This window comes from Triturus cristatus, chromosome 11 (assembly GCF_964204655.1).
Source record: "Triturus cristatus chromosome 11, aTriCri1.1, whole genome shotgun sequence".
Lineage (NCBI taxonomy): Eukaryota > Metazoa > Chordata > Amphibia > Caudata > Salamandridae > Triturus > Triturus cristatus.
Window position 1 is genome coordinate 400,645,697 of NC_140594.1, and position 72,089 is coordinate 400,717,785.

Here is a 72,089-nt window from a genome sequence, read left to right on the forward strand (position 1 = left end):
CATCCTCATGGGAGTGGGACACTGCTGTCAGTGATGTGTTGTCATGGCACTATCAACATAGTCGCACATTGTGGATGCCTTCATGCATCCATGGAGTTTTGCTAATGGGAGGATGATGTACACACCCTCATGTCTCTGTCCACTGCTGGGAGGCCTCTGCACCCACCCCTCATTTGTCTGGGCACTGCTGGGAGTCCTCTGCACCCACCCCTCATATGTCTGGGCACTGCTGGGAGTGATAGGCACCCACCCCTCATATGTCTGGGCACTGCTGGGAGTGATAGGCACCCACCCCTCATATGTTTGGGCACTGCTGGGAGTCCTCTGCACCCACCCCTCATATGTCTGGGCACTGCTGGGGTCCTCTGCACCCACCCCTCATATGTCTGGGCACTGCTGGAAGTCCTCTGCACCCAGCCCTCATATGTCTGGGCACTGCTGGGAGTGATAGGCACCCACCCCTCATATGTCTGGGCACTGCTGGGGGTCCTCTGCACCCACCCCTCATATGTCTGGGCACTGCTGGGAGTCCTCTGCACCCACCCCTCATATGTCTGGGCACTGCTGGGAGTGATAGGCACCCACCCCTATGTCTCTGTCCACTGATGTGGATCTTAGCACGACACCCACCCACCCACCCACACGCTCTGAAGGCCTGGGTACGGGCCGTAACCCAAATGTTGGGGTGCCGTAGGGGTACGGCCCGTACCCAGGCCTTCAGAGCGTGGGTACGGGTCGTACCACGCCTACCCCTACATCACCCCAACATTGGGGTACGACCCGTACCCAGGCCTTAAGAGCGTGGGTACGGGTCGTGCCACGCCTACCCCTACGTCACCCCAACAATGGTGGTACGGCCCGTACCCGCGCTCTTCAGGCCTGGGTACGGGACGTACCCCCAATGTTGGGGTGACGTAGGGGTACGGCCTGTACCCAGGCCTACAGAACGTGGGTACGGGCCGCACCACCATTGTTGGGGTGACGTAGGGGTACGGCCCGTACCCAGGCCTTAAGAGCGTGGGTACGGGTCATGCCACGCCTACCCCACCCCAACAATGGTGGTACGGCCCGTACCCACACTCTTCAGGCCTGGGTACGGGCCGTACCCCCAATGTTGGGGTGACGTAGGGGTACGGCCTGTACCCAGGCCTACAGAACGTGGGTATGGGCCGCACCACCATTGTTGGGGTGACGTAGGGGTATGGCCCGTACCCAGGCCTTAAGAGCGTGGGTATGGGTCGTACCACGCCTACCCCTACGTCACCCCAACAATGGTGGTACGGCCCGTACCCGCGCTCTTCAGGCCTGGGTACGGGCCGTACCCCCAATGTTGGGGTGACGTAGGGGTACGGCCCGTACCCAGGCCTTAAGAGCGTGGGTACGGGCCGTACCACGCCTACCCCTACGTCACCCCAACAATGTTGGTAAGGCCCGTACCCACGCTCTTCAGGCCTGGGTACGGGCCGTACCACCATTCTTGGGGTGATGTAGGGGTACGCGTGGTGCAACCCGTACCCATGCTCTTTCGGCCTGGGTACGGGCCGTACCACCATTGTTGGGGTGACGTAGGGGTACGGCCCGTACCCAGGCCTTCAGAGCGTGGGTACGGTCGCACCACGCGTACCCCTGCGTCACCCCAAGAACGGTGGTACGGCCCGGACCTAGGCCTACAGAACGTGTGTACGGGCCGTACCACCATTGTTGGGGTGACGTAGGGGTAGGCGTGGTACGACCCGTACCCACGCTCTTAAGGCCTGGGTACCGGCCGTACCCCCAATGTTGGGGTGACGTAGGGGTAGGCGTGGTACGACCCGTACCCACTCTCTTAAGGCGTGGGTACGGTGCGTACCACAATTGTTGTGGTGACGGGACGCGTCCACGTCCACTTCCATTGTGGCGGGATGCAGGCCTTGGTGGACACGCCCCTCCCCCCCCCCGGAGTGACCAGTCCCTGGAGGTACGGTATGTACAGGACATGTATACATTTTGCCTTGGGTGGGGGTTATGTTTCCTACCCCTGCCCGCTACCTTTGCCCCTGGGTGTTGTTCTGACCTTCTGCGGCGTCTGCGTCGGTTCCTGTGCACCAGGTCGTAGGCTATGAGGGCCGGGATGACACGTAGGATGGGGTCCATAGCTGTCCGTCGCGTACAGGTGCTCCTTCTTCGCGTCGTCCTCAATTTCCCGGCAGTTTTTGGCTCCCGTTAAAAATGCTACGTGCGGAGTGACGCAGGCACGAATCGTACTTGCTGGTTCGTAAAACGCTGCCTGACTCTGTCCGGACGTCACGTACGCGGTGTCCCGGATCGGAATTGTGGGTATATTTTAGCCGGTCGGTGTTTTGTATGATTCGTACGGAAATGGTATTTCTGTACGAATCGTACTTGCGGGTTTGTAAGGTGGTTTTCCCGGGTACGAGTCGGATGGAGAAAACGCTCCGTACGACGGTTCGTACCCGGGTTTTACAGGATCGGAATCAGCACCCAAATGTGCCATTACAACGCAAAACAACACAACGCATACATTTATAACGCATTTTTTTTAAATGTATAATAATTCTCTGGAACGGGATGCAGGGAAATTAGGGGTTTTGGGTGGGGAAGTGTTTTAAAATGTGGTAAAAAACAACAACACTAATGAAGAAAAAAATACTTATGTAATAAATTAATACTCGGGCACTAATTTTATTACTCGAGTACTTAAAATAATATTCGTACATTTTAAAAGTTGTTAATACATTTATCAAACACACAATTTTTGCATTTAAATTTTAAATGAAACATATGCAAGGAAGATAAAACGCAAAGCAGAAAAACGCAAAGTACAGAAAGGTAAACAGAGGATCCACCATTTTAAAATCTGTCAGACGCTTAAGTCCTACAACACTTTCAATGAAATGAACTCGACCATCATGTAGACAAAATGGAGGTCAAAACAAACTGTACCAAAGGTAACGGAAACAAACAAACATAAATTAAATTAATGTTTTACACAGCATATGAATGCCAGAAAAAAAATATACACAAAATATATTTTTCTGAAAATTTAGGTGCAACACAAAAAAAGTATAAAAGGAACCGACCACCATTTTAAATTCAGTGGTTACCTGACTACCAGAGGCACCACACGCATTCTGCTGCCAGACAGTGTCACTTTGCAAATTTTCCAAACCCATAATAAAAGTAAGTATTATAGATAAATTAAATTAGTAATATATCTATTACCCAAAAAAGAATTATACTAAAAAATATGTACCATTATTACAGGATCTTTTCAAAGCTATCTTGAAGTTGATGTAATAAATTAATACTCGGGTACTAATTTTATTACTCGAGTACTTAAATTAGTATTCGTATATTTGCATTATACTAAAAAATATGTACCTTTTTTACAGGACCTTGTCAAAGCTATCTTGAAGTTGGTGAAGGTGACTCACCTTTTCTGAACGTTACATTTTAAAAGTAAGTGAATAAATTAAGTAACGTTAATAAAACTATTGAAAATAAATATAAAATATAGTATTTAAAAAGGATATTTTATCAAATCTATTTTAAAACAATTCTTTAGTAATTTATTTTTGAAAATTATTTGCATAATAGAAATAACTAGTGGTTAGTTTTGATTAGGGCTCCCGGTTTTATGGTATTTATTTTTTTGACATTTCCGTCTGTATTTATCCATATTTATTTTTTGCTAATTTTATCTGTGTTTATCCATATTTATTTTGGGTTTTGTGGAAAAATGAAGCTAAAATTAGTATATTTCCGCATTTATTTAACTTTTAAATATGCACTCATTCTTGAATGCCTACTAGGTTTCAATGTTGTAAACACCCACAGAAGATAAATCAATGCACTGATAAGAAAATATGCATATTTTGATATAAACTTTGTGCATAGCTAGTGCTGTTAAAGCCTCTTTAATAAAATTCCTTTCTTTTTTAGCCCCCTTGCCTATCAATCCACACAGCAATTGGATGAGCAGTCATGGCAGACAGTATGTAGAATTACTCAAAAAGCAACTTAATTTCCGTTTTTATCCACATTTAAAAATAAATACAGACAAGAAAATAAATATTTTCTGTCTGTATTTATCTGTAAAAATCAGTAAAAACGGAAAACAGGGAGCCTTAGTTTTGATATATAAAAAAAGTAAATGTTTTTATGCTTAAAACACCAAAATGGTTCCAGCAACCGGAAAAATGTAGAATACTTTTTATAAGGCAAGTCCAAGGTGTGCATGCATCATTTTAAATACTGGTCAGTGGTGCTGGTTAAAATTACTCTTCCAACACCAAATGGGTGCTTGCCTCTGGGAAAAAGCTGGATAGTGGTGCTGTTTAAAATTACTATTCCACCTCAAAAGGGGTGCTTGCCACATGGAAAATGCTGGATAGTGGTGCAGTTTTAAATAACTATTCCAACTCCAAAGGGGCGCTTGCCTCAGTGAAAATGCTGGATAGTGCTACTGTCTAAAATTACTATTCCTACTCCAAAGGGGTGCTTTCCTCAGGGAAAATGCTGGATAGTGGTGCTGTTTAAAATTACTATTCCTACTCCAAAGGGGTGCTTTCCTCAGGTAAAATGCTGGATAGTGGTGCTTTTTAAAATTACTATTCCAACTCCAAAGGGGTGTTTGTCTCACGGTAAATGCTGGATAGAGGAGGAGTTTAAAAGTACTATTCCAACTCCAAAGGGGTGCTTTCCTCAGGGAAAATGCTGGATAGTGGTGCTGTTTAAAATTACTATTCCAACTCCAAAGGGGTCCTTGCCTCAGGGAAAATGATGGATAGTGGTGCTGTTTAAAATTACTATTCCAACTCCAAAGGGGCGCTTGCCTCAGAGAAAATGCTAGATAGTGGTGCTCATTTAAAATTACTTTTCCAAATCCAAAGGGGTGCTTTCCTTAGGGAAAATGCTTGATAGTGGTGGTGTTTAAAATTACTATTCCGACTCCAAAGGGGTCCTTGCCTCCGGGGAAAATGCTGAATAGTGGTGCTGTTTAAAATTACTATTCCAAATCCAAAGGGGTGCTTGCCTCAAGGAAAATGCTGGATAGTGGTGCTGTTTAAAAGTACTATTCCAAACCCAAAGGGGTGCTTGCCTCAAGGAAAATGCTGGATAGTGGTGCTGTTTAAAATTACTATTCCAACTCCAAAGGGGTGCTTTCCTCATGGAAAATGCTGGATAGTGGTACTGTTTAAAATTACTATTACAAATCCGAAGGGGTGCTTGCCTCAAGGAAAATGCTGGATAGTGGTGCTGTTTAAAATTACTGTTCCAACTCCAAAGGGGTGCTTTCCTCAGGGAAAATGCTGGATAGTGGTGCTTTTTAAAATTACTATTCCTACTCCAAAGGGGTGCTTTCCTCAGGGAAAATGCTGGATTGTGGTGCTGTTTAAAATTATTATTCCAACTCCAAAGGGGTGCTTGCCTAAGGGAAAATGCTGGATAGTGGTGCTTTTTAAAATTACTATTCCTACTCCAAAGGGGTGCTTTCCTCAGGGAAAATGCTGGATTGTGGTGCTGTTTAAAATTATTATTCCAACTCCAAAGGGGTGCTTGCCTCAGGGAAAATGCTGGATAGTGGTGCAGTTTAAAATTACTATTCAAACTCCAAAGGGGTGCTTGCCTAAGGGAAAATGCTGGATTGTGGTGCTGTTTAAAATTATTATTCCAACTCCAAAGGGGTGCTTGCCTCAGGGAAAATGCTGGATAGTGGTGCAGTTTAAAATTACTATTCAAACTCCAAAGGGGTGCTTGCCTAAGGGAAAATGCTGGATAGTGGTGCTGTTTAAAGTTACTATTCCAACTCCAAAGGGGTGCTTGCCTCAGGGAAAATGCTGGATAGTGGTGGGGTTTTAAATTACTGTTCTAAATATTTTTAATTCTCCACAGATAACACTACGAAAAACAGGGTGAGCGTTCCTTTTCAAAATCATCTCATTGTCACTATCAACATCAAGACATCGTTAATACAGGTAAATGATTTTTCTAAATCTAGAATGAAACATGCAATTAAAAATGTAAACATACAAAGCACAAGCATAACAATTTTATTAACATTTCTTTGCAGCACATTCATATATCCAAACAAAACTACGAACCTTATAAGTACTTAAAAAAAAACTTCAAAGGTGAGTTTTTTTAACAAATAAGCCAAAGCAACCAAAAATCCAGTTTTCAAGCTTGCAAAAAACATTCGTTTTAAAATATCATCAGAAATAGATTTCTATTCTTTTAATCTTCCAGATACATTTTAAAGAGCAACGACAAACTTTAATACAGAAGAGAAAACAGCCAGAGGCTCGAATAGTCAAAACACCTCGCTACTACTGCAAATCATCCTTACACAGTAAGTTTATGTTTCCAAAAATCATATGCAAAATGAAAACACCATTTTATCCCTACCAACAAACATTCTTTAACAATAAACTAATATTATTTTCCTATTTTTATTCACTACCAGATACAAATTCAAAACCAATCACATCAATTATTCCAAATTTTAATACAAGTAGAAGCAACAAAAGTCTTCTAAAAAGGTAAATATAATGCAAACTGATTGCATCATTCTTTTTTTCTTTTTTTACCAGGTCCCTAAATCCTTTTTTCTCATAGAAATAGAATATGGAAAATAATTATCCAAATTGTTAAAACCTTCATTTATTAGAATTTTGTGAGTTTCTCCAGATATTCAACTAGCTATAAAAATACTAACCATTTTTTCTCCATTTATGCACAGGTAAATGTCAAGGATACGTTTTATTTTCCCGCAGGAACGTCAAGGACATGAAGCAATCTCCACTACCTCCCTTCACCATCCACAGCACCCAATAAACATCAAAGTGCTAAGGGTGATTCGGGGAAGAAGGGAAACAAAACAAGGGTTGGAAGAAATTCCTTCACTGGATTGTTTGATGGCTTCGGATCCGTCAGTAAGCAAATAACTAAGGAAAGACAAAAGATAGAAAAAAGGTCAAACTTTATGCAGTGTACAAAGGAACCCTGTATCCTCTTTAAGATTCTTTCTGTAGGCGTTTTAAGTCTTACCTCAAGCTAAATTAAAAGGGGGTTTGCTTTTCCCTTCCTCTAGGGGTTATTCAGGAGGTTCTATTAATATTCTGCAACACAAAAACAATAACAACACTAAATCTTCAGGTTACCATGTAGAGAATGATACTATAAAAAATATACTTTGGGACCACCTTTAAGGGACAACTTGCTGATATTAGGGACACATGCTCTTACATACCTGGAGTCCTTGCTGAGCTCTGTGCCTGCCGTGAGGGGAACGGCTTTCTTCGGGGGTGACACCTTCACCGAGGTCCAGCGCTCCTTCTTTTCGCCGTGAAGGAAACGGACATCTACAAACTCAATTTCCCAGCATCCCAAGCACCGGGCGCTCTGCACCAGCGTCATCAGACAGCGCCGGGGAGGGGATTTAAGCGCACCGCTAGACCCGCAGCGCGGGACGCATGCTCTTACATACCTGGAGTCCTTGCTGAGCTCTGTGCCTGCCGTGAGGGGAACGGCTTTCTTCGGGGGTGACACCTTCACCGAGGTCCAGCGCTCCTTCTTTTCGCCGTGAAGGGAACGGCCATCTACAAACTCAATTTCCCAGCATCCCAAGCCCCGGGCGCTCTGCACCAGCGTCATCAGACAGCGCCGGGGAGGGGATTCAAGCGCACCGCTAGACCCGCAGCGCGGGCGAAGCCCGGGCCAAGGGTGGGCCCGTTCTTGCCCATCCGTGGCCGGTTGAGGCCGGGCTGGGCCCACTCTCTTGTCTTCTGGACCCGATGACTAGTCTGGCCGTTGTAGGGCCTCACTGATTTACTTAGTATCAACTGGGGGGTATTTGTTCTGTTCATACTGATTCCTATTACAGGTTTGTTAGGTGTTTAGATATTCATTAACATGAGTAAGAGGAAGGCCGAGGGTAGGTTGGTGGGTACCCTTGATGATTACCTAACAAGGGCAGAAACAGTAATCAATGATAAGATATTAGCTGTGGAACGAAGGCTATCTCTGGATCCTACCTCAGTTTTACCTTGTGTTCAGCCCACAGCTGCACAGGACAACCCAACGAACATTCGGTCTGGTAATTGCTCCCCGGTGGGTCCAGTAAGTTTACCATCTAGGTCCGGGGTCACAGACCCTTCTTTAATTGCAAGTTCCCCCCCTAGTACAGCTATGGTAACCACACGGGCGAATCAAAGGGTAACTGGAACCAAAGCCAGAGAACCACCCTGTAAGAAAAGGAAAGGTCGGGGACCCAATAAGATAAATGCTCCTAGGGTTGTCCCTGGTACCATGGGGGTTCAAACCCATGGGAATTCTGCTGCCACTGTAAGTACTAACCCCTTGCAACCTATGGCTCAGCAGAGCTTCGAGCTCCTATGTTCTTTACTCAGGGAACAGCTAGTGTCTCTCATACAACCTGTCCTGGATAAGTTAGAATCTGTGGTGGTAAGGCTTAATCGTATTGAAGCTAATTTGGAAAGTACACAATTGTTAGCCGCATCATTACCCGAGCAGAACTCCAAGGAAGTGGTCAGTCATGCTGGTGAAGGGGCTACTGTTTGTCACCATGACTTAAGATCTCATGTAAGTAACCCCCAGGCCCCCATAGTGTCTAGGGCTCACACTAAACGGCCCATGACCCCACTTAATACTGTAAGAAGACCGTTGACCGAACAACAGCCTAGGGGGAATATGTTAAGGCCCGTTGCCCAAAATACAGAGGTCTCTGATACGTTAATAAGTTTACATCTTACCCTGGAAGCTACACCCTACACAGTTATTTTAGCTAATGTCCCAACACTGCCAGAAGGGTCTAGGGAGCACTGGTCTAATCTTAAAAATAAAGCTCTGTATTATCTTGGGAACAAACTTGGGGCTAGTAAATCACTATTTGAGGGATTCAAAATGGTTAGGCGGGTATCCTGGGTTGGCCATTCCCAAAAGGCCATGGTAGGGGATTGTGTGGTGCTGAGCTTTAGGTCCCCTCTATTGGTAGAACATATATTGGTGATGGCCTCCCACTATGCTCCCTCCCCAGATGAGATTATGATTTTACCCTTAGGCTATTTTTATAGGCCTGTAAGGGTCTTGCCCCCCAAGCAGCACCGTGTCTTGTATAGTACTCCTCAGCAGGGTCTTCAGCCTATTATGTCAAATAACCGTTTTTCTGTCTTATCCACCCTGGAGGATAATGACTGACTGAGGGATGGTATTGACTTCCCCTGGTCTGGAGTAACTGGGAGTTTATTGCCATCCTGTCGGGAGCTACCTGTTCAAATGAATTCATTGGCCCAAGGTGAGGAACCCGTTCCAACCTTAATTCCTGCTCTCGAAAGTCCACCTAGTGCCTGCCCTGTTAACCAATCTAATCTGGCCTCCCAGGTGGAGAATAAAACATCTGTACGCCATAATTTAACAATCTCCTCTTGGAACATAGCTGGTTTGCAACCCAAATTGGTTGTACCAGATTGGGTGGCTTTTGCCGTTCAGGCAGATATATGGTGTTTCCAGGAGACTTGGGCGGTCGATCCTATATTTCGAGTAGGGTTTGTGAATTATTTTAAACCAGCCATTAAGGGTCCTAGAGGTAGACCGGTGGGAGGCCTGTCTATTTGGGTATGCCAATGTGAGGGCATTACAGTCGTGGAAGTCCCGACTGACAATCCTGACAGTTTGGCCATCAGGGTCACCTCTACAAGGGGCCTTAATATCCTCATCATTAATATCTATGTGAGGGGTCTTCCAGGAGGCAAATGCCCCCCGTCAGTCTATCTATTGGAACAATTACTTTGTACTGCACCCAGAGTTGGTCATAGGGTGGTTGCAGGTGATTTTAATACTTGTTTCGAACCCCTGGGGGATGATGATGGAAAACTGTCTGAGGCTGTGGATTCTGTGTGGGGAATTCCTCAATTGGAATTAAATCCCATTAGGAAATTGACCCAAGCAGCCCTATATGTGAAGGGCCTGTGCCTCGAAAAGGGGTTGAGGGCTGCTAATGGCAGAACGATATCGGACAGGTCTGGGAAGCTAACTTTTAACAACGGTAGAAGCGGGAGTAGAATTGATTATATCCTGGTTAATTGTGAGTTGTGGCCGGCCGTCATAGACATGGTGGTGACTGATAGGTTAGAAAGTGACCACAACCCCCTGACGCTGTCCTTATCTGATAGTAGTTTTACTGGCCCCCGCACTGATGATGGTAGTTCTGCGTACGCGCAAGTTATCCTGTCCAATGACCTGAGAAGGGTTCGTTGGCCAAAGATTGCTTCCAATGCACCCGTTCGGGCTGCTATTAGGAATTTGGTCAACTCAGCTATGTGCAAGCCGACCAGATGTGAGTCTGAGGAAGGGATTATGCGCAGCATCCCGGGTATCCATAGAGAACTTTTTGAGGAGCTCAAAACCTTTTTTATTAAAAGTATCCCTGCTACTGGTAAGCTCAAATGTTTGAGGGAAAATTCGTGGTTTGATGCAGGCTGTAGAGAGTCTCGTAACGCTTTAATAATAGCTATTAAATCTAGGCTACCGGTAACCATTAGGAGCTGTAGAGCTGCGTATAAATCTGCCCAAAGAATAGCAAAGAAAAATTGGGATGAAACACGTTGGAGTGAGCTATACGAGGCGTGTGAGGGTAGAAATATGTGTCATTTTTGGCACCTCCTGAAATGGGGTAGGAACCCGCAGGACATGACCCCGGCTAACCACGTTGAACCTGAACAGTGGGTCCGCTATTTTGAAAATCTGTTTAAGTCCAGGGATGGGTCAGAAGATGGATAATGGTCATATAGCGGCGCTGAAGTTTTAGAGTTTGCTCCTAGTGAGGTAGAGACAATCCTGAAATCTCTCCCGAGTGGCAAAGCCCCGGGTCCTGACTGCATTCCCGCAGATTTATCTAAGCAGGAGCAGGACCTATGGGTCCCTTATTTGACCACTCTAGCTAATGCTTTGGCTAGTGGAGCATCGGTTCCGGATTCTTGGTTCGGGGCAGAGATATTGCCGATCTACAAGAAAGGTGATCGCTCTGACCCGGCCAACTATCGGCCGATTAGCCTTATAGACGCTGTTCAAAAAATTACAGCTCGCCTGCTATTGGGTTGTATTACGAGTTGGATTTCCGAAACTGACATACTAACGCCCTTACAGGCAGGGTTTCGGACGCATGTCGGAACCATTGACCAAGCCTTCAGGTTTATGCTTTTATACTGGAAGGAAGTTTATCTTGGGGGTGGAATGCTTTTTACTGCCTTTGTGGACCTAAGGTCTGCATTTGATTCAGTGCCAAGGCCCAAATTGTGGGAAGTTCTTCGGGAGATGGCTATGCCGGTAGAATTACTGCGGTTGCTGATCAATTTGCATGCACACACATATGCCCAGGTTCGCTGGGGTAAACCAGGGGAGGTGACTACAAGATTTGAGGTGTCCAAAGGGGTTAGTCAAGGGTGTGTACTGGCCCCCACCCTGTTTTCCTTGTTTATTAATGGAGTAACTAACTATTTTCTAAACTTCCCGACAGATGCACCCTCCATAGCTGGCATGAAAGTCCCCCTGCTCATGTTCGCGGACGACACTCTTTTAATTTCGAAAACACGACAGGGGCTACAGCTAGCACTGACCCGGTTCGAGTTGTTCTGCCGCGATCATGAGCTTGAGGTAAATGTGGGGAAGACCAAGTTTATGGTCCTTCGTGGTGCCCGTCCAGTAAAAGCCAGGGTTGAAATGGGTGGAGCTACACTGGAACAGACATCCACCTTTACTTACTTGAGGATGCCATACATTGACACGAGGTTCCGCCATTCAGGCGGCGGAGCATGCCAACTGCCATTTCCCCATGTCTCCATGCCTATCGCTACTGCACTTGTGTGAATGGGGGTGCTGGTGACACACCGCCGGGCCAGGCGGTAGCTACCGCGATTTGGGAGCCATACAATGGCGATGGCCATCTGTCCAACATCAACAGTGCACAGTGCCAACATGTTCAATGGCACATCATTGTGCATACAACGCCAATGATCAATTCAGTCCACTGATGGCTACACATGCCATGTTTGTGGGTGTGTAACGTAGATTTGCCTGTACCCACTCACATGTCACTTATATATTTGATGTTGGTGTAGGCAGGACAGTGTTCTTCTGGACTGTATAATATGTACACATGTCAATATGTTGAGGTCCAGTGGCAATCACAGCAATGCTCGTCTCAATGAATGATGATCTATTTAGCATTGCCTCTCATGTCTGCTCATAAACACATTCGTCATTCCAGTGCCGAATGTGGTCATTTTGTGTGGATGTGTGCCAGGTTGCAATGACGCATTAAGGTGTGACAGGTACAGCAGCTAGGTATGAGACAGTGGTTTTGATTAGTTACACATATGCTGGATGCTATACTCCCAGGCGTGCCCATGTGAACTGTGGCCATATCCCTATGTGCATTCACATTGACCAAGGTGGTGTTTGAGGTACTTGTCTTGTGTAAGTTGACACGTGTGCCCTTTGTGTAGCTGAAGGTGTCATTCCATGTCAGCTGGTTTGTTAGTCACTATAGATGTCAGTCATTGTTGTGGTTGTGTCATCCAGAACGTGATATGCTGTGCACATCTCATGAAGTATTGCATTGACATGTGTCCACTATCATCTCAAATAGGAGGAGGCCAAATTTGACTTGTCACTTGACGCTGCTGGAGGACATGGAGGATGTTGTGATCATACGGAAATGCCGCCTGGACAGAGCTACCCTGAAAACCCTTTGTGATCTGTTGGAGCCCCACCTGCAGCCCCGCAGGGCATATCCAACAGATTTCACCACTACTTATAAGGTGATGGCAGCCCTGCATTTTTTTGCCACTGGATCATTCCAGGAGACTGTGGCCAGCGCTGGTGGGATGTCACAACCGATGTTCAGCATGGTGCCGCGTGATGTTCTGTCCGCCATGATGCTATACAAGGACAGATACATCCATTTCCCCAGGGGTGCTGAATTGCCAGCTGTGAAGGGAGAGTTCTATCCCCAATGTTGGTGGGGCCATTGATTGCACCCATGTTGGTCTTGTGCCACCACAGACAAGTGAGCACACATACCGCAATCGCAAGCATTACCACTCCCATCAATGTGCAGGTGGTGTGCCTGGCAGATATGACCATCTCGCAGCTGTGTGCCAAATTCCCAGGCTCGGCCCATGACTCCTACATCCTGCGGAACAGCATAGTGCCCCAGCTGATAGCTAATTTTCTTCCCGAGCTTGCATGGATTGTGGGTGAGTATGCCTAGTCAAGTGGCGTGCTGTGTGTGTGACCTGCTGCCCTGAGCCTCAGCGAGGTTGCAATGTCTATTTGTGTTTTTCATACCTAGGTGACTCTGCATATCCTAACTGTCCCTGGTCGCTGAGCCCACTGCGGAATCCCAGGTCCCCGGCTGAAGTCCGCTACAATGAGGCCCATGAGAGGACACGTTGTGTGGTGGAGCGTACTTTTGCTCTGCTCAAGTCACGTTTCCGCTGCCTGGACAAGACCGGAGGTGCACTGGCATACTCGCCCGGGAAGGTGTGTCAGATTGTTGTGGCAAGCTGCATGCTCCACAACCTAGCCATTCGCAAGGAGATTCCCCTGATCATGGATGATGGTGAAGACCCAAGGCCCCAGCCTGCAAACCAAGCCGTGTCCAGTGATGAGGACAGTGGAGAGGAGGAAGGTGTTGACCTGCGTGAACAGCTCATCACCCGCTACTTCACTTGACGGTGGGTGTCAATGTGCAACATACCCATTGTCCGATTATATTGCTGTTGTCATGAAGGGGCATGTGAGAATTGTAGCATCAGCCAGTTGCAGACTCAGTGGTTGGAAATGTTTCTGGGACATGTAATTCAGGGACATCTACAGGACGTGTATGTTGACACTTGTTGGCCATTGTGACATGTGCATGTTGGGTTATCCTGATGGTAGGTGTTGTGTGATGTCTGTGATGCCACACCCAGACCAGTGACAGTTGTTCTGTTGTGTTTCCCTAGGTGCCGTCGACTTATCCTTGCCTACATACAGCCCATGCTCCTGGTACATTGAGATCATGTTGAGGACTGTACATTCTGCAATAAAGACGGAACGGACACGCCAACATGTGTATGAGGATATTTTATTTACAATGGTGAGACGCGAGGGGGGTGTACAATTCCATTGGGGGGTGGGGTGGAGCAGTGAGTTGACAGTTGTGGTAGATGAGATAGTCGAGTAGTCACCACATTGCTGTGGTGACCCAGTCCAACAGACAGATGCCATTCACAAGGCAGTGTGGGGAAGGACAGTCCAAAATGTCAATGCAGTGGTGGAGAGGGTTGCCATCATGGCTGGCTCTGTGACTGGCGTCTGGCAGGTGCTTGGCCTCCAGATACTCCCAGGGTCTTCTTAGGACGGCCCCTTCATTGTTTGGCAGGGGGGGCCTGCTGCAGGGCCAGTGGGGTCTGAGGACTCACCCCTCTCTGTGGGCGCAGGGGAGGATGGTGAACTGTCATCGTGCGGCCCACCAGAGGGAGGTGGAGGTGTTGTCTGTGGCACATGCCTGTCCCTCAGTACCGCCACTTGCTGGCCCAAGAGGTCCACGATTTGTCCCATGCGGGTGTCGATGGACCTCATCAGCAGGATGAGCTTGTGCAACAGTTGGTCCGACCAGTCCGTTTGTCCCTGGGCCTGTTCATATGCACCCAGGACTCTGGTGATGTGTTCCAGGGAGTGGGTCCCAGCCTCCTGGTATCCCTGGGTGACCCTGCCCCTCCCACCTGCCCTGCTGCCACGGACCTGTTGCCTCACCACTGTGGGCACCTGCATCCTTTCCCTGCGCTCCTCCGTTGGTGGTGTGTGCTGGTCCTCCTCTGGGACAGGGAGGGTGTTGCAGGCAGCACTGGTGGTGGTGGTGGCAGTGGCCGCACAGGCCGTGACAGCAGGGGTCTGCTGTGGAGTTGTTGTTGGCGCAGATGTGGTGGGGGGGACAATGGGGTCCTGGGACCTGTTGCTCCCTGGCATACCAGATGGGCCGGCCTCGAGCTCATAGTCCATGGAATCCTGTCAACATCTGAGAATCCTTGTACCGTGGGTGGAGACTGGCTCTGCAGGTTGCTGGTGTTGTCCTTTGCAGTGAGTTCTTGGTCACCTGTGGGTCAGATCTGAAATGGTCATTGCAGTGCACCCAGCAAGCTTTGTGTTAGCTGTGTGTCATTCACTTTTTGTACACTGCACAATTGACATATCATCACATTGTTGACTATGTGCAGTACTGTGCTTCCTGACATGATGCAGTGGTACAGGCATTACTTGTTCATGGTGTGAGGCGTCAAGGCATACCATGCGACCCGTGCACAATTGAGGTTTACAGGGACTTGTTGCCATCTAGGGCCTGGCACAACATGTGTTTAATTGAGAACTCATTGTTTATTTGTCTGACCTGGCAGACGTCACACCTGGCCATGGACTGGCCGTTGTCATCTCCTGCATCCCTTTGTCCTGTCATGTGCATATCTTGATTTCTACCACCACACATGCAGTCTTATTTTTCGAATGATCCTTGTTGCTCTGGCCCATGGCAATGCACCTGTCAATAGTTGCTGTGCATGATTGTGCCCTGACTTTCTTCTAGTTGTGCATTGGTGTGTCACACTTTGGTAGCTGTGCCAGTTTCCTTAGCTTACCTGTGTGCACACTGTGCTTGGCAATGGGGTATGTATGCCTCTTTGTGCAATGAGAGGGCTGGTGTTGTCATATGGCACCATTTGATTATTTTAAAATGGGTGGGTGCATGTACTGGCCACTTACCTGTAAGTTTGTTTGGTGTGTGGCTTCCAACTGTTCCTGGGTGGGGGAGGGCTCCATCCTGCTCAGGTGTGGGACAGAGGGGATGTTGGGAGTAGTGGTGCAGGCCCCCCACCCAAGACACCCTCATTGTGAAGATGGCTACCTACCTGTAAGTTTGTTTGGTGTACTGCAATGGCTTCCAAATGCTCCTGGGTGGGGGAGGGCTCCCTGGCAGGTGTGGGACAGGGGGCATGGTGGGAGTAGTAGTGTAGGCCTCCACCCCACAAACACCCTCAGTGTGAAGATGGCTACCTACCTGTTCGTTTGTTTGGTGTACTGCAATGGCTTCCAACTGCTTCTGGGTGGGGTGGGGGAGTGCTCCATCCTGCTCAGGTGTGGGACGGAGGGGATGTTGGGAGTAGTGGTGCAGGCCTCCCACCCCCAGACACCCTCCCAGAGAAGATGGATACCTACCTGTGAGTTTGATTTGGGTTGTTTAATGGCTGACACATGCTTCGGGGGAGGGATCCATCATGGAAGGCTGTGGGACAGGGGGTATGTTGGGAGTAGTGGTGCAGGCCCCCCACCCCCAGACACCCTCATTGCGAAGATGGCTACCTACCTGTAAGTTTGTTTGGTGTACTGCAATGGCTTCCAACTGCTCCTGGGGGGGGGAGGGCTCCATCCTGCTCAGGTGTGGGACAGAGGGTATGTTGGGAGTAGTGGTGCAGGCATCCCACCCCCAGACACCCTCATTGTGAAGATGGCTACCTACCTGTAAGTTTGTTTGGTATACTGCAATGGCTTCCAAATGCTCCTGGGTGGGGGATGGCTCCATCCTGCTCAGGTGTGGGACAGGGGGCATATGGTGGGAGTAGTGGGGCAGGCCTCCACCCCACAAACAGCCTCAGTGTGAAGATGGCTACCTACCGGTAAGTTTGATGTGGATTGTGTAATGGCTGACACATGCTTCTGGGTGGGGTGGGGGGAGGGATCCATCTTGCTGATGCTGTGTGCCAGGGGGCCTGGTGGGAGTTGTAGTGCTGTCTGTCTGTAGACATGCCCCCATGGTAATGTTGGTAGCTACATTTGGGGTGAATGGGAGTGGGTGAATATTGGATCTGTGAGCCATGTTTTTGTGAGTGTGTGGTGCAGATGGATGGTATGTCCCCTAGGTGGTGTAGCTTTGTAGTTGTGCAAGTAAGTACATAGCAGAGTGATGGTAGTCATTTGTTTGTACTTAACAGCCTCAACTCCCCGGCTACTCCTGTGAGACTCTCTGGATGCAGTATGGCAAGCACCTTCTCCTCCCATGGTGTGAATGGTTTTTGTGGAATGGGAGGGCCACCGCCAGTCTTTTGAGCCAGCTCACGGTTCTTGCTCCTCCTCTCCTTGACCACCCTCTTCAGATCATGCCACCGCTTCATGGTCTCCTTTTTTTATCTTGGGGTGGTCCCTAGTGCATTGACCCTTTGGACTATCCTTGCCCACATTTGTGTCCTTGTGGCTAATGGTGTCTGTTGGACCAGGCTACAAAAAAGCTGTGGTTCCACTCTGACTAACTCATCTACCATGACCTTCAACTCACTCTCAGTGAATTTGGGTATTTTCTGTGTGGCAATGGTGTGTGGTGTGCAAAGTGACTGTGAGCGGTGGTTGTGGTTGTGCTGTGTATGATGTGTGTTGTGCAGGGGGTTAGTTGTGCTGGTGTGGAGGTGTTGATGGTGCTGTGTGTGGTGTGGCTAGTGATGTGTCCTTTGCCTTTCCTGTCAGTTGTGGTATGTGTCCCTTCTCTCCTGGAGTTTTGCAAGGGATTGTGGTCAGGGAAGGGGCAGGTTTTATACTCAGCTATGTGGGTGTGTACAATTGGGGTGTTGCTGACAGGTGTGTTGTCCTGGGATTTGAATTTTTCATTTTGCCATGTGGTTGTGTCATTAGGGTGTGTTTTGTGTATTTGGGGGGCATGGCTAGTTTTCTGTGTGCACTTTTTGGCCTTCTCGTGGGGTTTTGGCTTCGTCCGCCATATTTTTTATGGTTCGTCCGCCATGGCGGCTGAACTTCAGCTCTTCCGCTGGCTCTCCCATTCATCCCATTGTGCGACTGTAGCGGTCAGAGACGGCGGTACGTACCGCGGGACCGTCGGGGATATCCTAATTTCCCGTGGGGTGTCTCCGCTATACTTGCGACGGGTTGGTGTTTTTCCACCGCGATTCCGACCGCCGCGGACAGATATTGTCCATCTCCACCTGCAACGGGCGTTTTTTCTTGGCCTCGTTCCGCCGCTGTCAGATTTTTTTGGCGGTTTATCCTAATTTAGCCACCGGTTTTCCCACGGTGCCGGCGGGCAGTTGTTTTCCACGGCGGTCGGGGTGCTTTTCCGCCCGCCATCCTAATGGACCTCTTAGTTTAAAAAAAACCCATTTCGAATGTTTATAAAAAAATTTAAAACATTAAATCGATAATATGCTTCTTTTTTTAATTAAACTTTACTATAAACTAATACACGCTAAATATGTCTTCTCTATTTACCAATTATTCGACATTTTATATTTAATTTATGTTTTATAAATTGTCTTACCTTTCAGCAGCTCTCACATCCTTCTGCTCTGTCCCTCAATGTTCCTCTTTCTCAATTCAATAACGTAGACGCGTAAACGTGTTCACATACTGTGGAAATAGAAAAAGGAAATTTTTTCCTAATGACTACTATGTAAAAGCGTGGGAAAGTTTTACAAATACATCTTTTCTTAATATTTCTTGTACATATTATATTTTATAATTTTTCTTTATATTTTTCCCTTTCATTAAAATTTATTTTATATATTTGTTTAAATTATAAATTAAAACATATATTTACTATAATAATTTATTATAACATTTAATATTTCTTTAAATAAGCTGTACCTTTAAAAATGCCAAAAATGTGTAGGTTACCGGGCAGGTCTCAGTCAAGCAGAGTCTTTGGATTGAGACTGCAGGCCTCGAGTTAGTCTGGAAGGCTCAGAATCGCGAACCTTGGCAGGACTGGTGGCCCATTTAGACTCAGGCCGTGGCCATTGGGTGCAGAGGGGGGTCCAAAAGCGGTTTTGTGGTTCCTCAGGGCAGAGCTCTTTGGTTTTAGGTTTAAATCTGTTTTTATTAATAGAGAAAACAAAGTATCAGAACGGCATCAGCAGCTATCGCCTACAACCCAACGGGCCGGCGGATCACTGCACTGGTAAGTCAGTCCATCAAGTCCTCAATTAGCTCCCCGTGGTCGGACCCCTCTTAAACACAGCATGTCGCCTACAACCCCATGGGGCCCGCCGCGTCTTAACTGAAGGGAATAGGAGGGCTCCCGGGTTCCCCGACAGGCAATGCTGACCATTCTTCACCACATGCAACTGGCTGAACCGGACCCCAGTGAAACAAATCTGCCCGGAGCGTGCCAGGGAGGGACACTCCCCTATACATCTAAGACTCCGTTCTAGGTGGAAGGCTCAGTACCATGATCCGCCCATTAGGGCGTCACCCGTCCCGATACTTCATGAAACAAGGAGAAGGAAAAACTCAAACTTTCCCCTGAAGCACCCCCCTCCCTCCCCCCCAGTAACCCCAACCCCCAAATGACCCCTACCCCGTCCCCCCCCATCTTCATCCAGTGCGTATCATCTGATAGTCCTAAGAGATTTGCGCGGTCCCTCTTCGGCGGCCCGTGTCAGCCGCAATCAAGAGGCGCCCTCCCCCTGCGTGGTGAGCCGCAGAAGTCGAAGATATCGTGGGCAAGTCAGTTCTCTGAATTCCGTGACCAGCAGGGAGTGGAATGGCTGCCAGATATCCGCGAACCGTTCCGCCTCACCCGCCACTGCCAGTGACATCTTCTCCATTCCCAGTACATGCCACAATCTATGGAGCCAGCCCGTAACCGTGGGAGGTGTGGCAGTGCGCCAGTGCACCAGGATGTTTTGAACAGCCGACCCCAATGCAATTGCTATCTGTCTCCCTTTTCGGGATTTTAAGGGATACATCAGTTTGTTCGGGAGGCCCAGCAAGATATAGACCGGCAGGCGCGGCAGCTCCACATCGAAATGGGAGTCTACGTTGTCTACCACCTCCTGCCAATAGGTGCCCAGGAGAGGGCAGTCCCAGAGAATATGCGAAAGCGTACCCACCCGTCCGCATCCCCTCCAGCAAGCGTCCTCTTTACTATGGTCCATGGCGTCTATGCGCTCTGGGGTCTAATACCAATAGATCGAGACTTTAGTGAGGGTTTCAGTGAGGCCTGTGTGGTATGCCGAGTGCCTGGCTCTATAGGCTATCTGTTCCCATTCCTCCTGACTCAAGGCTCTGCCCAATTCTTTCTCCCATCGCTCCCTCCCCGGGTTGTAAAAGTGCGACGAGGGCAATTGGAGAAACTGGTAAAGGTCGCTTATAAGCTTAGCGTCCGACGTCCGCGACAGGAGCCACCGTTCATAAGGAAGGAGTTTTCGATCCGCTGCCTCTCTTACTTGAGGATGCAGCGCCCAATGGCGCACCTGCATATAGCGCATCCTCTCGTTCTCTTGGAATGTGTATTCCTGGCGGAAGTCTTGAAAGGGAATGACTCCTTCCGCCTTGTACAGATGACACAAAGCCCTGCATCCTGCCGTACGCCAGTGAGTGAACGCCCCTCGTTCCATCCCTGGGGTAAAATCAGGGTTATCCACCAGGGGTGTCAGTGGTGAAGGAAAGGTCGTTAGGCCGTATGCGTTGTTGGTGACGTCCCACACCCGTAAAGGAACTCTGGTGATAAAGGAGGCGTAAAGATTAGCGGGGCGATGAGCCCTACGCAGGAACGGCACTTCTTGTAAAGGCCTGCCCGCGACTGCCTGATCCTGGAAGAGCCAGTGCTTGTCGGACTCCCACTTGCTCCATTCCACTAAATAGCGCAGCTGCGTCGCTTGAAAGTATTTGCGGAGATCTGGTATACCCAGTCCCCCCGCCTCAGGCGCCATCATCGAGAGCGCTCTCCTCATCCGAGGCTTCCTGCCCTGCCATATGAAGCGTGCTATGTCAGACTGCATTTTCTGGGTCCACCCGACCGGAGGCTGCAACGGCAATGTGCGGAACATATACAAGATCTGAGGTAGAATCATCATCTTGACTGCTGCCACTCTACCCAGCAGCGAGAGAGTATTGCGATCCCACCGAGTCAGTTCCGCCTTTATCTTTCTGCCCAAGGCGGTGTAGTTCGCCGTGACCATAGCGGGTAAAGTGGGGGCCAGCATGATTCCCAAGTAAGGCACTGGGTCCGACGACCAGACTATCGGGACCTGACGTTGTAGAAGAGTTCTAGTCGTCGGTGAGAGAGAGAGGTCTAAGGCTACAGATTTTCCCATGTTCATCTTGAATACCGCAATCTCCCCAAAGGCGGTCAGCTCCGCCATGCACGCCAGTAAGGCCCGCAACGGGTCTTCCAGTGACAGTATGACGTCATCCGCGTATAAGCTGATGGTATGGTAAAAACCGCCAAATTTCACTCCTCTCACTGCTAGGTTACTTCGGATCCGTTGCGCTAAGGGCTCCGTGTAAAGAGCAAAGAGTAGAGGTGACAGCGGGCATCCTTGCCTCGTGCCTCTTTCGATATTAAAACTCCTGGAGCTATGCCCGTTCACCCGCACCACAGCGGTCGGAGACCGGTAGCAATTAAATATCATGCAGCGAAACCTGTCCCCCATCCCCATTTGCACTAGTACCTGTTCTAGATAAGGCCAGTGGACGCGGTCAAACGCCTTCTCAGCGTCCACCGCTAGTAACATTCTTTCCCCTGGAATCCGTGACGCCTTTTCTATGAGATGAGTAATCCGCTTAGTGTTGTTCACTGTCTGCCTCCCTGGGACGAAACCCGCCTGATCCGGGTCAAGAAGCCCCGTCAAATGTGGTGCTAAGCGCGCTGCTAAGATCCCGGTGTATAATTTGAGATCTATATTTAAAAGAGAGATCGGCCTGTAGGAGCCGCACTGTGACCTATCTTTCCCCGGTTTGGGGATAACCACGAGGGACGCCTTTAGCAAGTCCGCCGAAATGGCCCCCGGTTCAGCAAAGTTATTAAACAGGCGCGTGAGGATCGGCGCCAGTATCGTACAAAACTTTTTGTAAAAGAGGGACGTATAGCCGTCGGGCCCCGGGGATTTACCGTGCTTAAGACGAGCAATAGCCGATACAACTTCGTCAACACGTATCTCCTTGTCTAGGGTCTCCGCCTGTGATAGCGTCAGGGATGGCAGGGAGACCGAATCCAGATACCCTTGTGTCGCGGGAGCGTCCGGGGGCTCCCCGGCGTAGAGGTTGGCATAGTACCGGCGGAAGAGCTCCGCTATGCCGGCCTCCTCCGTGACTTTCGAACCCGTCGGACTGGTGATCTCTTTCACCATCTGCTTCTGTCGTACCGCCCGAAGTTTACTCGCCAGTAGTCTGCCGCACTTGTCTCCCCCCGTGTAATAGGCATGCTTTAAACGTAACGCTGCGTATTCCACGTGGTCCATATCTAACGCCGTCAGTAGCTTTCTCGCCTCTTTGAGCTGCCTCCAAACCCGGGGGGCCCCCGTCCTACAGTGCATTTGCTCCAATTCACAGACCCTCTGAGTGAGTTCCTCCCTCTTCTGCCGTCTAGCTGCGTTCTCCGCTGAGGAGATGGCGATAAATTCCCCTCGCAGAACCGCTTTCAATGCAGCCCATTGGTTCGCCCTGGATGTGGCGGAACCCTCGTTGTGTGAGAGATAGTCCCGGATTGCGGCCGTGACCTGCGTGACCACTTCCTTCCTGTAGAGCAAGGAGTCTCGGAGCCGCCAGATCCGAGGGGGATCGAGCGCCGGCGGTAGGCTAAACGTAGCCGTAACGGGGGCCTGATCCGACATGGATATCACCCCCATCTCCGCCGCTGTGGCTAATGAATACACAGGCCCCGTGACCAGAAAGTGATCCAGCCGCGCGTACGTTTTGTGTGCGTGCGAGTAGTAGGAGTATTCTCTATCATTAGGGTGTAGGCGCCGCCAGAGATCGTGGAGGTCCATATCTGCCAACTGGGCCTTGCAGCCTGCCGAGAACTCCCCGACCTGTGGGGAGCGGTGCGCGGACCTGTCAAGGGCAGTGTCAAAGACCATGTTATAATCGCCCCCGACAATAATATGCCTGTCAGGCGTAGCCATGACCTCCCCCATAGCCGATTTAAGAAAGGGTTCCTGCTGGTCGTTCGGGCTATAGAGTGACTCTATTGTGAAGGATAAGCCCGCTACTCTGAACCTGTAAGCCAATAGCCTTCCCTTCTGTTCCGCTTGTTTGTTGAGTATTTCTCCACGAAAGTGTCGGGCCACTAGGATCGCCACCCCCGCCGTTTTCGAGCTGCTGGACGAGAAGAACTGTGTTGGGAATGCGTGTGAGCGTAATCTAAGGCAGTCGCTGGGTAAGAGGTGCGTCTCCTGAAGAAGACAGATATCAGCCCGGGTGTTCTCCAAAAGGGATAGGACCGCCCGCCGTTTAACCGGGTTATTGAGGCCCCTGACGTTAAGCGTCACAATGTTAAGAGACGTGGCCATCTGGGAAAGAGACCGTTGCCGCTGTGTATCTCTCAAACAGACCCCTGATTCGTGCCCCGAGTGCTGCCCCCGTGACCTGGACCCTATTCACACCCTGGACGACCCACCCTCCCGCCGTGACCTCCCCCCCTCTTCCCTGGCTGCTCCCCCGTCCTCCCCCCCACCCCCACCCCTCCCCTCCCCCCCCAACCACCTCCCCACCCACCCTCCAGCCCAGCCCCTGGCAACGTGCCAATAACTTTGGGCCTCTCCTCCCCGGCCTCCCCCTTCCCCTCCCGCGATCCCTGAACATCATAGTCCAAGTCTGGTCCCACTGGGAACAAGTCTTTGGTAGAATTCTCAAGTGGACATCCAGCCACCGGTCCCTCCCCGCCCGCTCCCCCCCTCCTCCAGCCCCCAAACCTGCAAGTGGAAATTGGCGAAAGTGATCCCCCCCCGGAGTAATTTTATGCAGACAGCGCCATTTCGTTGGTGCCGGTGTTCTCAGCCACCTCCATCACCGCGCTTTCCATGCTGGCCCTGATGGTGGGCGAGTCCGGTCTCCCGGGGCGCTCACGGGTCCGCCGCCTGGACACCCGTTGCAATCCGTCCCCCCCGGAGCGCCCCCGTCGCTGTGCTGCCGTACCGTCCTCCATCGCGGTGATGCCCAGAACCCCACATGTCTCCTGCAAGGAGCGAAGCTGATGCAGAGTACCATTCCACCTAAATATTAGCCGAAAAGGGTGTCCCCAAGCGTACGGTGTTCCGTGCTCTCTTAGAAAATCAGTAGCAATTTTGAAAGTTTTTCTCTTTTACAGTCTTGGTAGAGAGCCACCGAGTGACCCCTGAAGGTCAAGGACTGCCGCCTCTGCGCCTCCGCCAAGATGCGTTCTTTGAGTGGAAAGTCCGGGAGAAAGGCTAAAATGTCCGGGGGCGGCGCCGACGCTCTCCTCGGAGGTCCCACCCGATGCGCCCTGTCAATTCTAATGGGGAAGTCCTCCGCCTCTCCCAGAACCTCTCGAAACAGGTCCCGCAGGTATCCCGCTGCGTCTGTCCCTTCTTCTTTGGACGGAACTCCCCGAACCCTGACATTGTTCCTCCGAGATCTGTTTTCGAGGTCTTCGGCATGTGCCTGGAGGTCAATCTGCTGATCCCTGAGGCGCAGTACCTCTTGTTGCAACAGTTCGAACTCCTCATCTCTCCTCTGCCCAGCATCTTCCACCGTGGCCACGCGTTCTCCCAGGCCATCCACCTCGCGGCGCATCTCTCGTACTTCACTGGTCACTTCGTTTTTCAGGGTTTGGAAGTCCTCCCTAAAGGAGCTAAAGAGGGACTCCATAAAGGACTTAGTGACCGGGGGCTCCCCACCGGCAGCCCCCATCGAGCCACCAGAGGAGCCGGGCGATGGGAGCCTCCTCTCCGTCTTCGGCTGAGAACTGCCAAGTAGCTCAGGGAGGGTGCGCTCCCCCTTCCTCCCTCCTTTGTTGCCAGCCATGTCTGTGAGGACGTGGAGCCTCTCGCCCGGGCCGGTCCGCTCACTCTCCGCGCTGGCCTCGGGCCGTCGGCGCCGCTGTCAAGTACTCCCGGCCAACTCCACGTGTTCGCCCCTCTGCGGTGACTGCTTCCAACTCCAGCGACCGCGGGCACCAGGCCCTCGAGCCCCTCCGGGCGATGGCAGTCCGGGCCCCCTTCCGCTCCATCGCTGCCTCGTCTAGGGACCCGTGCTCTGCTCCTGGCCGCCTGTTGGGGCACTGTACCCCCGGCGGGTGTCTTCACCGTGACTAGTATCCGCCTGAGTCCGGGCTTAAGCCGCTCGGGGCGCAAGTCGCAGCCCCCTCCACACTCCGGCCCTGCGAGCTGCGGGCCCGCGCTCCGTCTACCTCGGCTCACCACGGCCAGTCTTCGAGGGTAGGCAGTCAGGCGGGGAGGGCCCCCCCCACCGCCCCTGTGTGTCGCCGGGGGGCAGCCCTCCGTAGTTCTGTCGCCCCCGGGCAGGCCGTGAACTGCGTGCCCCGGGGGCCGTCGCTGTGCTGTTTGGCCCTCTCCCTGGGGGATCTCTCCTCACAGCCCCCTGTCCTCCGGTGCGAACTCACCACCTCTCTCATCAACCGGATCCTCCGTCGGAGCCTGCGCCGTCCCCCAGAGCCAGCAGTCCCGCACCAGGAAACCCTTGGTCCGCTCCGGACGCTGCCCCGCCAGCCGGTCACCCCCTCCGGTCATCGCGAGATCCTCCTCACCCGCCTGCGGTGCTGGTCGGCGTTACTCCTCCCGCAGCCTTCCTCCGCCGTCACCGCTCCTCAGTGCATCCCCGGTGCTTTCACCTTCCTCACTGCGTCCCCAGGGCGCCATGCGCTGGAAGTATGCCCCGTGTCGTCGGGGCAGGCTCGGCTGTGCGCGGTGGGGCAGACCGCGCCCCGGGGCCAGACAACGCCCCCAGCCACTCTCCTGCGGCCGCTCACTCTTCGGTCCGGCTCGCGGATGTCCCCACTCAGCTCCGGTCACTCTGTAGTGCCGCGGCAGGCCGTACCCTCAGCTCCGGGCACTTGCGTGGAGTCCAGCCCCAGAGCGCGGGCGTCAAGCTCGGCCCCTCGCTCCACCTCTCGGCCGCGGCGCCGCGCTCTCCGGCCGCTGTGCTTCTCCGGCGCCTCCTCGGGACTCCAGGGTCCCACACAGCCCCCGCCGGCTCTCCTCCGCTACTGTCGCCCGTTCCCCCGCAGATCGGGGGGAGATTCTGCAAGAGGTCTGGGTCCAGGGGCCTGGAGGCCTAGGAGCTCACAGGGAAGCCGTCCGTTCACCTCGCCATCTTGGCCACGCCCCGCTCTTTGGTTTTAAAGGTGGTTTCTTATTTGACATGTCCGCTATCGACAGGAGTTTCTTGATCATTATAGAAGGCAGGCTTTTGGAGGTCAATGAGCCTGCAGGACGAGTTGACTTTTGAAGCAAGGGCGAAAGGCAATAGACAGGCAAGCAGGGCTGGCGCGAAGTCAGCCACTGGTCCTTCTCTCTTGCTGGGATGGCTGTACGGCATCCAGGCTTTGTAAGTAGTCAGGAATCTGATCTCAGGGTCAGGGGGTGCCACCTAAATACTGGACTTAGGGGAGTTACAGGTGATTGACAGGTAGGGACCAATGAGGTCCTTACCTGGGGTGTCTACTCCCTCAATTATGCCTACCTCCTCTGGGAGAGGGACTTAGCCCTAGCCCTGATTGGAGAAGTCCCACCATCTTCAAGATGGTGGTCACTAAAAATATGCTTCACTTCATCTTCAGCCCCTTTCCCTCAATCCCTCCCTCCCTGCCTCCCACCAGGGCTGGAACAGAGTGTTACCATCCCTCCTATCCCTCCTATCCCTCATATCCCCTATCCCTCCTATCCCTCTATCCCTCACTCCCTCCATTCCATCCCTCCTCCCACCAGGGCTGGAACAATGTTACCTTCCCTCCTATCCCCTATCCCCCTATCCCTCTATCCCTTCTATCCCCCTACCCCTCCTATCCCTCCTATCCCTCCAATCCCTCCCATCCCACCTATCCCTCCTATCCCTCTATCCCTCACTCCCTCCCTTCCATCCCTCATCCCACCAGGGCTGGAACAATGTTACCTTCCCTCCTATCCCCTATCCCCCTATCCCTCTATCACTCCTATCCCCCATTCCCTCCTATCCCCCATCCCTCCTATCCCCCATCCCTACTATCCACCTAGCCCTCACTCGCTCCCTTCCATCCCTCCCTCCCTCCCACCAGGGCTGGAACAGAGTGTTACCATCCCTCCTATACATCCCTCCTATCCCTCCTATCCCCCCTATCACCCTATCCCCCTATCCCTCCTACCCCTTCTATCCCTCCTATCCCTCATATCCCTCCTATCCCTCCTATCCCCCTAGCCCTCCTATCCCCCTATCCCTCACTCCCTCCCTTCCATCCATCCCTCCCACCAGGGCTGGAAAAGAGTGTTACCTTCCCTACTATCCCTCCTATCCCCCTGACCCCTCCTATCCCCCTATCCCTCTATCCCTCCTATCCCTTACTCCCTCCCATCCCTCTCCCCACCAGGGCTGGAACAGAGTGTTACCTTCCCTCCTATCCCTTCTATCCCCCAATCCCTCCGATCCCCATCCCTCCTATCCCCCATCCCTCCTATCCCCCTATCCCTCACTCCCTCCCTTCCATCCCTCCCACCCTCCCACCAGTACTGGAACAGAGTATTACCTATCGCCCTATCTCCCCTCTCCCCTCTATCCCCCCTATCCCTTCTATGCCCCTATCCCTCCTATCCCCCTATGCCTCACTCTCTCCCTTCCATAACTCACTACCTCCCACCAGAGCAGGAACAGAGTGTTACCTTCCCTCCTATCCCTCCTATCCACCTATCCCCCATCCCCCTATCTCTCACTCCCTCACTCCCATCCCTCCCTGACACTAGGGCTGGAACAGAGTGTTACCTTCCCTCCCATCCCTCCTATCCCCCTATCCCTCCTATCCCCCTAGCCCTCACTTCCACCCTTCCCTCCCTCCCTCCCACCAGGAGTGGAACAGAGTGTACCTTCCCTCCCATCCCTCCTATCCCCCTATCCCTCCTATCCCCCTATCCCTCCTATCCCCCATCCCTCACTCCCTCCCTTCCATCCCTCTCTCCCTCCCACCAGGGCTGGAACAGTGTTAACTTCCTTCCTATCCCCCTATCCCTCCCTCCCTCCCTTCCTTCCATTCCTCCCTCCCTCCAGGGCTGGAACAGTGTTACCTTCCTCCTATCCCCCTATCCCTCCTATCCCTCCTGTCCCCTATCCCTTCTATCCCACTATCCCCCTATCCCTCCTATACTCCATCCCTCCTATTCCCCTATCCCTCACTCCATCCCATCCCTCACTCCCTCCCTCCCTTTCATCTATCCCTCCCTCCTTCCCTCCCACCAGGGCTGGAACAGAGTGTTACCTTCCCTCCTATCCCTCACCTCTCCCTTCCATCCCTCCCTCCCTCCCACCAGGGCTGGAACAGAGTGTTACCTTCCCTCCTATCCCCCTGTCCCTGCTATCCCCTATCCCTCACTCCCTCCCTTACATCCCTCCCTCCTTGCCACCAGGGCTGGAACAGTGTTACCTTTCCTCCTATCCCTAGTATCCCCTATCCCTCCTATCCCCCTATCCCTCACTCCCTCCCTCCCACCAGGGCTGGAAGAGTGTTACCTTCCCTCCTACCCCTCCTATCCCTTCTATCCCTCCTATCCCCCTGTCCTTCACCCCCTTCCTTCCATCCATCCCTCCCTCCCACCAGGGCTGAATAAGAGTTTTGCCTTCCCTCCTATCCCTCCTATCCCCCTATCCCCCTATCCCCCCTATCCCTCCTATCCCCCATCCCTCCTATCCTCCTATCCTCCTATCCCTCCTATCCCTCCTAACCCTCCTGCCCCCCTATCCCTCATATACCTCCTATCCCCCTATCCCTCCTATACTCCATCCCTCCTATTCCCCTATCCCTCACTCCATCCCATCCCTCACTCCCTCCCTCCCTTCCATCCATCCCTCCCTCCCTCCCACCAGGGCTGGAACAGAGTTTTACCTTCCCTCCTATCCCTCACCCCCTCCCTCCCTCCCACCAGGGCTGGAACAGAGTGTTACCTTCCCTCCTATCCCTCCTATCCCTCCTATCCCCCTGTCCCTGCTATCCCCCTATCCCTTACTCCCTCCCTTACATCCCTCCCTCCCTGCCACCAGGGCTGGAACAGTGTTACCTTCCCTCCTATCCCTATTATCCCCTATCCCTCCTATCCTCCTATCTCTCACTTCCTCCCTCTCACCAGGGCTGGAACAGTGTTACCTTCCCTCCTATCCCTCCTATCCCTCCTATCCCTCCTATCCCCCTGTCCCTGCTATCCCCCTATCCCTTACTCCCTCCCTTACATCCCTCCCTCCCTGCCACCAGGGCTGGAACAGTGTTACCTTCCCTCCTATCCCTATTATCCCCTATCCCTCCGATCCTCCTATCTCTCACTCCCTCCCTCTCACCAGGGCTGGAACAGTGTTACCTTCCCTCCTATCCCTCCTATCCCTTCTATCCCTCCTATACCCCTGTCCCTCACCCCCTCCCTTCCATCCATCCCTCCCTCCCACCAGGGCTGAATCAGAGTGTTACCTTCCCTCCTATCCCTTCTATCCCCCTATCCATCTTATCCCCCTATCCCTCCTATCCCCCTATCCCCCTATCCCTCCTATCCTCCTATCCCCCTATCCCTCATATCCCTCCTATCCCCCTATCCGTCACTCCATCCCTCCCTTCCACCAGGGCTGGAACAGAGTGTTACCTTCCCTCCTATCCCCCTATCCCCCTATCCCTCCTATCCCCCTAGCCCTCACTTCCTCCCTTTCCTCCCTCCCACCAGGGCTGGAACAGAGTGTTACCTTCCCTATTATCCCCCATCCCCCTATCCCTCCTATCCCCCTTCCCTCCTATCCCCCTATCCCTCACCCCCCCTTCCATCCCTCCCTCCCTCCCACCAGGGCTGGAACAGAGTGTTACCTTCCCTCCTATCCCTCCTATCCCCCTATTCCTCCTATCCCCCTATCCCTCCTATCTCCTATCCCTCCTATCCCTCCTCTTCATCCTATCCCTCCTATACCTCACTCCCTCCCTTACATCCCTCCCTCCCTCCCACCAGGGCTGGAACAGAGTGTTACCTTCGCTCCTATCCCCCTATCCCTCCTATCCTCCTATCCCCCTATCCCTCCTATCCCCCTATCCCTCCTATCCCCCATCCCTCCTATCTCCCTATCCCTCACACCCTCCCTCCCTTCTGCCAGGGCTGGATCAGAGTGTCACTTTCCCTCCTATCCCCCTATCCCTCCTATCCCCCTAAACCTCACTCCCTCCCTTACATCCCTCCCTCCCACCAGGGCTGGAACAGAGTGTTAAAAAAATCCGATTGGCCGCACTCTGCTCATCCTACCAGCATATTACCCCAAAGAACTGTGGTCCATGTAGTGGCGATGGCGAGTACGCCTGTGCCAAAAGTGTTCGGAGAAAGTAAGTGTCGCATTAGCCATCCCTGGACACGTGTTTCGAGGTAGTTGCCTCTCTTCAGCAGGGAGTAGGTGAGTGTGTGGGGTTGCCGCGTAGACTGCCAAAAAAGTATTATCAGGTAAAGTACCACCCATGGCGCGCAGGTGCTGGTCCGGGGCTCGTCAGCCCAATGGCTCAAGGGAGCCTTAATACAAAAAATCCGATTGGCCGCACTCTGCTCGTCCTACCAGCATATTACCCCAAGGAACTGTGGTCCATGTAGTGGCGACGGCGAGTACGCCTGTGCCAAAAGTGTTCGGAGAAAGTAAGTGTCGCATTAGCCATCCCTGGACACGTGTTTCGAGGTAGTTGCCTCTCGTCAGCAGGGAGTAGGTGAGTGTGTGGGGTTGCTGCGTAGACTGCCAAAAAAGTATTATCAGGTAAAGTACCACTCATGGCGCGCAGGTGCTGGTCCAGGGCTCGTCAGCCCAATGGCTCAAGGGAGCCTTAATACAAAAAATCCGATTGGCCGCACTCTGCTCGTACTACCAGCATATTACCCCAAGGAAGAGAGTGTTACCTTCCCTATTATCCCCTATCCCTCCTATCCCTCCTATCCCCCTTCCCTCCTACCCCCCTATCCTTCACTCCCCCCTTCCATCCCTCCCTCTCTCCGACCAGGGCTGGAACAGAGCGTTACCTTCACTCCTATCCCTCCTATCCCCTTAAACCTCACTCCCTCCCTTACATCCCTCCCTCCCACCAGGGCTGGAACAGAGTGTTACCTTCCCTCTTATGCCCCTATTCCTCCTATCCTCCTATCACTCCTATCCCCCTATCCCCCTATCCCTCCTATCCCCCTATTCTTCCTATCCCCCTATTCCTCACTCCCTCCCTCCCTTCCACCAGGGCTGGAACAGAGTGTTACCTTCCCTCCCATCCCTTACTCCCTCCCTTCCATCCCTCCATCCCTCCCACCCTCCCACCAGGGCTGGAAAAGAGTGTTAACTTCCATCCTATCCCTCCTATCCCACTATCCCTATCCCCTATCCCTCCTATCCCTCCTATTTCTCCTATCCCTCCTATCCCTCACTCCCTCCCTCCCACCAGGGCTGGAACAGAGTGTTACCTTTCCTCCCATCCCTCACTCCCTCCCTTCCATCCCTCCCTCCCTCCCACCAGGGCTAGAAAAGAGTGTTACCTTCTCTCCTATCCCTCCTATCCCCTATCCATATCCCCCTATCCCTCCTATCCCTCCTATCCCCATATCCCTCCTATCCTTCCTTTCCCTCCTATCCCCCTATCCCCCTATCCCTCCTATCCTCCTATCCCTCCTATCCCCTATCCCTCACTTTATCCCTTTCATCCCTCCCTCCCACCAAGGCTGAAACAAAGTGTAACCTTCCCTCCTATCCCTCCTATCCCCTATCCCTCCTATCCCCCTATCCCTCCTATCCCCCTATCCCCCATCCCTCACTTCCTTCCTTCCCTCCCTCCCTCTCACCAGGGCTGGAAGAGTGTTACCTTCCCTCCTATCCCCCTATCCCGCCCTCCCTTCCATCCCTCCCTCCCTCCCACCAGGGCTGGAACAGAGTGTTACCTTCTCTCCTATCCCTCCTATCCCCCTTTCCCTCCTATCCCCCTATCCCTCCTATCCCTCCTATCCCATCTATTCCTCCTATCCCCCTATCCCACACTCCCCCCTTCCCTCCATCCCTCCCTCCCTCCCACCAGGGCTGGAACAGAGCGTTACCTTCACTCCTATCCCTCCTACCCTCCTACCCCCCTAACCCTCCCTCCCTCACTTACATCCCTCCCTCCCTCCCACCAGGGCTGGAACAGAGTGTTATCTTCCCTCCTATCCCTCCTATCCCCCTATTCCTCCTATCCCCCTATCCCTCCTATCCCCCTAATCCTCCTATCCCTCCTATTCCTCCTATCCCTCCTATCCCTCCTATCCCCCTATCCCTCCTATCCCCCTATCCCTCCTATCTCCCTATCCCTCACACCCTCCCTCCCTTCTCCCAGGGCTGGATCAGAGTGTCACTTTCCCTCCTATCCCCCTATCCCTCCTATCCTCCTAGCCCTCACTTCCTCCCTTCCCTCTTTCCCTCCCACCAGGGCTGGAACAGAGTGTTACCTTCCCTATTATCCCCCTATCCCTCCTATCCCTCCTATCCCCCTTCCCTCCTACCCCCATATCCCTCACTCCCCCCTTCCATCCCTCCCTCTCTCCCACCAGGGCTGTAACAGAGCGTTACCTTCACTCCTATCCCTCCTATCCCCCTAAACCTCACTTCCTCCCTTACATCCCTCCCTCCCACCAGGGCTGGAACAGAGTGTTACCTTCCCTCCTATCCCTCCTATCCCCCTATTCCACTATCCCTCCTATCCTCCTATCCCCCTATCCCTCCTATCCCCCTCTCCCTCACTCCCTCCCTCCCTTCCACCAGGGCTGGATCAGAGTGCTACCTTCCCTCCTATCCCCGATCCCTCCTATTTCTCCTATCCCTCCTATCCCTCACTCCCTCCTTTCCATCTCTCCCTCCCTCCCACCAGGGATGGAACAGAGTGTTACCTTCCCTCCCATCCCTCACTCCCTCCCTTCCATCCCTCCCTCCCTCCCACCCTCCCACCAGGGCTGGAAAAGAGTGTTACCTTCCCTCCTATCCCTCCTATCCCGCTATCCCTATCCCCCTATCCTTCCTATCCCTCCTTTTTCTCCTATCCCTCCTATCCCTCACTCCCTCCTTTCCATCCCTCCCTCCCTCCCACCAGGGCTGGAACAGAGTGTTACCTTCCCTCCCATCCCTCACTCCCTCCCTTCCATCCCTCCCTCCCTCCCACCAGGGATAGAAAAGAGTGTTACCTTCCCTCCTATCCCCTATCCCTATCCCCCTATCCCTCCTATCCCTCCTATCCCCATATCCCTCCTATCCTTGCTTTCCCTCCTATCCCTCTATCCCCCTATCCCTCCTATCCCCCTATCCCTCCTATCCCCTATCCCTCACTCCCTCCCTTTCATCCCTCCCTCCCACCAAGCCTGAAACAAAGTGTAACCTTCCCTCCTATCCCTCCTATCCCCTATCCCTCCTATCCCCTATCCCTCCTATCCCCCATCCCTCACTCCCTTCCTTCCCTCCCTCCCTCTCACCAGGGCTGGAAGAGAGTGTTACCTTCCCTCCTATCCCCCTATCCTGCCCTCCCTTCCATCCCTTTCTCCCTCCCACCAGGGCTGGAACAGAGTGTTACCTTCTCTCCTATCCCTCCTATCCCCCTTTCCCTCCTATCCCCTATCCCTCCTATCCCTCCTATCCCATCTATTCCTCCTATCCCCCTATCCCACACTCCCCCCTTCCCTCCATCCCTCCCTCCCTCCCTCCCACCAGGGCTGGAACAGAGCGTTACCTTCACTCCTATCCCTCCTACCCTCCTACCCCCCTAACCCTCCCTCCCTCACTTACATCCCTCCCTCCCTCCCACCAGGGCTGGAACAGAGTGTTACCTTCCGTCCTATCCCTCCTATCCCCCATTCCTCCTATCCCCCTATACCTCCTATCCCCCTATCCCTCCTATCTCCCTATCCCTCACACCCTCCCTCCCTTCTGCCAGGGCTGGATCAGAGTGTCACTTTCCCTCCTATCCCCCTATCCCTCCTATCCTCCTAGCCCTCACTTCCTCCCTTCCCTCTTTCCCTCCCACCAGGGCTGGAACAGAGTGTTACCTTCCCTATTATCCCCCTATCCCTCCTATCCCCCTTCCCTCCTACCCCCCTATCCCTCACTCCCCCCTTCCATCCCTCCCTCTCTCCCACCAGGGCTGGAACAGAGCGTTACCTTCCCTCCTATCCCCCTAAACCTCACTCCCTCCCTTACATCCCTCCCTCCCACCAGGGCTGGAACAGAGTGTTACCTTCCCTCCTATCCCTCCTATCCCCCTATTCCTCCTATCCTCCTATCCCTCCTATCCCTCCTATCCTCCTATCCCCCTATCCCTCCTATCCCCCTATCCCTCCTATCCCCCTATCCCTCACTCACTCCCTCCCTTCCACCAGGGCTGGAACAGAGTGTTACCTTCCCTCCTATCCCCCGATCCCTCCTATCCCTCCTATTTCTCCTATCCCTCCTATCCCTCACTCCCTCCTTTCCATCTCTCCCTCCCTCCCACCAGGGGTGGAACAGAGTGTTACCTTCCCTCCCATCCCTCACTCCCTCCCTTCCATCCCTCCCTCCCTCCCACCCTCCCACCAGGGCTGGAAAAGAGTGTTACCTTCCCTCCTATCCCTCCTATCCCGCTATCCCTATCCCCCTATCCCACCTATCCCTCCTATTTCTCCTATCCCTCCTATCCCTCACTCCCTCCTTTCCATCCCTCCCTCCCTCCCACCAGGGCTGGAACAGAGTGTTACCTTCCCTCCCATCCCTCACTCCCTCCCTCCCTCCCACCAGGGCTAGAAAAGAGTGTTACCTTCCCTCCTATCCATCCTATCCCCTATCCCTATCCCCCTATCCCTCCTATCCCTCCTATCCCCATATGCCTCCTATCCTTCCTTTCCCTCCTATTCCCCTATCCCCCTATCCCCTATCCCTCCTATCCCTCACTCCCTCCCTTTCATCCTTCCCTCCCATCAAGGCTGAAACAAAGTGTAACGTTCCCTCCTATCCCTCCTATCCCCTATCCCTCCTATCCCCCTATCCCTCCTATCCCCCATCCCTCACTCCCTTCCTTCCCTCCCTCCCTCTCACCAGGGCTGGAAGAGAGTGTTACCTTCCCTCCTATCGCCCTATCCCGCCCTCCCTTCCATCCCTCCCTCCCTCCCTCCCACCAGGGCTGGAACAGAGTGTTACCTTCTCTCCTATCCCTCCTATCCCCCTTTCCCTCCTATCCCCCTATCCCTCCTATCCCTCCTATCCCATCTATTCCTCCTATCCCCCTATCCCACACTCCCCCCTTCCCTCCATCCCTCCCTCCCTCCCACCAGGGCTGGAACAGAGTGTTACCTTCCCTCCTATCCCTAGTATCCCCCTATTCCTCCTATCCCCTATCCCTCCTATCCCTCCTATTCCTCCTATTCCTCCTATACCTCCTATCCCTCACTCCCTCCTTTCCATCCCTCCCTCCCTCCCACCAGGGCTGGAAAAGAGTGTTACCTTCACTCCTATCCCTCCTATGCCCAATCCCTATCCTCCTATCCCTCGTATCCCCCTATCCCTCCTAACTCCCTATCCCTCCTACCCCCTATCCCTCCTATCCCCCTATCCCGCCTATCCCCCTATCCCGCCAATCCTCCTATCCCCTATCCCTATCTCATTATCCCTCCTATCCCCCTGTCCCTCACTCCCTCCCTTCCATCCCTCCCTCCCACCAGGGCTGGAACAGAGTGTAACCTTCGCTCCTATCCCTCCTATCCCCCTAATCCTTCCAATCCATCCTATCCCCTATCCCTCCTATCCCTCCTGTCCCCCTATCCCTCTTATCCCTCCTATCCCCATATCCCTCCTATCTCCATATCCCCTATCCCTCCTATACCCCTATCCCTCCTATCCCCCTGTCCCTCACTCACTCACTCCCTCCCTTCCATCTCTCTCTCCCACCAGGGCTGGAGCAAAGTGTAACCTTCCCTCCTATCCCTCCTATCCCTCCTATCCCCTATCCCTCCTATCCCCCTATCCCTCCTATCCCCTATCCCTTACTTCTCCCTTCACCCCTCCCTATCCCCAGGGCTGGAACAGAGTGTTACCTTCCCTCCTATCCCCGTATCCCTCCCTCCCTTCCATCCCTCCCTCCCTCCCACCAGGGCTGGAACAGTGTTACCTTCCCCCTATCCTCCCTATCTCCCTATCCCCCCTATACCTCATATCCCCCTATACCTCTTATCCCACTATCCCTCCCTCCCTCCCATCCCTTCCTCCCTCCCACCAGGGCTGGAACAGAGTGTTACCTTGGCTCCTATACCTCCTATCCCCCTATTCCTCCCTCCCTCCCACCAGGGCTGGAACAGAGTGTTACCTTCCCTCCTATCCCCCTATCCCCTATCCCTCCCTCCCTCCCACCAGGGCTGGAACAGAGTGTTACCTTTCTCCTATCCCTCCTATCCCTCTTATCCCCCTATACCTCCTATCCCTCCTAACCCTCCTGTCCCCCTATCCCTTCTATCCCTCCTATCCCCCTATCCCCCTATCCCTCCTATCCCCCATCGCTCCTATCCCCATATCCCTCACTCCCTCCCATCCCTCACTCCCTCCCTTCCATCCATCCCTCCCTCCCTCTCACCAGGGCTGGAACAGTGTTACCTTCCCTCCTATCCCTCCTATCCCTTCTATCCCTCCTATACCCCTGTCCCTCACCCCCTCCCTTCCATCCATCCCTCCCTCCCACCAGGGCTGAATCAGAGTGTTACCTTCCCTCCTATCCCTTCTATCCCCCTATCCCTCTTATCCCCCTATCCCTCCTATCCCCCTATCCCCCTATCCCTCCTATCCTCCTATCCCCCTATCCCTCATATCCCTCCTATCCCCCTATCCGTCACTCCATCCCTCCCTTCCACCAGGGCTGGAACAGAGTGTTACCTTCCCTCCTATCCCCCTATCCCCCTATCCCTCCTATCCCCCTAGCCCTCACTTCCTCCCTTTCCTCCCTCCCACCAGGACTGGAACAGAGTGTTACCTTCCCTATTATCCCCCATCCCCCTATCCCTCCTATCCCCCTTCCCTCCTATCCCCCTATCCCTCACCCCCCCTTCCATCCCTCCCTCCCTCCCACCAGGGCTGGAACAGAGTGTTACCTTCCCTCCTATCCCTCCTATCCCCCTATTCCTCCTATCCCCCTATCCCTCCTATCTCCTATCCCTCCTATCCCTCCTCTTCGTCCTATCCCTCCTATACCTCACTCCCTCCCTTACATCCCTCCCTCCCTCCCACCAGGGCTGGAACAGAGTGTTACCTTCGCTCCTATCCCCCCATCCCTCCTATCCTCCTATCCCCCTATCCCTCCTATCCCCCTATCCCTCCTATCCCCCATCCCTCCTATCTCCCTATCCCTCACACCCTCCCTCCCTTCTGCCAGGGCTGGATCAGAGTGTCACTTTCCCTCCTATCCCCCTATCCCTCCTATCCCCCTATCCCTCCTATCCTCCTAGCCCTCACTTCCTCCCTTCCCTTTTTCCCTCCCACCAGGGCTGGAACAGAGTGTTAAAAAAAATCCGATTGGCCGCACTCTGCTCATCCTACCAGCATATTACCCCAAAGAACTGTGGTCCATGTAGTGGCGACGGCGAGTACGCCTGTGCCAAAAGTGTTCGGAGAAAGTAAGTGTCGCATTAGCCATCCCTGGACACGTGTTTCGAGGTAGTTGCCTCTCTTCAGCAGAGAGTAGGTGAGTGTGTGGGGTTGCCGCGTAGACTGCCAAAAAAGTATTATCAGGTAAAGTACCACCCATGGCGCGCAGGTGCTGGTCCGGGGCTCGTCAGCCCAATGGCTCAAGGGAGCCTTAATACAAAAAATCCGATTGGCCGCACTCTGCTCGTCCTACCAGCATATTACCCCAAGGAACTGTGGTCCATGTAGTGGCGACGGCGAGTACGCCTGTGCCAAAAGTGTTCGGAGAAAGTAAGTGTCGCATTAGCCATCCCTGGACACGTGTTTCGAGGTAGTTGCCTCTCGTCAGCAGGGAGTAGGTGAGTGTGTGGGGTTGCTGCGTAGACTGCCAAAAAAGTATTATCAGGTAAAGTACCACTCATGGCGCGCAGGTGCTGGTCCAGGGCTCGTCAGCCCAATGGCTCAAGGGAGCCTTAATACAAAAAATCCGATTGGCCGCACTCTGCTCGTACTACCAGCATATTACCCCAAGGAAGAGAATGTTACCTTCCCTATTATCCCCTATCCCTCCTATCCCTCCTATCCCCCTTCCCTCCTACCCCCCTATCCTTCACTCCCCCCTTCCATCCCTCCCTCTCTCCCACCAGGGCTGGAACAGAGCGTTACCTTCACTCCTATCCCTCCTATCCTCTTAAACCTCACTCCCTCCCTTACATCCCTCCCTCCCACCAGGGCTGGAACAGGGTGTTACCTTCCCTCTTATCCCCCTATTCCTCCTATCCTCCTATCACTCCCATCCCCCTATCCCCCTATCCCTCCTATCCTCCTATCCCCCTATCCCTCCTATCCCCCTATTCTTCCTATCCCCCTATTCCTCACTCCCTCCCTCCCTTCCACCAGGGCTGGAACGGACTGTTACCTTCCCTCCCATCCCTTACTCCCTCCCTTCCATCCCTCCCTCCCTCCCACCCTCCCACCAGGGCTGGAAAAGAGTGTTACCTTCCCTCCTATCCCTCCTATCCCACTATCCCTATCCCCTATCCCTCCTATCCCTCCTATTTCTCCTATCCTTCCTATCCCTCACTCCCTCCCTCCCACCAGGGCTGGAACAGAGTGTTACCTTTCCTCCCATCCCTCACTCCCTCCCTTCCATCCCTCCCTCCCTCCCACCAGGGCTAGAAAAGAGTGTTACCTTCTCTCCTATCCCTCCTATCCCCTATCCATACCCCCCTATCCCTCCTATCCCTCCTATCCCCATATCCCTCCTATCCTTCCTTTCCCTCCTATCCCCCTATCCCTCACTCACTCCCTCCCTTCCACCAGGGCTGGAACAGAGTGTTACCTTCCCTCCTATCCCCCGATCCCTCCTATCCCTCCTATTTCTCCTATCCCTCCTATCCCTCACTCCCTCCTTTCCATCTCTCCCTCCCTCCCACCAGGGGTGGAACAGAGTGTTACCTTCCCTCCCATCCCTCACTCCCTCCCTTCCATCCCTCCCTCCCTCCCACCCTCCCACCAGGGCTGGAAAAGAGTGTTACCTTCCCTCCTATCCCTCCTATCCCGCTATCCCTATCCCCCTATCCCTCCTATCCCTCCTATTTCTCCTATCCCTCCTATCCCTCACTCCCTCCTTTCCATCCCTCCCTCCCTCCCACCAGGGCTGGAACAGAGTGTTACCTTCCCTCCCATCCCTCACTCCCTCCCTCCCTCCCACCAGGGCTAGAAAAGAGTGTTACCTTCCCTCCTATCCATCCTATCCCCTATCCCTATCCCCCTATCCCTCCTATCCCTCCTATCCCCATATGCCTCCTATCCTTCCTTTCCCTCCTATCCCCCTATCCCCTATCCCTCCTATCCCTCACTCCCTCCCTTTCATCCTTCCCTCCCATCAAGGCTGAAACAAAGTGTAACCTTCCCTCCTATCCCCTATCCCTCCTATCCCCCTATCCCTCCTATCCCCCATCCCTCACTCCCTTCCTTCCCTCCCTCCCTCTCACCAGGGCTGGAAGAGAGTGTTACCTTCCCTCCTATCCCCCTATCCCGCCCTCCCTTCCATCCCTCCCTCCCTCCCTCCCACCAGGGCTGGAACAGAGTGTTACCTTCTCTCCTATCCCTCCTATCCCCCTTTCCCTCCTATCCCCCTATCCCTCCTATCCCTCCTATCCCATCTATTCCTCCTATCCCCCTATCCCACACTCCCCCCTTCCCTCCATCCCTCCCTCCCTCCCACCAGGGCTGGAACAGAGTGTTACCTTCCCTCCTATCCCTCCTATCCCCCTATTCCTCCTATCCCCTATCCCTCCTATCCCTCCTATTCCTCCTATTCCTCCTATACCTCCTATCCCTCACTCCCTCCTTTCCATCCCTCCCTCCCTCCCACCAGGGCTGGAAAAGAGTGTTACCTTCACTCCTATCCCTCCTATGTCCAATCCCTATCCTCCTATCCCTCGTATCCCCCTATCCCTCGTATCCCCCTATCCCTCCTAACTCCCTATCCCTCCTACCCCCTATCCCTCCTATCCCCCTATCCCGCCTATCCCCCTATCCCGCCAATCCTCCTATCCCCTATCCCTATCTCATTATCCCTCCTATCCCCCTGTCCCTCACTCCCTCCCTTCCATCCCTCCCTCCCACCAGGGCTGGAACAGAGTGTAACCTTCGCTCCTATCCCTCCTATCCCCCTAATCCTTCCTATCCATCCTATCCCCTATCCCTCCTATCCCTCCTGTCCCCCTATCCCTCTTATCCCTCCTATCCCCATATCCCTCCTATCTCCCTATCCCCTATCCCTCCTATACCCCTATCCCTCCTATCCCCCTGTCCCTCACTCACTCACTCCCTCCCTTCCATCTCTCTCTCCCACCAGGGCTGGAGCAAAGTGTAACCTTCCCTCCTATCCCTCCTATCCCTCCTATCCCCTATCCCTCCTATCCCCCTATCCCTCCTATCCCCTATCCCTTACTTCTCCCTTCCCCCCTCCCTATCACCAGGGCTGGAACAGAGTGTTACCTTCCCTCCTATCCCCGTATCCCTCCCTCCCTTCCATCCCTCCCTCCCTCCCACCAGGGCTGGAACAGTGTTACCTTCCCCCTATCCTCCCTATCTTCCTATCCCCCCTATACCTCATATCCCCCTATACCTCTTATCCCACTATCCCTCCCTCCCATCCCTTCCTCCCTCCCACCAGGGCTGGAACAGAGTGTTACCTTGGCTCCTATACCTCCTATCCCCCTATCCCTCCCTCCCTCCCACCAGGGCTGGAACAGAGTGTTACCTTCCCTCCTATCCCCCTATCCCCTATCCCTCCCTCCCTCCCACCAGGGCTGGAACAGAGTGTTACCTTTCTCCTATCCCTCCTATCCCCCTATACCGCCTATCCCTCCTAACCCTCCTGTCCCCCTATCCCTTCTATCCCTCCTATCCCCCTATCCCCCTATCCCTCCTATACCCCATCGCTCCTATCCCCATATCCCTCACTCCCTCCCAACCCTCACTCCCTCCCTTCCATCCATCCCTCCCTCCCTCTCACCAGGGCTGGAACAGTGTTACCTTCCCTCCTATCCCTCCTATCCCTTCTATCCCTCCTATACCCCTGTCCCTCACCCCCTCCCTTCCATCCATCCCTCCCTCCCACCAGGGCTGAATCAGAGTGTTACCTTCCCTCCTATCCCTTCTATCCCCCTATTCCTCTTATCCCCCTATCCCTCCTATCCCCCTATCCCCCTATCCCTCCTATCCTCCTATCCCCCTATCCCTCATATCCCTCCTATCCCCCTATCCGTCACTCCATCCCTCCCTTCCACCAGGGCTGGAACAGAGTGTTACCTTCCCTCCTATCCCCCTATCCCCCTATCCCTCCTATCCCCCTAGCCCTCACTTCCTCCCTTTCCTCCCTCCCACCAGGGCTGGAACAGAGTGTTACCTTCCCTATTATCCCCCATCCCCCTATCCCTCCTATCCCCCTTCCCTCCTAGCCCCCTATCCCTCACCCCCCCTTCCATCCCTCCCTCCCTCCCACCAGGGCTGGAACAGAGTGTTACCTTCCCTCCTATCCCTCCTATCCCCCTATTCCACCTATCCCCCTATCCCTCCTATCTCCTATCCCTCCTATCCCTCCTCTTCGTCCTATCCCTCCTATACCTCACTCCCTCCCTTACATCCCTCCCTCCCTCCCACCAGGGCTGGAACAGAGTGTTACCTTCGCTCCTATCCCCCTATCCCTCCTATCCTCCTATCCCCCTATCCCTCCTATCCCCCTATCCCTCCTATCCCCCATCCCTCCTATCTCCCTATCCCTCACACCCTCCCTCCCTTCTGCCAGGGCTGGATCAGAGTGTCACTTTCCCTCCTATCCCCCTATCCCTCCTATCCTCCTAGCCCTCACTTCCTCCCTTCCCTTTTTCCCTCCCACCAGGGCTGGAACAGAGTGTTAAAAAAAATCCGATTGGCCGCACTCTGCTCATCCTACCAGCATATTACCCCAAAGAACTGTGGTCCATGTAGTGGCGACGGCGAGTACGCCTGTGCCAAAAGTGTTCGGAGAAAGTAAGTGTCGCATTAGCCATCCCTGGACACGTGTTTCGAGGTAGTTGCCTCTCTTCAGCAGAGAGTAGGTGAGTGTGTGGGGTTGCCGCGTAGACTGCCAAAAAAGTATTATCAGGTAAAGTACCACCCATGGCGCGCAGGTGCTGGTCCGGGGCTCGTCAGCCCAATGGCTCAAGGGAGCCTTAATACAAAAAATCCGATTGGCCGCACTCTGCTCGTCCTACCAGCATATTACCCCAAGGAACTGTGGTCCATGTAGTGGCGACGGCGAGTACGCCTGTGCCAAAAGTGTTCGGAGAAAGTAAGTGTCGCATTAGCCATCCCTGGACACGTGTTTCGAGGTAGTTGCCTCTCGTCAGCAGGGAGTAGGTGAGTGTGTGGGGTTGCTGCGTAGACTGCCAAAAAAGTATTATCAGGTAAAGTACCACTCATGGCGCGCAGGTGCTGGTCCAGGGCTCGTCAGCCCAATGGCTCAAGGGAGCCTTAATACAAAAAATCCGATTGGCCGCACTCTGCTCGTACTACCAGCATATTACCCCAAGGAAGAGAGTGTTACCTTCCCTATTATCCCCTATCCCTCCTATCCCTCCTATCCCCCTTCCCTCCTACCCCCCTATCCTTCACTCCCCCTTCCATCCCTCCCTCTCTCCCACCAGGGCTGGAACAGAGCGTTACCTTCACTCCTATCCCTCCTATCCCCTTAAACCTCACTCCCTCCCTTACATCCCTCCCTCCCACCAGGGCTGGAACAGAGTGTTACCTTCCCTCTTATCCCCCTATTCCTCCTATCCTCCTATCACTCCTATCACCCTATCCCCCTATCCCTCCTATCCTCCTATCCCCCTATCCCTCCTATCCCCCTATTCTTCCTATCCCCCTATTCCTCACTCCCTCCCTCCCTTCCACCAGGGCTGGAACGGAGTGTTACCTTCCCTCCCATCCCTTACTCCCTCCCTTCCATCCCTCCCTCCCTCCCACCCTCCCACCAGGGCTGGAAAAGAGTGTTACCTTCCCTCCTATCCCTCCTATCCCACTATCCCTATCCCCTATCCCTCCTATCCCTCCCTCCTATCCCTCCTATTTCTCCTATCCCTCCTATCCCTCACTCCCTCCCTCCCACCAGGGCTGGAACAGAGTGTTACCTTTCCTCCCATCCCTCCCTCCCTCCCACCAGGGCTAGAAAAGAGTGTTACCTTCTCTCCTATCCCTCCTATCCCCTATCCATATCCCCCTATCCCTCCTATCCCTCCTATCCCCATATCCCTCCTATCCTTCCTTTCCCTCCTATCCCCCTATCCCTCACTCACTCCCTCCCTTCCACCAGGGCTGGAACAGAGTGTTACCTTCCCTCCTATCCCCCGATCCCTCCTATCCCTCCTATTTCTCCTATCCCTCCTATCCCTCACTCCCTCCTTTCCATCTCTCCCTCCCTCCCACCAGGGGTGGAACAGAGTGTTACCTTCCCTCCCATCCCTCACTCCCTCCCTTCCATCCCTCCCTCCCTACCACCCTCCCACCAGGGCTGGAAAAGAGTGTTACCTTCCCTCCTATCCCTCCTATCCTGCTATCCCTATCCCCCTATCCCTCCTATCTCTCCTATTTCTCCTATCCCTCCTATCCCTCACTCCCTCCTTTCCATCCCTCCCTCCCTCCCACCAGGGCTGGAACAGAGTGTTACCTTCCCTCCCATCCCTCACTCCCTCCCTTCCATCCATCCCTCCCTCCCTCCCACCAGGGCTAGAAAAGAGTGTTACCTTCCCTCCTATCCATCCTATCCCCTATCCCTATCCCCCTATCCCTCCTATCCCTCCTATCCCCATATGCCTCCTATCCTTCCTTTCCCTCCTATCCCCCTATCCCCCTATCCCCTATCCCTCCTATCCCTCACTCCCTCCCTTTCATCCTTCCCTCCCATCAAGGCTGAAACAAAGTGTAACCTTCCCTCCTATCCCTCCTATCCCCTATCCCTCCTATCCCCCTATCCCTCCTATCCCCCATCCCTCACTCCCTTCCTTCCCTCCCTCCCTCTCACCAGGGCTGGAAGAGAGTGTTACCTTCCCTCCTATCCCCCTATCCCGCCCTCCCTTCCATCCCTCCCTCCCTCCCACCAGGGCTGGAACAGAGTGTTACCTTCTCTCCTATCCCTCCTATCCCCCTTTCCCTCCTATCCCCCTATCCCTCCTATCCCTCCTATCCCATCTATTCCTCCTATCCCCCTATCCCACACTCCCCCCTTCCCTCCATCCCTCCCTCCCTCCCACCAGGGCTGGAACAGAGCGTTACCTTCACTCCTATCCCTCCTACCCTCCTACCCCCCTAACCCTCCCTCCCTCACTTACATCCCTCCCTCCCTCCCACCAGGGCTGGAACAGAGTGTTATCTTCCCTCCTATCCCTCCTATCCCCCTATTCCTCCTATCCCCCTATCCCTCCTATCCCCCTATCCCTCCTATCCCTCCTATTCCTCCTATCCCTCCTATCCCTCCTATCCCCCTATCCCTCCTATCCCCCTATCCCTCCTATCTCCCTATCCATCACACCCTCCCTCCCTTCTCCCAGGGCTGGATCAGAGTGTCACTTTCCCTCCTATCCCCCTATCCCTCCTATCCTCCTAGCCCTCACTTCCTCCCTTCCCTCTTTCCCTCCCACCAGGGCTGGAACAGAGTGTTACCTTCCCTATTATCCCCCTATCCCTCCTATCCCTCCTATCCCCCTTCCCTCCTACCCCCATATCCCTCACTCCCCCCTTCCATCCCTCCCTCTCTCCCACCAGGGCTGGAACAGAGCGTTACCTTCACTCCTATCCCTCCTATCCCCCTAAACCTCACTTCCTCCCTTACATCCCTCCCTCCCACCAGGGCTGGAACAGAGTGTTACCTTCCCTCCTATCCCTCCTATCCCCCTATTCCACTATCCCTCCTATCCTCCTATCCCCCTATCCCTCCTATCCCCCTATCCCTCACTCCCTCCCTCCCTTCCACCAGGGCTGGATCAGAGTGCTACCTTCCCTCCTATCCCCGATCCCTCCTATTTCTCCTATCCCTCCTATCCCTCACTCCCTCCTTTCCATCTCTCCCTCCCTCCCACCAGGGATGGAACAGAGTGTTACCTTCCCTCCCATCCCTCACTCCCTCCCTTCCATCCCTCCCTCCCTCCCACCCTCCCACCAGGGCTGGAAAAGAGTGTTACCTTCCCTCCTATCCCTCCTATCCCGCTATCCCTATCCCCCTATCCTTCCTATCCCTCCTTTTTCTCCTATCCCTCCTATCCCTCACTCCCTCCTTTCCATCCCTCCCTCCCTCCCACCAGGGCTGGAACAGAGTGTTACCTTCCCTCCCATCCCTCACTCCCTCCCTTCCATCCCTCCCTCCCTCCCACCAGGGATAGAAAAGAGTGTTACCTTCCCTCCTATCCCCTATCCCTATCCCCCTATCCCTCCTATCCCTCCTATCCCCATATCCCTCCTATCCTTGCTTTCCCTCCTATCCCTCTATCCCCCTATCCCTCCTATCCCCCTATCCCTCCTATCCCCTATCCCTCACTCCCTCCCTTTCATCCCTCCCTCCCACCAAGGCTGAAACAAAGTGTAACCTTCCCTCCTATCCCTCCTATCCCCTATCCCTCCTATCCCCTATCCCTCCTATCCCCCATCCCTCACTCCCTTCCTTCCCTCCCTCCCTCTCACCAGGGCTGGAAGAGAGTGTTACCTTCCCTCCTATCCCCCTATCCTGCCCTCCCTTCCATCCCTTTCTCCCTCCCACCAGGGCTGGAACAGAGTGTTACCTTCTCTCCTATCCCTCCTATCCCCCTTTCCCTCCTATCCCCTATCCCTCCTATCCCTCCTATCCCATCTATTCCTCCTATCCCCCTATCCCACACTCCCCCCTTCCCTCCATCCCTCCCTCCCTCCCTCCCACCAGGGCTGGAACAGAGCGTTACCTTCACTCCTATCCCTCCTACCCTCCTACCCCCCTAACCCTCCCTCCCTCACTTACATCCCTCCCTCCCTCCCACCAGGGCTGGAACAGAGTGTTACCTTCCGTCCTATCCCTCCTATCCCCCTATTCCTCCTATCCCCCTATACCTCCTATCCCCCTATCCCTCCTATCTCCCTATCCCTCACACCCTCCCTCCCTTCTGCCAGGGCTGGATCAGAGTGTCACTTTCCCTCCTATCCCCCTATCCCTCCTATCCTCCTAGCCCTCACTTCCTCCCTTCCCTCTTTCCCTCCCACCAGGGCTGGAACAGAGTGTTACCTTCCCTATTATCCCCCTATCCCTCCTATCCCCCTTCCCTCCTACCCCCCTATCCCTCACTCCCCCCTTCCATCCCTCCCTCTCTCCCACCAGGGCTGGAACAGAGCGTTACCTTCCCTCCTATCCCTCCTATCCCCCTAAACCTCACTCCCTCCCTTACATCCCTCCCTCCCACCAGGGCTGGAACAGAGTGTTACCTTCCCTCCTATCCCTCCTATCCCCCTATTCCTCCTATCCTCCTATCCCTCCTATCCCTCCTATGCTCCTATCCCCCTATCCCTCCTATCCCCCTATCCCTCCTATCCCCCTATCCCTCACTCACTCCCTCCCTTCCACCAGGGCTGGAACAGAGTGTTACCTTCCCTCCTATCCCCCGATCCCTCCTATCCCTCCTATTTCTCCTATCCCTCCTATCCCTCACTCCCTCCTTTCCATCTCTCCCTCCCTCCCACCAGGGGTGGAACAGAGTGTTACCTTCCCTCCCATCCCTCACTCCCTCCCTTCCATCCCTCCCTCCCTCCCACCCTCCCACCAGGGCTGGAAAAGAGTGTTACCTTCCCTCCTATCCCTCCTATCCCGCTATCCCTATCCCCCTATCCCTCCTATCCCTCCTATTTCTCCTATCCCTCCTATCCCTCACTCCCTCCTTTCCATCCCTCCCTCCCTCCCACCAGGGCTGGAACAGAGTGTTACCTTCCCTCCCATCCCTCACTCCCTCCCTCCCTCCCACCAGGGCTAGAAAAGAGTGTTACCTTCCCTCCTATCCATCCTATCCCCTATCCCTATCCCCCTATCCCTCCTATCCCTCCTATCCCCATATGCCGCCTATCCTTCCTTTCCCTCCTATTCCCCTATCCCCCTATCCCCTATCCCTCCTATCCCTCACTCCCTCCCTTTCATCCTTCCCTCCCATCAAGGCTGAAACAAAGTGTAACGTTCCCTCCTATCCCTCCTATCCCCTATCCCTCCTATCCCCCTATCCCTCCTATCCCCCATCCCTCACTCCCTTCCTTCCCTCCCTCCCTCTCACCAGGGCTGGAAGAGAGTGTTACCTTCCCTCCTATCCCCCTATCCCGCCCTCCCTTCCATCCCTCCCTCCCTCCCTCCCTCCCTCCCACCAGGGCTGGAACAGAGTGTTACCTTCTCTCCTATCCCTCCTATCCCCCTTTCCCTCCTATCCCCCTATCCCTCCTATCCCTCCTATCCCATCTATTCCTCCTATCCCCCTATCCCACACTCCCCCCTTCCCTCCATCCCTCCCTCCCTCCCACCAGGGCTGGAACAGAGTGTTACCTTCCCTCCTATCCCTCCTATCCCCCTATTCCTCCTATCCCCTATCCCTCCTATCCCTCCTATTCCTCCTATTCCTCCTATACCTCCTATCCCTCACTCCCTCCTTTCCATCCCTCCCTCCCTCCCACCAGGGCTGGAAAAGAGTGTTACCTTCACTCCTATCCCTCCTATGCCCAATCCCTATCCTCCTATCCCTCGTATCCCCCTATCCCTCCTAACTCCCTATCCCTCCTACCCCCTATCCCTCCTATCCCCCTATCCCGCCTATCCCCCTATCCCGCCAATCCTCCTATCCCCTATCCCTATCTCATTATCCCTCCTATCCCCCTGTCCCTCACTCCCTCCCTTCCATCCCTCCCTCCCACCAGGGCTGGAATAGAGTGTAACCTTCGCTCCTATCCCTCCTATCCCCCTAATCCTTCCAATCCATCCTATCCCCTATCCCTCCTATCCCTCCTGTCCCCCTATCCCTCTTATCCCTCCTATCCCCATATCCCTCCTATCTCCATATCCCCTATCCCTCCTATACCCCTATCCCTCCTATCCCCCTGTCCCTCACTCACTCACTCCCTCCCTTCCATCTCTCTCTCCCACCAGGGCTGGAGCAAAGTGTAACCTTCCCTCCTATCCCTCCTATCCCTCCTATCCCCTATCCCTCCTATCCCCCTATCCCTCCTATCCCCTATCCCTTACTTCTCCCTTCCCCCCTCCCTATCACCAGGGCTGGAACAGAGTGTTACCTTCCCTCCTATCCCCGTATCCCTCCCTCCCTTCCATCCCTCCCTCCCTCCCACCAGGGCTGGAACAGTGTTACCTTCCCCCTATCCTCCCTATCTCCCTATCCCCCTATACCTCATATCCCCCTATACCTCTTATCCCACTATCCCTCCCTCCCATCCCTTCCTCCCTCCCACCAGGGCTGGAACAGAGTGTTACCTTGGCTCCTATACCTCCTATCCCCCTATCCCTCCCTCCCTCCCACCAGGGCTGGAACAGAGTGTTACCTTCCCTCCTATCCCCCTATCCCCTATCCCTCCCTCCCTCCCACCAGGGCTGGAACAGAGTGTTACCTTTCTCCTATCCCTCCTATCCCTCTTATCCCCCTATACCTCCTATCCCTCCTAACCCTCCTGTCCCCCTATCCCTTCTATCCCTCCTATCCCCCTATCCCCCTATCCCTCCTATCCCCCATCGCTCCTATCCCCATATCCCTCACTCCCTCCCATCCCTCACTCCCTCCCTTCCATCCATCCCTCCCTCCCTCTCACCAGGGCTGGAACAGTGTTACCTTCCCTCCTATCCCTCCTATCCCTTCTATCCCTCCTATACCCCTGTCCCTCACCCCCTCCCTTCCATCCATCCCTCCCTCCCACCAGGGCTGAATCAGAGTGTTACCTTCCCTCCTATCCCTTCTATCCCCCTATCCCTCTTATCCCCCTATCCCTCCTATCCCCCTATCCCCCTATCCCTCCTATCCTCCTATCCCCCTATCCCTCATATCCCTCCTATCCCCCTATCCGTCACTCCATCCCTCCCTTCCACCAGGGCTGGAACAGAGTGTTACCTTCCCTCCTATCCCCCTATCCCCCTATCCCTCCTATCCCCCTAGCCCTCACTTCCTCCCTTTCCTCCCTCCCACCAGGACTGGAACAGAGTGTTACCTTCCCTATTATCCCCCATCCCCCTATCCCTCCTATCCCCCTTCCCTCCTATCCCCCTATCCCTCACCCCCCCTTCCATCCCTCCCTCCCTCCCACCAGGGCTGGAACAGAGTGTTACCTTCCCTCCTATCCCTCCTATCCCCCTATTCCTCCTATCCCCCTATCCCTCCTATCTCCTATCCCTCCTATCCCTCCTCTTCGTCCTATCCCTCCTATACCTCACTCCCTCCCTTACATCCCTCCCTCCCTCCCACCAGGGCTGGAACAGAGTGTTACCTTCGCTCCTATCCCCCCATCCCTCCTATCCTCCTATCCCCCTATCCCTCCTATCCCCCTATCCCTCCTATCCCCCATCCCTCCTATCTCCCTATCCCTCACACCCTCCCTCCCTTCTGCCAGGGCTGGATCAGAGTGTCACTTTCCCTCCTATCCCCCTATCCCTCCTATCCCCCTATCCCTCCTATCCTCCTAGCCCTCACTTCCTCCCTTCCCTTTTTCCCTCCCACCAGGGCTGGAACAGAGTGTTAAAAAAAATCCGATTGGCCGCACTCTGCTCATCCTACCAGCATATTACCCCAAAGAACTGTGGTCCATGTAGTGGCGACGGCGAGTACGCCTGTGCCAAAAGTGTTCGGAGAAAGTAAGTGTCGCATTAGCCATCCCTGGACACGTGTTTCGAGGTAGTTGCCTCTCTTCAGCAGAGAGTAGGTGAGTGTGTGGGGTTGCCGCGTAGACTGCCAAAAAAGTATTATCAGGTAAAGTACCACCCATGGCGCGCAGGTGCTGGTCCGGGGCTCGTCAGCCCAATGGCTCAAGGGAGCCTTAATACAAAAAATCCGATTGGCCGCACTCTGCTCGTCCTATCAGCATATTACCCCAAGGAACTGTGGTCCATGTAGTGGCGACGGCGAGTACGCCTGTGCCAAAAGTGTTCGGAGAAAGTAAGTGTCGCATTAGCCATCCCTGGACACGTGTTTCGAGGTAGTTGCCTCTCGTCAGCAGGGAGTAGGTGAGTGTGTGGGGTTGCTGCGTAGACTGCCAAAAAAGTATTATCAGGTAAAGTACCACTCATGGCGCGCAGGTGCTGGTCCAGGGCTCGTCAGCCCAATGGCTCAAGGGAGCCTTAATACAAAAAATCCGATTGGCCGCACTCTGCTCGTACTACCAGCATATTACCCCAAGGAAGAGAATGTTACCTTCCCTATTATCCCCTATCCCTCCTATCCCTCCTATCCCCCTTCCCTCCTACCCCCCTATCCTTCACTCCCCCCTTCCATCCCTCCCTCTCTCCCACCAGGGCTGGAACAGAGCGTTACCTTCACTCCTATCCCTCCTATCCTCTTAAACCTCACTCCCTCCCTTACATCCCTCCCTCCCACCAGGGCTGGAACAGGGTGTTACCTTCCCTCTTATCCCCCTATTCCTCCTATCCTCCTATCACTCCCATCCCCCTATCCCCCTATCCCTCCTATCCTCCTATCCCCCTATCCCTCCTATCCCCCTATTCTTCCTATCCCCCTATTCCTCACTCCCTCCCTCCCTTCCACCAGGGCTGGAACGGACTGTTACCTTCCCTCCCATCCCTTACTCCCTCCCTTCCATCCCTCCCTCCCTCCCACCCTCCCACCAGGGCTGGAAAAGAGTGTTACCTTCCCTCCTATCCCTCCTATCCCACTATCCCTATCCCCTATCCCTCCTATCCCTCCTATTTCTCCTATCCTTCCTATCCCTCACTCCCTCCCTCCCACCAGGGCTGGAACAGAGTGTTACCTTTCCTCCCATCCCTCACTCCCTCCCTTCCATCCCTCCCTCCCTCCCACCAGGGCTAGAAAAGAGTGTTACCTTCTCTCCTATCCCTCCTATCCCCTATCCATACCCCCCTATCCCTCCTATCCCTCCTATCCCCATATCCCTCCTATCCTTCCTTTCCCTCCTATCCCCCTATCCCTCACTCACTCCCTCCCTTCCACCAGGGCTGGAACAGAGTGTTACCTTCCCTCCTATCCCCCGATCCCTCCTATCCCTCCTATTTCTCCTATCCCTCCTATCCCTCACTCCCTCCTTTCCATCTCTCCCTCCCTCCCACCAGGGGTGGAACAGAGTGTTACCTTCCCTCCCATCCCTCACTCCCTCCCTTCCATCCCTCCCTCCCTCCCACCCTCCCACCAGGGCTGGAAAAGAGTGTTACCTTCCCTCCTATCCCTCCTATCCCGCTATCCCTATCCCCCTATCCCTCCTATCCCTCCTATTTCTCCTATCCCTCCTATCCCTCACTCCCTCCTTTCCATCCCTCCCTCCCTCCCACCAGGGCTGGAACAGAGTGTTACCTTCCCTCCCATCCCTCACTCCCTCCCTCCCTCCCACCAGGGCTAGAAAAGAGTGTTACCTTCCCTCCTATCCATCCTATCCCCTATCCCTATCCCCCTATCCCTCCTATCCCTCCTATCCCCATATGCCTCCTATCCTTCCTTTCCCTCCTATCCCCCTATCCCCTATCCCTCCTATCCCTCACTCCCTCCCTTTCATCCTTCCCTCCCATCAAGGCTGAAACAAAGTGTAACCTTCCCTCCTATCCCCTATCCCTCCTATCCCCCTATCCCTCCTATCCCCCATCCCTCACTCCCTTCCTTCCCTCCCTCCCTCTCACCAGGGCTGGAAGAGAGTGTTACCTTCCCTCCTATCCCCCTATCCCGCCCTCCCTTCCATCCCTCCCTCCCTCCCTCCCACCAGGGCTGGAACAGAGTGTTACCTTCTCTCCTATCCCTCCTATCCCCCTTTCCCTCCTATCCCCCTATCCCTCCTATCCCTCCTATCCCATCTATTCCTCCTATCCCCCTATCCCACACTCCCCCCTTCCCTCCATCCCTCCCTCCCTCCCACCAGGGCTGGAACAGAGTGTTACCTTCCCTCCTATCCCTCCTATCCCCCTATTCCTCCTATCCCCTATCCCTCCTATCCCTCCTATTCCTCCTATTCCTCCTATACCTCCTATCCCTCACTCCCTCCTTTCCATCCCTCCCTCCCTCCCACCAGGGCTGGAAAAGAGTGTTACCTTCACTCCTATCCCTCCTATGTCCAATCCCTATCCTCCTATCCCTCGTATCCCCCTATCCCTCGTATCCCCCTATCCCTCCTAACTCCCTATCCCTCCTACCCCCTATCCCTCCTATCCCCCTATCCCGCCTATCCCCCTATCCCGCCAATCCTCCTATCCCCTATCCCTATCTCATTATCCCTCCTATCCCCCTGTCCCTCACTCCCTCCCTTCCATCCCTCCCTCCCACCAGGGCTGGAACAGAGTGTAACCTTCGCTCCTATCCCTCCTATCCCCCTAATCCTTCCTATCCATCCTATCCCCTATCCCTCCTATCCCTCCTGTCCCCCTATCCCTCTTATCCCTCCTATCCCCATATCCCTCCTATCTCCCTATCCCTCCTATACCCCTATCCCTCCTATCCCCCTGTCCCTCACTCACTCACTCCCTTCCATCTCTCTCTCCCACCAGGGCTGGAGCAAAGTGTAACCTTCCCTCCTATCCCTCCTATCCCTCCTATCCCCTATCCCTCCTATCCCCCTATCCCTCCTATCCCCTATCCCTTACTTCTCCCTTCCCCCCTCCCTATCACCAGGGCTGGAACAGAGTGTTACCTTCCCTCCTATCCCCGTATCCCTCCCTCCCTTCCATCCCTCCCTCCCTCCCACCAGGGCTGGAACAGTGTTACCTTCCCCCTATCCTCCCTATCTTCCTATCCCCCCTATACCTCATATCCCCCTATACCTCTTATCCCACTATCCCTCCCTCCCATCCCTTCCTCCCTCCCACCAGGGCTGGAACAGAGTGTTACCTTGGCTCCTATACCTCCTATCCCCCTATCCCTCCCTCCCTCCCACCAGGGCTGGAACAGAGTGTTACCTTCCCTCCTATCCCCCTATCCCCTATCCCTCCCTCCCTCCCACCAGGGCTGGAACAGAGTGTTACCTTTCTCCTATCCCTCCTATCCCTCTTATCCCCCTATACCGCCTATCCCTCCTAACCCTCCTGTCCCCCTATCCCTTCTATCCCTCCTATCCCCCTATCCCCCTATCCCTCCTATACCCCATCGCTCCTATCCCCATATCCCTCACTCCCTCCCAACCCTCACTCCCTCCCTTCCATCCATCCCTCCCTCCCTCTCACCAGGGCTGGAACAGTGTTACCTTCCCTCCTATCCCTCCTATCCCTTCTATCCCTCCTATACCCCTGTCCCTCACCCCCTCCCTTCCATCCATCCCTCCCTCCCACCAGGGCTGAATCAGAGTGTTACCTTCCCTCCTATCCCTTCTATCCCCCTATTCCTCTTATCCCCCTATCCCTCCTATCCCCCTATCCCCCTATCCCTCCTATCCTCCTATCCCCCTATCCCTCATATCCCTCCTATCCCCCTATCCGTCACTCCATCCCTCCCTTCCACCAGGGCTGGAACAGAGTGTTACCTTCCCTCCTATCCCCCTATCCCCCTATCCCTCCTATCCCCCTAGCCCTCACTTCCTCCCTTTCCTCCCTCCCACCAGGGCTGGAACAGAGTGTTACCTTCCCTATTATCCCCCATCCCCCTATCCCTCCTATCCCCCTTCCCTCCTAGCCCCCTATCCCTCACCCCCCCTTCCATCCCTCCCTCCCTCCCACCAGGGCTGGAACAGAGTGTTACCTTCCCTCCTATCCCTCCTATCCCCCTATTCCACCTATCCCCCTATCCCTCCTATCTCCTATCCCTTATCCCTCCTATCCCTCCTCTTCGTCCTATCCCTCCTATACCTCACTCCCTCCCTTACATCCCTCCCTCCCTCCCACCAGGGCTGGAACAGAGTGTTACCTTCGCTCCTATCCCCCTATCCCTCCTATCCTCCTATCCCCCTATCCCTCCTATCCCCCTATCCCTCCTATCCCCCATCCCTCCTATCTCCCTATCCCTCACACCCTCCCTCCCTTCTGCCAGGGCTGGATCAGAGTGTCACTTTCCCTCCTATCCCCCTATCCCTCCTATCCTCCTAGCCCTCACTTCCTCCCTTCCCTTTTTCCCTCCCACCAGGGCTGGAACAGAGTGTTAAAAAAAATCCGATTGGCCGCACTCTGCTCATCCTACCAGCATATTACCCCAAAGAACTGTGGTCCATGTAGTGGCGACGGCGAGTACGCCTGTGCCAAAAGTGTTCGGAGAAAGTAAGTGTCGCATTAGCCATCCCTGGACACGTGTTTCGAGGTAGTTGCCTCTCTTCAGCAGAGAGTAGGTGAGTGTGTGGGGTTGCCGCGTAGACTGCCAAAAAAGTATTATCAGGTAAAGTACCACCCATGGCGCGCAGGTGCTGGTCCGGGGCTCGTCAGCCCAATGGCTCAAGGGAGCCTTAATACAAAAAATCCGATTGGCCGCACTCTGCTCGTCCTACCAGCATATTACCCCAAGGAACTGTGGTCCATGTAGTGGCGACGGCGAGTACGCCTGTGCCAAAAGTGTTCGGAGAAAGTAAGTGTCGCATTAGCCATCCCTGGACACGTGTTTCGAGGTAGTTGCCTCTCGTCAGCAGGGAGTAGGTGAGTGTGTGGGGTTGCTGCGTAGACTGCCAAAAAAGTATTATCAGGTAAAGTACCACTCATGGCGCGCAGGTGCTGGTCCAGGGCTCGTCAGCCCAATGGCTCAAGGGAGCCTTAATACAAAAAATCCGATTGGCCGCACTCTGCTCGTACTACCAGCATATTACCCCAAGGAAGAGAGTGTTACCTTCCCTATTATCCCCTATCCCTCCTATCCCTCCTATCCCCCTTCCCTCCTACCCCCCTATCCTTCACTCCCCCTTCCATCCCTCCCTCTCTCCCACCAGGGCTGGAACAGAGCGTTACCTTCACTCCTATCCCTCCTATCCCCTTAAACCTCACTCCCTCCCTTACATCCCTCCCTCCCACCAGGGCTGGAACAGAGTGTTACCTTCCCTCTTATCCCCCTATTCCTCCTATCCTCCTATCACTCCTATCACCCTATCCCCCTATCCCTCCTATCCTCCTATCCCCCTATCCCTCCTATCCCCCTATTCTTCCTATCCCCCTATTCCTCACTCCCTCCCTCCCTTCCACCAGGGCTGGAACGGAGTGTTACCTTCCCTCCCATCCCTTACTCCCTCCCTTCCATCCCTCCCTCCCTCCCACCCTCCCACCAGGGCTGGAAAAGAGTGTTACCTTCCCTCCTATCCCTCCTATCCCACTATCCCTATCCCCTATCCCTCCTATCCCTCCCTCCTATCCCTCCTATTTCTCCTATCCCTCCTATCCCTCACTCCCTCCCTCCCACCAGGGCTGGAACAGAGTGTTACCTTTCCTCCCATCCCTCCCTCCCTCCCACCAGGGCTAGAAAAGAGTGTTACCTTCTCTCCTATCCCTCCTATCCCCTATCCATATCCCCCTATCCCTCCTATCCCTCCTATCCCCATATCCCTCCTATCCTTCCTTTCCCTCCTATCCCCCTATCCCTCACTCACTCCCTCCCTTCCACCAGGGCTGGAACAGAGTGTTACCTTCCCTCCTATCCCCCGATCCCTCCTATCCCTCCTATTTCTCCTATCCCTCCTATCCCTCACTCCCTCCTTTCCATCTCTCCCTCCCTCCCACCAGGGGTGGAACAGAGTGTTACCTTCCCTCCCATCCCTCACTCCCTCCCTTCCATCCCTCCCTCCCTACCACCCTCCCACCAGGGCTGGAAAAGAGTGTTACCTTCCCTCCTATCCCTCCTATCCTGCTATCCCTATCCCCCTATCCCTCCTATCTCTCCTATTTCTCCTATCCCTCCTATCCCTCACTCCCTCCTTTCCATCCCTCCCTCCCTCCCACCAGGGCTGGAACAGAGTGTTACCTTCCCTCCCATCCCTCACTCCCTCCCTTCCATCCATCCCTCCCTCCCTCCCACCAGGGCTAGAAAAGAGTGTTACCTTCCCTCCTATCCATCCTATCCCCTATCCCTATCCCCCTATCCCTCCTATCCCTCCTATCCCCATATGCCTCCTATCCTTCCTTTCCCTCCTATCCCCCTATCCCCCTATCCCCTATCCCTCCTATCCCTCACTCCCTCCCTTTCATCCTTCCCTCCCATCAAGGCTGAAACAAAGTGTAACCTTCCCTCCTATCCCTCCTATCCCCTATCCCTCCTATCCCCCTATCCCTCCTATCCCCCATCCCTCACTCCCTTCCTTCCCTCCCTCCCTCTCACCAGGGCTGGAAGAGAGTGTTACCTTCCCTCCTATCCCCCTATCCCGCCCTCCCTTCCATCCCTCCCTCCCTCCCACCAGGGCTGGAACAGAGTGTTACCTTCTCTCCTATCCCTCCTATCCCCCTTTCCCTCCTATCCCTCCTATCCCATCTATTCCTCCTATCCCCCTATCCCACACTCCCCCCTTCCCTCCATCCCTCCCTCCCTCCCACCAGGGCTGGAACAGAGCGTTACCTTCACTCCTATCCCTCCTACCCTCCTACCCCCCTAACCCTCCCTCCCTCACTTACATCCCTCCCTCCCTCCCACCAGGGCTGGAACAGAGTGTTATCTTCCCTCCTATCCCTCCTATCCCCCTATTCCTCCTATCCCTCCTATCCCCCTATCCCTCCTATCCCTCCTATTCCTCCTATCCCTCCTATCCCTCCTATCCCCCTATCCCTCCTATCCCCCTATCCCTCCTATCTCCCTATCCATCACACCCTCCCTCCCTTCTCCCAGGGCTGGATCAGAGTGTCACTTTCCCTCCTATCCCCCTATCCCTCCTATCCTCCTAGCCCTCACTTCCTCCCTTCCCTCTTTCCCTCCCACCAGGGCTGGAACAGAGTGTTACCTTCCCTATTATCCCCCTATCCCTCCTATCCCTCCTATCCCCCTTCCCTCCTACCCCCATATCCCTCACTCCCCCCTTCCATCCCTCCCTCTCTCCCACCAGGGCTGGAACAGAGCGTTACCTTCACTCCTATCCCTCCTATCCCCCTAAACCTCACTTCCTCCCTTACATCCCTCCCTCCCACCAGGGCTGGAACAGAGTGTTACCTTCCCTCCTATCCCTCCTATCCCCCTATTCCACTATCCCTCCTATCCTCCTATCCCCCTATCCCTCCTATCCCCCTATCCCTCACTCCCTCCCTCCCTTCCACCAGGGCTGGATCAGAGTGCTACCTTCCCTCCTATCCCCGATCCCTCCTATTTCTCCTATCCCTCCTATCCCTCACTCCCTCCTTTCCATCTCTCCCTCCCTCCCACCAGGGATGGAACAGAGTGTTACCTTCCCTCCCATCCCTCACTCCCTCCCTTCCATCCCTCCCTCCCTCCCACCCTCCCACCAGGGCTGGAAAAGAGTGTTACCTTCCCTCCTATCCCTCCTATCCCGCTATCCCTATCCCCCTATCCTTCCTATCCCTCCTTTTTCTCATATCCCTCCTATCCCTCACTCCCTCCTTTCCATCCCTCCCTCCCTCCCTCCCACCAGGGCTGGAACAGAGTGTTACCTTCCCTCCCATCCCTCACTCCCTCCCTTCCATCCCTCCCTCCCTCCCACCAGGGATAGAAAAGAGTGTTACCTTCCCTCCTATCCCCTATCCCTATCCCCCTATCCCTCCTATCCCTCCTATCCCCATATCCCTCCTATCCTTGCTTTCCCTCCTATCCCTCTATCCCCCTATCCCTCCTATCCCCCTATCCCTCCTATCCCCTATCCCTCACTCCCTCCCTTTCATCCCTCCCTCCCACCAAGGCTGAAACAAAGTGTAACCTTCCCTCCTATCCCTCCTATCCCCTATCCCTCCTATCCCCTATCCCTCCTATCCCCCATCCCTCACTCCCTTCCTTCCCTCCCTCCCTCTCACCAGGGCTGGAAGAGAGTGTTACCTTCCCTCCTATCCCCCTATCCTGCCCTCCCTTCCATCCCTTTCTCCCTCCCACCAGGGCTGGAACAGAGTGTTACCTTCTCTCCTATCCCTCCTATCCCCCTTTCCCTCCTATCCCCTATCCCTCCTATCCCTCCTATCCCATCTATTCCTCCTATCCCCCTATCCCACACTCCCCCCTTCCCTCCATCCCTCCCTCCCTCCCTCCCACCAGGGCTGGAACAGAGCGTTACCTTCACTCCTATCCCTCCTACCCTCCTACCCCCCTAACCCTCCCTCCCTCACTTACATCCCTCCCTCCCTCCCACCAGGGCTGGAACAGAGTGTTACCTTCCGTCCTATCCCTCCTATCCCCCTATTCCTCCTATCCCCCTATACCTCCTATCCCCCTATCCCTCCTATCTCCCTATCCCTCACACCCTCCCTCCCTTCTGCCAGGGCTGGATCAGAGTGTCACTTTCCCTCCTATCCCCCTATCCCTCCTATCCTCCTAGCCCTCACTTCCTCCCTTCCCTCTTTCCCTCCCACCAGGGCTGGAACAGAGTGTTACCTTCCCTATTATCCCCCTATCCCTCCTATCCCCCTTCCCTCCTACCCCCCTATCCCTCACTCCCCCCTTCCATCCCTCCCTCTCTCCCACCAGGGCTGGAACAGAGCGTTACCTTCCCTCCTATCCCTCCTATCCCCCTAAACCTCACTCCCTCCCTTACATCCCTCCCTCCCACCAGGGCTGGAACAGAGTGTTACCTTCCCTCCTATCCCTCCTATCCCCCTATTCCTCCTATCCTCCTATCCCTCCTATCCCTCCTATGCTCCTATCCCCCTATCCCTCCTATCCCCCTATCCCTCCTATCCCCCTATCCCTCACTCACTCCCTCCCTTCCACCAGGGCTGGAACAGAGTGTTACCTTCCCTCCTATCCCCCGATCCCTCCTATCCCTCCTATTTCTCCTATCCCTCCTATCCCTCACTCCCTCCTTTCCATCTCTCCCTCCCTCCCACCAGGGGTGGAACAGAGTGTTACCTTCCCTCCCATCCCTCACTCCCTCCCTTCCATCCCTCCCTCCCTCCCACCCTCCCACCAGGGCTGGAAAAGAGTGTTACCTTCCCTCCTATCCCTCCTATCCCGCTATCCCTATCCCCCTATCCCTCCTATCCCTCCTATTTCTCCTATCCCTCCTATCCCTCACTCCCTCCTTTCCATCCCTCCCTCCCTCCCACCAGGGCTGGAACAGAGTGTTACCTTCCCTCCCATCCCTCACTCCCTCCCTCCCTCCCACCAGGGCTAGAAAAGAGTGTTACCTTCCCTCCTATCCATCCTATCCCCTATCCCTATCCCCCTATCCCTCCTATCCCTCCTATCCCCATATGCCGCCTATCCTTCCTTTCCCTCCTATTCCCCTATCCCCCTATCCCCTATCCCTCCTATCCCTCACTCCCTCCCTTTCATCCTTCCCTCCCATCAAGGCTGAAACAAAGTGTAACGTTCCCTCCTATCCCTCCTATCCCCTATCCCTCCTATCCCCCTATCCCTCCTATCCCCCATCCCTCACTCCCTTCCTTCCCTCCCTCCCTCTCACCAGGGCTGGAAGAGAGTGTTACCTTCCCTCCTATCCCCCTATCCCGCCCTCCCTTCCATCCCTCCCTCCCTCCCTCCCTCCCTCCCACCAGGGCTGGAACAGAGTGTTACCTTCTCTCCTATCCCTCCTATCCCCCTTTCCCTCCTATCCCCCTATCCCTCCTATCCCTCCTATCCCATCTATTCCTCCTATCCCCCTATCCCACACTCCCCCCTTCCCTCCATCCCTCCCTCCCTCCCACCAGGGCTGGAACAGAGTGTTACCTTCCCTCCTATCCCTCCTATCCCCCTATTCCTCCTATCCCCTATCCCTCCTATCCCTCCTATTCCTCCTATTCCTCCTATACCTCCTATCCCTCACTCCCTCCTTTCCATCCCTCCCTCCCTCCCACCAGGGCTGGAAAAGAGTGTTACCTTCACTCCTATCCCTCCTATGCCCAATCCCTATCCTCCTATCCCTCGTATCCCCCTATCCCTCCTAACTCCCTATCCCTCCTACCCCCTATCCCTCCTATCCCCCTATCCCGCCTATCCCCCTATCCCGCCAATCCTCCTATCCCCTATCCCTATCTCATTATCCCTCCTATCCCCCTGTCCCTCACTCCCTCCCTTCCATCCCTCCCTCCCACCAGGGCTGGAATAGAGTGTAACCTTCGCTCCTATCCCTCCTATCCCCCTAATCCTTCCAATCCATCCTATCCCCTATCCCTCCTATCCCTCCTGTCCCCCTATCCCTCTTATCCCTCCTATCCCCATATCCCTCCTATCTCCATATCCCCTATCCCTCCTATACCCCTATCCCTCCTATCCCCCTGTCCCTCACTCACTCACTCCCTCCCTTCCATCTCTCTCTCCCACCAGGGCTGGAGCAAAGTGTAACCTTCCCTCCTATCCCTCCTATCCCTCCTATCCCCTATCCCTCCTATCCCCCTATCCCTCCTATCCCCTATCCCTTACTTCTCCCTTCCCCCCTCCCTATCACCAGGGCTGGAACAGAGTGTTACCTTCCCTCCTATCCCCGTATCCCTCCCTCCCTTCCATCCCTCCCTCCCTCCCACCAGGGCTGGAACAGTGTTACCTTCCCCCTATCCTCCCTATCTCCCTATCCCCCTATACCTCATATCCCCCTATACCTCTTATCCCACTATCCCTCCCTCCCATCCCTTCCTCCCTCCCACCAGGGCTGGAACAGAGTGTTACCTTGGCTCCTATACCTCCTATCCCCCTATCCCTCCCTCCCTCCCACCAGGGCTGGAACAGAGTGTTACCTTCCCTCCTATCCCCCTATCCCCTATCCCTCCCTCCCTCCCACCAGGGCTGGAACAGAGTGTTACCTTTCTCCTATCCCTCCTATCCCTCTTATCCCCCTATACCTCCTATCCCTCCTAACCCTCCTGTCCCCCTATCCCTTCTATCCCTCCTATCCCCCTATCCCCCTATCCCTCCTATCCCCCATCGCTCCTATCCCCATATCCCTCACTCCCTCCCATCCCTCACTCCCTCCCTTCCATCCATCCCTCCCTCCCTCTCACCAGGGCTGGAACAGTGTTACCTTCCCTCCTATCCCTCCTATCCCTTCTATCCCTCCTATACCCCTGTCCCTCACCCCCTCCCTTCCATCCATCCCTCCCTCCCACCAGGGCTGAATCAGAGTGTTACCTTCCCTCCTATCCCTTCTATCCCCCTATCCCTCTTATCCCCCTATCTCTCCTATCCCCCTATCCCCCTATCCCTCCTATCCTCCTATCCCCCTATCCCTCATATCCCTCCTATCCCCCTATCCGTCACTCCATCCCTCCCTTCCACCAGGGCTGGAACAGAGTGTTACCTTCCCTCCTATCCCCCTATCCCCCTATCCCTCCTATCCCCCTAGCCCTCACTTCCTCCCTTTCCTCCCTCCCACCAGGACTGGAACAGAGTGTTACCTTCCCTATTATCCCCCATCCCCCTATCCCTCCTATCCCCCTTCCCTCCTATCCCCCTATCCCTCACCCCCCCTTCCATCCCTCCCTCCCTCCCACCAGGGCTGGAACAGAGTGTTACCTTCCCTCCTATCCCTCCTATCCCCCTATTCCTCCTATCCCCCTATCCCTCCTATCTCCTATCCCTCCTATCCCTCCTCTTCGTCCTATCCCTCCTATACCTCACTCCCTCCCTTACATCCCTCCCTCCCTCCCACCAGGGCTGGAACAGAGTGTTACCTTCGCTCCTATCCCCCTATCCCTCCTATCCTCCTATCCCCCTATCCCTCCTATCCCCCTATCCCTCCTATCCCCCATCCCTCCTATCTCCCCATCCCTCACACCCTCCCTCCCTTCTGCCAGGGCTGGATCAGAGTGTCACTTTCCCTCCTATCCCCCTATCCCTCCTATCCTCCTAGCCCTCACTTCCTCCCTTCCCTTTTTCCCTCCCACCAGGGCTGGAACAGAGTGTTAAAAAAAATCCGATTGGCCGCACTCTGCTCATCCTACCAGCATATTACCCCAAAGAACTGTGGTCCATGTAGTGGCGACGGCGAGTACGCCTGTGCCAAAAGTGTTCGGAGAAAGTAAGTGTCGCATTAGCCATCCCTGGACACGTGTTTCGAGGTAGTTGCCTCTCTTCAGCAGAGAGTAGGTGAGTGTGTGGGGTTGCCGCGTAGACTGCCAAAAAAGTATTATCAGGTAAAGTACCACCCATGGCGCGCAGGTGCTGGTCCGGGGCTCGTCAGCCCAATGGCTCAAGGGAGCCTTAATACAAAAAATCCGATTGGCCGCACTCTGCTCGTCCTACCAGCATATTACCCCAAGGAACTGTGGTCCATGTAGTGGCGACGGCGAGTACGCCTGTGCCAAAAGTGTTCGGAGAAAGTAAGTGTCGCATTAGCCATCCCTGGACACGTGTTTCGAGGTAGTTGCCTCTCGTCAGCAGGGAGTAGGTGAGTGTGTGGGGTTGCTGCGTAGACTGCCAAAAAAGTATTATCAGGTAAAGTACCACTCATGGCGCGCAGGTGCTGGTCCAGGGCTCGTCAGCCCAATGGCTCAAGGGAGCCTTAATACAAAAAATCCGATTGGCCGCACTCTGCTCGTACTACCAGCATATTACCCCAAGGAAGAGAGTGTTACCTTCCCTATTATCCCCTATCCCTCCTATCCGTCCTATCCCCCTTCCCTCTTACCCCCCTATCCTTCACTCCCCCCTTCCATCCCTCCCTCTCTCCCACCAGGGCTGGAACAGAGCGTTACCTTCACTCCTATCCCTCCTATCCCCTTAAACCTCACTCCCTCCCTTACATCCCTCCCTCCCACCAGGGCTGGAACAGGGTGTTACCTTCCCTCTTATCCCCCTATTCCTCCTATCCTCCTATCACTCCCATCCCCCTATCCCCCTATCCCTCCTATCCTCCTATCCCCCTATCCCTCCTATCCCCCTATTCTTCCTATCCCCCTATTCCTCACTCCCTCCCTCCCTTCCACCAGGGCTGGAACGGAGTGTTACCTTCCCTCCCATCCCTTACTCCCTCCCTTCCATCCCTCCCTCCCTCCCACCCTCCCACCAGGGCTGGAAAAGAGTGTTACCTTCCCTCCTATCCCTCCTATCCCACTATCCCTATCCCCTATCCCTCCTATCCCTCCTATTTCTCCTATCCTTCCTATCCCTCACTCCCTCCCTCCCACCAGGGCTGGAACAGAGTGTTACCTTTCCTCCCATCCCTCACTCCCTCCCTTCCATCCCTCCCTCCCTCCCACCAGGGCTAGAAAAGAGTGTTACCTTCTCTCCTATCCCTCCTATCCCCTATCCATATCCCCCTATCCCTCCTATCCCTCCTATCCCCATATCCCTCCTATCCTTCCTTTCCCTCCTATCCCCCTATCCCTCACTCACTCCCTCCCTTCCACCAGGGCTGGAACAGAGTGTTACCTTCCCTCCTATCCCCCGATCCCTCCTATCCCTCCTATTTCTCCTATCCCTCCTATCCCTCACTACCTCCTTTCCATCTCTCCCTCCCTCCCACCAGGGGTGGAACAGAGTGTTACCTTCCCTCCCATCCCTCACTCCCTCCCTTCCATCCCTCCCTCCCTCCCACCCTCCCACCAGGGCTGGAAAAGAGTGTTACCTTCCCTCCTATCCCTCCTATCCCGCTATCCCTATCCCCCTATCCCTCCTATCCCTCCTATTTCTCCTATCCCTCCTATCCCTCACTCCCTCCTTTCCATCCCTCCCTCCCTCCCACCAGGGCTGGAACAGAGTGTTACCTTCCCTCCCATCCCTCACTCCCTCCCCCCTCCCACCAGGGCTAGAAAAGAGTGTTACCTTCCCTCCTATCCATCCTATCCCCTATCCCTATCCCCCTATCCCTCCTATCCCTCCTATCCCCATATGCCTCCTATCCTTCCTTTCCCTCCTATCCCCCTATCCCCCTATCCCCTATCCCTCCTATCCCTCACTCCCTCCCTTTCATCCTTCCCTCCCATCAAGGCTGAAACAAAGTGTAACCTTCCCTCCTATCCCCTATCCCTCCTATCCCCCTATCCCTCCTATCCCCCATCCCTCACTCCCTTCCTTCCCTCCCTCCCTCTCACCAGGGCTGGAAGAGAGTGTTACCTTCCCTCCTATCCCCCTATCCCGCCCTCCCTTCCATCCCTCCCTCCCTCCCTCCCTCCCACCAGGGCTGGAACAGAGTGTTACCTTCTCTCCTATCCCTCCTATCCCCCTTTCCCTCCTATCCCCCTATCCCTCCTATCCCTCCTATCCCATCTATTCCTCCTATCCCCCTATCCCACACTCCCCCCTTCCCTCCATCCCTCCCTCCCTCCCACCAGGGCTGGAACAGAGTGTTACCTTCCCTCCTATACCTCCTATCCCCCTATTCCTCCTATCCCCTATCCCTCCTATCCCTCCTATTCCTCCTATTCCTCCTATACCTCCTATCCCTCACTCCCTCCTTTCCATCCCTCCCTCCCTCCCACCAGGGCTGGAAAAGAGTGTTACCTTCACTCCTATCCCTCCTATGTCCAATCCCTATCCTCCTATCCCTCGTATCCCCCTATCCCTCCTAACTCCCTATCCCTCCTACCCCCTATCCCTCCTATCCCCCTATCCCGCCTATCCCCCTATCCCGCCAATCCTCCTATCCCCTATCCCTATCTCATTATCCCTCCTATCCCCCTGTCCCTCACTCCCTCCCTTCCATCCCTCCCTCCCACCAGGGCTGGAACAGAGTGTAACCTTCGCTCCTATCCCTCCTATCCCCCTAATCCTTCCTATCCATCCTATCCCCTATCCCTCCTATCCCTCCTGTCCCCCTATCCCTCTTATCCCTCCTATCCCCATATCCCTCCTATCTCCCTATCCCCTATCCCTCCTATACCCCTATCCCTCCTATCCCCCTGTCCCTCACTCACTCACTCCCTCCCTTCCATCTCTCTCTCCCACCAGGGCTGGAGCAAAGTGTAACCTTCCCTCCTATCCCTCCTATCCCTCCTATCCCCTATCCCTCCTATCCCCCTATCCCTCCTATCCCCTATCCCTTACTTCTCCCTTCCCCCCTCCCTATCATCAGGGCTGGAACAGAGTGTTACCTTCCCTCCTATCCCCGTATCCCTCCCTCCCTTCCATCCCTCCCTCCCTCCCAACAGGGCTGGAACAGTGTTACCTTCCCCCTATCCTCCCTATCTCCCTATCCCCCCTATACCTCATATCCCCCTATACCTCTTATCCCACTATCCCTCCCTCCCATCCCTTCCTCCCTCCCACCAGGGCTGGAACAGAGTGTTACCTTGGCTCCTATACCTCCTATCCCCCTATCCCTCCCTCCCTCCCACCAGGGCTGGAACAGAGTGTTACCTTCCCTCCTATCCCCCTATCCCCTATCCCTCCCTCCCTCCCACCAGGGCTGGAACAGAGTGTTACCTTTCTCCTATCCCTCCTATCCCTCTTATCCCCCTATACCTCCTATCCCTCCTAACCCTCCTGTCCCCCTATCCCTTCTATCCCTCCTATCCCCCTATCCCCCTATCCCTCCTATACCCCATCGCTCCTATCCCCATATCCCTCACTCCCTCCCATCCCTCACTCCCTCCCTTCCATCCATCCCTCCCTCCCTCTCACCAGGGCTGGAACAGTGTTACCTTCCCTCCTATCCCTCCTATCCCTTCTATCCCTCCTATACCCCTGTCCCTCACCCCCTCCCTTCCATCCATCCCTCCCTCCCACCAGGGCTGAATCAGAGTGTTACCTTCCCTCCTATCCCTTCTATCCCCCTATCCCTCTTATCCCCCTATCCCTCCTATCCCCCTATCCCCCTATCCCTCCTATCCTCCTATCCCCCTATCCCTCATATCCCTCCTATCCCCCTATCCGTCACTCCATCCCTCCCTTCCACCAGGGCTGGAACAGAGTGTTACCTTCCCTCCTATCCCCCTATCCCCCTATCCCTCCTATCCCCCTAGCCCTCACTTCCTCCCTTTCCTCCCTCCCACCAGGGCTGGAACAGAGTGTTACCTTCCCTATTATCCCCCATCCCCCTATCCCTCCTATCCCCCTTCCCTCCTATCCCCCTATCCCTCACCCCCCCTTCCATCCCTCCCTCCCTCCCACCAGGGCTGGAACAGAGTGTTACCTTCCCTCCTATCCCTCCTATCCCCCTATTCCACCTATCCCCCTATCCCTCCTATCTCCTATCCCTCCTATCCCTCCTCTTCGTCCTATCCCTCCTATACCTCACTCCCTCCCTTACATCCCTCCCTCCCTCCCACCAGGGCTGGAACAGAGTGTTACCTTCGCTCCTATCCCCCTATCCCTCCTATCCCCCTATCCCTCCTATCCCCCTATCCCTCCTATCCCCCATCCCTCCTATCTCCCTATCCCTCACACCCTCCCTCCCTTCTGCCAGGGCTGGATCAGAGTGTCACTTTCCCTCCTATCCCCCTATCCCTCCTATCCTCCTAGCCCTCACTTCCTCCCTTCCCTTTTTCCCTCCCACCAGGGCTGGAACAGAGTGTTAAAAAAAATCCGATTGGCCGCACTCTGCTCATCCTACCAGCATATTACCCCAAAGAACTGTGGTCCATGTAGTGGCGACGGCGAGTACGCCTGTGCCAAAAGTGTTCGGAGAAAGTAAGTGTCGCATTAGCCATCCCTGGACACGTGTTTCGAGGTAGTTGCCTCTCTTCAGCAGAGAGTAGGTGAGTGTGTGGGGTTGCCGCGTAGACTGCCAAAAAAGTATTATCAGGTAAAGTACCACCCATGGCGCGCAGGTGCTGGTCCGGGGCTCGTCAGCCCAATGGCTCAAGGGAGCCTTAATACAAAAAATCCGATTGGCCGCACTCTGCTCGTCCTACCAGCATATTACCCCAAGGAATTGTGGTCCATGTAGTGGCGACGGCGAGTACGCCTGTGCCAAAAGTGTTCGGAGAAAGTAAGTGTCGCATTAGCCATCCCTGGACACGTGTTTCGAGGTAGTTGCCTCTCGTCAGCAGGGAGTAGGTGAGTGTGTGGGGTTGCTGCGTAGACTGCCAAAAAAGTATTATCAGGTAAAGTACCACTCATGGCGCGCAGGTGCTGGTCCAGGGCTCGTCAGCCCAATGGCTCAAGGGAGCCTTAATACAAAAAATCCGATTGGCCGCACTCTGCTCGTACTACCAGCATATTACCCCAAGGAAGAGAGTGTTACCTTCCCTATTATCCCCTATCCCTCCTATCCCTCCTATCCCCCTTCCCTCCTACCCCCCTATCCTTCACTCCCCCTTCCATCCCTCCCTCTCTCCCACCAGGGCTGGAACAGAGCGTTACCTTCACTCCTATCCCTCCTATCCCCTTAAACCTCACTCCCTCCCTTACATCCCTCCCTCCCACCAGGGCTGGAACAGAGTGTTACCTTCCCTCTTATCCCCCTATTCCTCCTATCCTCCTATCACTCCTATCCCCCTATCCCCCTATCCCTCCTATCCTCCTATCCCCCTATCCCTCCTATCCCCCTATTCTTCCTATCCCCCTATTCCTCACTCCCTCCCTCCCTTCCACCAGGGCTGGAACGGAGTGTTACCCTCCCTCCCATCCCTTACTCCCTCCCTTCCATCCCTGCCTCCCTCCCTCCCACCCTCCCACCAGGGCTGGAAAAGAGTTTTACCTTCCCTCCTATCCCTCCTATCCCACTATCCCTATCCCCTATCCCTCCTATCCCTCCTATTTCTCCTATCCCTCCTATCCCTCACTCCCTCCCTCCCACCAGGGCTGGAACAGAGTGTTACCTTTCCTCCCATCCCTCCCTCCCTCCCACCAGGGCTAGAAAAGAGTGTTACCTTCTCTCCTATCCCTCCTATCCCCTATCCATATCCCCCTATCCCTCCTATCCCTCCTATCCCCATATCCCTCCTATCCTTCCTTTCCCTCCTATCCCCCTATCCCTCACTCACTCCCTCCCTTCCACCAGGGCTGGAACAGAGTGTTACCTTCCCTCCTATCCCCCGATCCCTCCTATCCCTCCTATTTCTCCTATCCCTCCTATCCCTCACTCCCTCCTTTCCATCTCTCCCTCCCTCCCACCAGGGGTGGAACAGAGTGTTACCTTCCCTCCCATCCCTCACTCCCTCCCTTCCATCCCTCCCTCCCTCCCACCCTCCCACCAGGGCTGGAAAAGAGTGTTACCTTCCCTCCTATCCCTCCTATCCCGCTATCCCTATCCCCCTATCCCTCCTATCTCTCCTATTTCTCCTATCCCTCCTATCCCTCACTCCCTCCTTTCCATCCCTCCCTCCCTCCCACCAGGGCTGGAACAGAGTGTTACCTTCCCTCCCATCCCTCACTCCCTCCCTTCCATCCATCCCTCCCTCCCTCCCACCAGGGCTAGAAAAGAGTGTTACCTTCCCTCCTATCCATCCTATCCCCTATCCCTATCCCCCTATCCCTCCTATCCCTCCTATCCCCATATGCCTCCTATCCTTCCTTTCCCTCCTATCCCCCTATCCCCCTATCCCCTATCCCTCCTATCCCTCACTCCCTCCCTTTCATCCTTCCCTCCCATCAAGGCTGAAACAAAGTGTAACCTTCCCTCCTATCCCTCCTATCCCCTATCCCTCCTATCCCCCTATCCCTCCTATCCCCCATCCCTCACTCCCTTCCTTCCCTCCCTCCCTCTCACCAGGGCTGGAAGAGAGTGTTACCTTCCCTTCTATCCCCCTATCCCGCCCTCCCTTCCATCCCTCCCTCCCTCCCTCCCTCCCACCAGGGCTGGAACAGAGTGTTACCTTCTCTCCTATCCCTCCTATCCGTCTTTCCCTCCTATCCCCCTATCCCTCCTATCCCTCCTATCCCATCTATTCCTCCTATCCCCCTATCCCACACTCCCCCCTTCCCTCCATCCCTCCCTCCCTCCCACCAGGGCTGGAACAGAGTGTTACCTTCCCTCCAATCCCTCCTATCCCCCTATTCCTCCTATCCCCTATCCCTCCTATCCCTCCTATTCCTCCTATTCCTCCTATACCTCCTATCCCTCACTCCCTCCTTTCCATCCCTCCCTCCCTCCCTCCCACCAGGGCTGGAAAAGAGTGTTACCTTCACTCCTATCCCTCCTATGCCCAATCCCTATCCTCCTATCCCTCGTATCCCCTATCCCTCCTAACTCCCTATCCCTCCTACCCCCTATCCCTCCTATCCCCCTATCCCGCCTATCCCCCTATCCCGCCAATCCTCATATCCCCTATCCCTATCTCATTATCCCTCCTATCCCCCTGTCCCTCACTCCCTCCCTTCCATCCCTCCCTCCCACCAGGGCTGGAACAGAGTGTAACCTTCGCTCCTATCCCTCCTATCCCCCTAATCCTTCCTATCCATCCTATCCCCTATCCCTCCTATCCCTCCTGTCCCCCTATCCCTCTTATCCCTCCTATCCCCATATCCCTCCTATCTCCCTATCCCCTATCCCTCCTATACCCCTATCCCTCCTATCCCCCTGTCCCTCACTCACTCCCTCCCTTCCATCTCTCTCTCCCACCAGGGCTGGAGCAAAGTGTAACCTTCCCTCCTATCCCTCCTATCCCCTATCCCTCCTATCCCCCTATCCCTCCTATCCCCTATCCCTTACTTCTCCCTTCCCCCCTCCCTATCACCAGGGCTGGAACAGAGTGTTACCTTCCCTCCTATCCCTGTATCCCTCCCTCCCTTCCATCCCTCCCTCCCTCCCACCAGGGCTGGAACAGTGTTACCTTCCCCCTATCCTCCCTATCTCCCTATCTCCCTATCCCCCCTATACCTCATATCCCCCTATACCTCTTATCCCACTATCCCTCCCTCCCATCCCTTCCTCCCTCCCACCAGGGCTGAAACAGAGTGTTACCTTGGCTCCTATACCTCCTATCCCCCTATCCCTCCCTCCCTCCCACCAGGGCTGGAACAGAGTGTTACCTTCCCTCCTATCCCCCTATCCCCTATCCCTCCCTCCCTCCCACCAGGGCTGGAACAGAGTGTTACCTTTCTCCTATCCCTCCTATCCCTCTTATCCCCCTATACCTCCTATCCCTCCTAACCCTCCTGTCCCCATATCCCTTCTATCCCTCCTATCCCCCTATCCCCCTAACCTTCCTATCCCCCATCGCTCCTATCTCCATATCCCTCACTCACTCCCTCCCATCCCTCACTCCCTCCCTTCCATCCATCCCTCCCTCCCTCCCACCAGGGCTGGAACAGTGTTACCTTCCCTCCTATCCCTCCTATCCCTTCTATCCCTCCTATACCCCTGTCCCTCACCCCCTCCCTTCCATCCATCCCTCCCTCCCACCAGGGCTGAATCAGAGTGTTACCTTCCCTCCTATCCCTTCTATCCCCCTATCCCCCTATCCCTCCTATCCTCCTATCCCCCTATCCCTCATATCCCTCCTATCCCCCTATCCGTCACTCCATCCCTCCCTTCCACCAGGGCTTGAACAGAGTGTTACCTTCCCTCCTATCCCCCTATCCCCCTATCCCTCCTATCCCCCTAGCCCTCACTTCCTCCCTTTCCTCCCTCCCACCAGGGCTGGAACAGAGTGTTACCTTCCCTATTATCCCCCATCCCCCTATCCCTCCTATCCCCCTTCCCTCCTATCCCCCTATCCCTCACCCCCCCTTCCATCCCTCCCTCCCTCCCACCAGGGCTGGAACAGAGTGTTAAAAAAATCCGATTGGCCGCACTCTGCTCATCCTACCAGCATATTACCCCAAAGACCTGTGGTCCATGTAGTGGCGACGGCGAGTACGCCTGTGCCAAAAGTGTTCGGAGAAAGTAAGTGTCGCATTAGCCATCCCTGGACACGTGTTTCGAGGTAGTTGCCTCTCTTCAGCAGAGAGTAGGTGAGTGTGTGGGGTTGCCGCGTAGACTGCCAAAAAAGTATTATCAGGTAAAGTACCACCCATGGCGCGCAGGTGCTGGTCCGGGGCTCGTCAGCCCAATGGCTCAAGGGAGCCTTAATACAAAAAATCCGATTGGCCGCACTCTGCTCGTCCTACCAGCATATTACCCCAAGGAACTGTGGTCCATGTAGTGGCGACGGCGAGTACGCCTGTGCCAAAAGTGTTCGGAGAAAGTAAGTGTCGCATTAGCCATCCCTGGACACGTGTTTCGAGGTAGTTGCCTCTCGTCAGCAGGGAGTAGGTGAGTGTGTGGGGTTGCCGCGTAGACTGCCAAAAAAGTATTATCAGGTAAAGTACCACCCATGGCGCGCAGGTGCTGGTCCGGGGCTCGTCAGCCCAATGGCTCAAGGGAGCCTTAATACAAAAAATCCGATTGGCCGCACTCTGCTCGTCCTACCAGCATATTACCCCAAGGAACTGTGGTCCATGTAGTGGCGACGGCGAGTACGCCTGTGCCAAAAGTGTTCGGAGAAAGTAAGTGTCGCATTAGCCATCCCTGGACACGTGTTTCGAGGTAGTTGCCTCTCGTCAGCAGGGAGTAGGTGAGTGTGTGGGGTTGCTGCGTAGACTGCCAAAAAAGTATTATCAGGTAAAGTACCACTCATGGCGCGCAGGTGCTGGTCCAGGGCTCGTCAGCCCAATGGCTCAAGGGAGCCTTAATACAAAAAATCCGATTGGCCGCACTCTGCTCGTACTACCAGCATATTACCCCAAGGAAGAGAGTGTTACCTTCCCTATTATCCCCTATCCCTCCTATCCCTCCTATCCCCCTTCCCTCCTACCCCCCTATCCTTCACTCCCCCCTTCCATCCCTCCCTCTCTCCCACCAGGGCTGGAACAGAGCGTTACCTTCACTCCTATCCCTCC